We start from the raw sequence: 57972 nt of genomic DNA on the forward strand, positions 1-57972 counted from the left end.
TTTTTTTTTTTTTTTTTTTTTTTTTTTTTTTTTTTTCCCATGCTGTAACTAAACTTGGCCATTGTAACTGTATAAAGTAACAAACTGATTGCTACTTTCAGGACAAATTTGGTAAATTCTTAGGAATTACATTAGTCTGAGAGATTTGCTACTGATGGCCCTTGGGAAAACCAGACCAGGCAATGGTGTGAAGCAGAGACCCTGGTGAGACCCTCAGCAAAACGCTCCTGAAAAATAACTTCCAAAGAGATTTCAAATGGGAGATGCCACCAGGGGGTGGCTGAGGGGTGTTGCAGAGGTCAGCCTTGGAAAGGCTTGCTGGTTTCCTGAGCTCTCTTCTGAAAGGGACACAGCAGGAGTCGGGAAGGAGCCTTGCCAGCTTTAAATGAGCTCTGTGGCATGCCTGTGAGACTTCTCCTTCAGCAGGTCCCAGTGCAGGTGCTGCAAGAGGTGGTGTCCTGGCATCACCAAGAGGGAATGCAGGAGCTATGGATGTTTTTGTCCTCAACACCTGGGATTGCCCTGGTGCTTTCCTCCTTTGATAAAAGCAGGTAAGGCAGTTGCCGGAAAAATGCTGGCTAACCAACTTAGCTGACTACATAACAGCGCTGCTGACATTTTACACTTTTTGACTGCATTTTATGAGTTTCTCTTAATCTGCTTAACTTTCTTTTGCACATATTTTACTGGATTACACAGATATAAGTCACCTGTAATTTTCCCCTGTACGGATGGGTGCTTATGTGCCTTTCTGAAAACATCCCATGCTGTCTTGTGTGGTGATGAGCCGTCTCTATCAAATTGCTTAACAATATCAAGCATTTCAGTTGACCTTTGTACTACCTCTTACTGTTATTTGTTAGCATGTGAACATGCTATTAGGTATAATAAAATGATTGCTTTGTTTTCTTCATGAAAAATGTCAATGGGAAAAAAAAATGTAGACAAATTTTGTCATCAGTTGAAACGGTGGCTGCAAACTTGAGGACAGAGACGGAAATAGTCAAATGAACAGATTGAAAAATATTTGAAAGTTCTTCCTTAGAAAGACATTTTAATGGGTTTAAGTGAATTTTTTGCCTTTGCCAGCCAGAAAAATTAAATATTTTCTTCCAAGGACATTATAGCTCCACTGCCTAGATGAATATATGTTTCACAGAGTCACAGGACACCTATGTCCCATATTTGTTTATGTTGTTCTGCTAATCCTTTTTTGACAGCAAGTGCTACAGTGCCCCAGTGGCCAGGGCTTCAGCTCTGTGCAAACATTAGGTTGCCACCTGTTTTAGGGGGGTACCCTAGTCCCAACAGGACTTTCTGCTGTTGGCTTTATCTCAATCACTTCACCTTTAATAGAAGAAAATAAATAAATAAATAAAAAGGTTTACATGTGTTCTTGAAGAAACCAGTTCCTGTGCTGTGGTGACAGCAAAATAGGTGCATGAGGGCAAAAGAATTTATACGCTCCGTATATATATATATTGTGGTATAGAAATGTGAGTCATTTATCTGTAGGCCTGATGGGGAGAAAATAAACCCTTAAATATTGTCACTTCTCTCTTTCCTTCCTTTGTTTTCTTTCTTTCTCTTCTTAGTTGGTTAAATCAAAGTGGCTCTGGGCCATGAGGACCTCCACGAAGCAGAAGAGCTTTAGATGCTCTGCTTTGCTATATAAACAGTGAGGCTGTTCCTGTCTTGAACTCATCACTCTCCCTTGACACAGCTAGTGACTGGAAGGAGGAGAAAGTTTTTTGAAATAATTTTCTCTTACTATCCATTTGCCTCTTTAGACAGTTATAAAGTCTGCAAGCCATAGGCAGTACTTGCTTCATGGTTTTGAGTTCCCAGTTGCACTACAAGCTACCTTTTGATCCGAACTTTATGTGGGACAGAGAGGACTGCAGAGGGCCTGTTGTGACCACACCTTGCTACCAGGGAAGAACAGCCCAGAAGAAGGCTTATGCTGACATTGTTGGCTTGCTCCTGCTTGGGCTGGTGGCTTTTAATCCGATGCACCCTGGATGACTGCCCAGGCAGAGTCAGGCATGGCCCTGGCGGTCCCACCAAAAGTTTGTAAGTGCCTTTTTTGTGCCCTGATCCCCGCAGTAGGGCAGAAGAGGGCCAGGGAGTCCTGGACACCCCATGTCCATGGTGGGCCAGTGCTCGCTGTGAAGAGGCAAGGCCACACCAGCAGGGTCAGCCATGTGGCCTGGGCTTCTGGTGGCAGCCTTCCCCTGAGCCTGTGCCCAGCCGCCCAGCCCAGAGCACACACAGCAAGCCACCGCTGCATCCTGCATCAAAATTAGTACAACTGCTTTTGAAATCCTCTTCCACAAGCTCTAGGGTAGGATTAATCATCCAGAGTTGCAGCGTAGGAGCAGGCCCCCCTGAAATGTAAGAGATGGGGACAGAGGGGTCTGTGGTGTTGTGCTGCCCCAGACCCGGAGAGCTGCTGCTGCCCCAGAGTCACCCCTGCCCTGCCAGCCCTCTGGTGCTTGCAAAACTTATGCTTGCTTCCTGCTTTTTGTTCTTCAGCAATGTTGGGAGAGGGAATATGAAGGGAGTAATTACTGGAGGTAAATGTCTTCATTTTTTCTCTGCAACTTGACTGCATTTGAACCTCGGGAGTGCTGAGATCTTCCAAAGCTCTGCACCCCGCTCTGTGAGTGAGCCTTGCGCTCCCTCTTCTGGCATGTGGACTGGGTGCTGCGGAGGGAGGAGGAGGAGGGACACTGGTGGTGGTGGTTGTCCTCTGCTTGCAGGTGCTAGCAGCTTGGGCCCTGCTTGCCCTCAGCTGCTCTTGGCCCCACTGCCACCAGCCCAGCTCTCCCCAGACATCCTCACCCACCCAGAGGGGCTCTGGCTCCTTTTAGGAAGAAAAGTTGCTTATCCCTTCTTTGCCAGAACCTTCCTGTTTGGACCTCAGGAGGTACAAACCCTGATGGGAGAGTTTCCTTTAAGTAGAAGCCCTGCACTGTTGGCTCCACTTGGGAGATGACCTTGACAGTGCTTGCTCGTGGGTTTGGGCACACCACAGCCATGCTGCAGCCTTCCAGTGGATGAGAAGAGACAGAAAACAATTGTTTCTATGATTTTGTGGTTCTAAGGTTTCTAGTTTGTTCATGAAATTAATGGCTTCAAGATATAAATGAACCTTTCCTGCTGCTCTTGGGTGATGTGGAACATCACACAGTAAGATTCAGTCCAAACCAATGGTACAGGCCCTTTCATGCACAGGTGCATAATGCAATGTGTGTGTTAGGTAGCTATAGGATATCCAGAGATACTCACAGCTGTTTAGGTCCCTACCTACAGTTGTCCACAGGTGCTAGTGGACCAAATGTTTATTATGTCCAGAGAGGTCTAAGACATGATGTAGTTGCCTGTGCATACCTCTCTGGTGCCATTTTGGAGTGCTTCAGGGGACTTTCAACCACTGCTCAAGAACACAAGTTCCCTCCAAGTCCTTCAGGTCTTAGAGCAACTGAAACATGCAAAAGTATTTCTTGAACTAAAAGGTATATATACAAAATAGAAACCTGACATTTAGAAACACAAAAAACTATTTCAGGGATCATTTTAGCAAATAATCTATTTTGCTCAAAGCTAAAAATCAGTGCTGGTTGAATCCAGACTTGTAACAGAGCCTTTCCTCTTGCACGTCATCACAACATTGCTTTATTTGTTCTGATGATGATTTTAATCTCTGGGAATTCAAGAGGCTTGCTGATAATTTCTGTGTGTTTCAGTAATTAAAAGGAGTAGGGGTAAGCCCTTAAACACCCAACATTTTTTTTTTTTTTTTTTTTTTCTGTCTGGAGAACATTTTTAAAAAGGGAACAATCCTGTTGCTACTGAAACTGTTTAGGCTGACTAAATAACTTGCTTGGGGGATGCTTCTTTGCCTCCACAGAGCAAACTCAGTGTGGTTTGCACACCCACCCAGCTGGGGACAGGCGACACAGCAAATCATCCAAGCCCAACAGGCTGGTAACAGCATGGAGGGAAAACTGCATTGTTGAAAGTTGCTGCACCAACCATGACAGTAGGAGAAGGGGATGCTGGAGTGAAGATAGCCAGGCTCTGTGTCACTGCTATTAGGGTGTCTAAGTAGAGACAAGCTTCTGCAGGAAATCTATTTTAAAGGCAATGCTCTGGATGGAATCACAAGAAAAAAAGGTGAAAAGTAAGATTGCAGAGGGCTCATCCTCTTCTGAAATGTCCTTCTGTCCTGATAAATGCAGCTCAAAGTGACCGTTTTGTTCATTTTCCCTCTGCTATTGCTCATGTAAACAAATCTCTGACATGAGCTCTGAACATGCTCACATGAAAAGATGCAGAAAGGGTGATTTTGCATGGTGGGCAAGATGGATAAAATAAAGGAAGACAGGGAAGTATTTAGGTGTTCCCATGTGGCTCCTTCCATGACACAACCCAGGGAGATGAGGTGCTGGGGTGGCACCATGTCCCCAGCTGTCTCCTTGGCAGGTACTAGATGCTGCATGTATGCAAAGCAATGCATGTGCACAAAAATGTACGTACACAAAAGCCATGTGATGCCTCTGTGATGCCTTGAAATCCATGGTTTTCCCTTACTCTTGGGCACACACCATATTAGTTAGAGTCTATCTAAAGCAAAGGATAAGGTAAACAATATATATATGTATATACATGTCACAAGCATATGCACACACATACAAATATATGTTGTAAAATATAGATATAAAAACATAACCATAAATTTGTATTTTTTCCTGTCTACCCGGTGCAGCCACTCCAGGGTCACAAACCTGCCAGTCTCATACCAGATGTACCTGTGAACCAAGGGGCACTTCCACTATAAATAGGCCCAGCACGGGCCTGCTTAATCCTTTAAGCAAAGGGCTGCTTAGTGATGAAGGCTGTGGTCTTGGCCTGCCTTCAGAAGTGCAATACACTAATCTTCACAGTTTAAATAGCTTTAAACATTGGTGCCACCGAAACTGGGGGCCATGTGATGGGGAAAGTCTGTGTGAAAGGCAAAGGGGGGCTCATGCAAAAAGCCTCAGCTCCAGTGTGCTGGTGAAGATGGGCTTGCAGGGTGGGGAAACCTTCCTTCAGACCCCCCCCCAGGAGAAAGGAGGGCTCTTTGCCTTCAAGCGCCAAATCCAGACAGTTTGTCTTGCTGTGCCTGTGTGATGAACCCCTATCAGGAATAATTTCTTTCTTGTTTTGCGTCATGTTCTCTGTGCACATTGTACCTGAGAGACTCTCGGAGTGACCCCGCTCCTCTGCCAGGTGAGCTGCAGACACCTGCACAAAGAATATTTCTGAGCTATGCACAACAGGGATTATACAGGATAATGCCATAGAAACTTATTTAAATAAATCTTTCTTATATTATTAGCACTTGGATTAACTAAACATCTCAAAAATCTCCTTTGCTTCTGAATATTGGCTTGTTTTTGGAGTTCGTTTAACCTGGAGAATGAAAATTGGCTAGTTCTTTCATAATGCAATCCTCTAGGGATATTCTCATTGCCACTTCATTTCTCCTGATGTCACATACACAGTAGAGAGGCACCCATGCACAACTGAAAGCAGCAAATAGTTTCACCCCCCACACTTGTGCCTGCAGAATGGTGCTGCTTCCTTTGAGCTGCTGACTAGTTAAAATTAAATCTGCTTTCTGCCAACCCAAGGAAGAAAAAACTACGGTCATTTCTGACCAGGTTCAAAGAAATGCACGTTTTGAGCTATTCATTCCTAAAACCAGCTCACCCAGAGGGGAACACGAAAGCTGACTTTACCAAAAAACGCCTCTTCACTGCCGTTCCCTGCTACGTAAGCAGTCACTAAGCGTGTGCTGGGGCACGCTGGCCTCAGAGACAGCATCACGTCCCCTTGTCATCCAGACTGTGTCCCAAAAGACCACCCTGACCTGGGATGAGCCTGCTCACAGCCTGCATTGCTCTTCTCTGTCTTTAACCTTCATGCAGAGCGTGTGCCTGCAGGCAAAAGCGCTCTCAGGGTTTTATTTTCTATTAGTTGTGTTCGTCCAAATACCCTGGTTTACATTTGCCTACGAAGGAGCTTTTTGTCTGTTTTATTTCTTTAATCACCCTCGATGAGCATGTTTTTGGCACACCTGGTGTCCCATGAACAGGCAGGTAAAGGCTGGCAAAGATACCCAGAGTAGTGGGGGGTCTGCGTGGCTGACAAGTTTGACCGTCAGGCATTCACCCCGGCACTCTCCTGGCTCTCCGTTATCGCGGGGTGTGTCCTGCCCGTCGCTGAATAAGCTGTTTCCAAGCCGGTGAATCACCAAATCAGTGCGTTTATGTGTGTGTACAGCAATAGTTTTTATTGACTTCTTAAATTATGCAGGTAATGGGGAGCCTCCAGATAATGCTCAATCCAGAAACAAAATGCTGTGGTGCTGCAATTTCGGGGCGTGGTGGGGAAGAACTGGGGTTTCTTATTTAGTCAGGGATGTGTGCACAGAGCCAACTGCAAATGCATATACACGGGGCTGCGTTATTCCCCCCTTTCTTTTAATGACGTGGAGTAGATAACGTGCTCCCAGGTAAATGGTAGGGGAGCAGTCGTGCAGCCCCTCTGCTCCCTGGGGACATCCCTTCCTGCTTCTCACTGCCCCGCTGATAACACACCTTGCCTCTCTGTAGGACTGGGGAAAACTGGGGCTAAAGCACAAGCAGGGCTGCATGTCTCTCCTTCACGCTGCTCAGACATTGTCTCTGCAGTCTTGAAGTGGGAAAAGGAGCAAGGAGAGAGGAGGAACGGGCTGGGCATGCTGAAGCCAGTGGTGTGGGAGGAGGGCTCTGCTCTTTCCCCATGTAGGCTCCGACCTTCTCTTGGGAAGGCCCCAGCTCTGTCCCTGCATTGCAGTCTTCTTCATGCTTCCAAGCGTGTTTGTGGGATTTATGTCATTCTGGTGAGTGGCAAATCCCCTGTGACACGCAGGTCTCTGTAAGGACATGTCTTACAGTGGTGTCCCTGAGTCCCATGAAGCGACGCTGCGAGAGCTCAGAGTGCTGCTGTGAGCAGACATTGCTGCCCCCCCCTCCAGCTCACCCACGTCTCAGGCAGAGATGAGCAGCTTCAAGTCCTACATGAGTCAGTGGTCAGCATTTTCTTGCTGCCTGCTGCATACCCTGGAGGGATGCTGGAAATGAAAACACCCATAACGTTCTTTAAGCTGTTGGTCCGAGTCTTTTTTTTTTTTTTTGGTTTGTTGGTTTGCTGACCCATGATTATTTTTAAGCCCACCTGCCTTTTTGAGGCTTTATTCTCTTCATCCAAGAAGAAAAACACCTGACAGCTCGGCTCCCTGAGGCTGAAGGACGAGGTTGGCCAGAGGGGCTGTGTGTCCCCAGCTTGGTGTCAGGGCCAGTTCTGGGACCACACGTGGCCCTACTCCCTATAGCAGGGGACTGGGATCTGCGGGGGGTGGAGAAAGCAAAAGGCTTATGAGGTGAGAGGGAGGTCCTGAGAGGTAGAGAGGATCTAGGGGCATTGAGATGGAGGTGCTATAAAAAGCAGGGATTACGGTGGTGTGGGTGGATGTGGGGACTCAGCACCACGGAGGGGCAGGGATGGAAATCCTGACTCCGGCCTCGCAGTGGAGAAGCAGGAGGATGAAGTGAAGAAAACAGATTATAAATAGGCCTCCTGCTTTCCCTCCATGCAGCCTACATCGAAAAAAATAACAAACTTAATTGATTTTAGTTTTTCAACAGGAAAACAAGGTATGGAAAGTATTGCTGACAATAAAGGTCTCCCAGTATAGCACAGCCCAGCAGTTTACAACTGAGGCTTGACAAGCGGGAAGCTTCAGAAGGGATGCAAGCTGTACATATTAAATGGTAAAGGTAATTAGGCAGGGTTTGGGTTCATAACTGGACCCTTGAGGAGGAGCTATCTTACACTGCAGTGTACAGTATGAGGTGGGCACTATGGCTGGAGTGCATTGGCCTTCTGCTGTGGGTGAGCTGAGGTGGTAAGCAGAAAAGGTAAGCATAAATTTGCTTTTGACAGTTTATTACTGTTATAAGGTCATATTTAGGTTTCTATAGTTTCCACAGGCAGAATTAAGTAATTGTGCCAAAATACTCAGTCTGTGAGGGTGAAGAAAATGTCCACAGTGAGATGAAGTAAGATGCTTCTGGAGAAGCTTAGCTTCCATTTTTCCACCAACTTTAAGGGTTTCTTAAAATCAAGCTATCTCACAGGAACCTGCACATGGCTGTAAGTGCCTAGCACTGGGTACCTGCACTGAAATACATTTTGTGGCAGTTGTGTTTTGGCCTGAGGCCCGTAAGCTGTGATACTGCCCCCAGTCTGATGCTAGTAAAAAGGAAGGTTGCTAAAATTTTAAATAAACCTTTTTCTTTCTGCTGGTGGTGAGTGACACAAAATATTTTGTAGGGAAAAAGGACATTTTCATGGTTATTGTTCAATTACAGCCTCAGACTCAGCTGGGAATAGTCTAGCCAGGTAGTTTTAGATGTGGAAAATACGCTGCTCTACAGATCTCTCTGGATTAATGGCAGCTCCGCAGTGACATCTTACAGCTATTTCGCTGTAGTCCTTCAATATTTAAAATATATCCTGTACACCAAAGCAAGAGAAAGCCTGGGACTCCTGGGCATCCCAGCACGGCCACAAACCTTGGGACAACCAGAGGAGACCTGAGCAGCAGCATCAGGGGGGCAGTGGCATCACCCCAATCACCTCTCCCTGGTGGGGACCATCAACATCTTCTCACTAACCACTTCTGGTGGTCGAGGTGCCAGCCAGTTTAGCACTTATTTTTTTATTATTTTTATTATTTATTTTTTTTCCTAAATGGAGGCTGTAGGCAAAATTTTGATGTATGCTGCCATCTGCTGTGGGCTTAAAATCATCCTGAGTATATTGCATCAGTTGCTGATGGAGGCGATGCTGCTGAGGATGCGGGTGCTCAAAGAAGTGACAGCGTGACACGGTGTGATACAGTTGTATAAAAAGGAGCTAAAGCCACCATCCACTCCACCCTCTATGCAAAACACGTGCTTTCAGCATAAAGGGCTGATCACAGCGTACTCAGCTTAACGAAGCATGCAAAGCCCTGTGAACAACAGGAATGCCACCACACAGTGGTGGTAGAGCTGCCGTGATCTGGCTGTGACCTCTATGTCGCCAGAGATGCTGATGGATGATGCAGTGCCAAGGCCGGGTGCCCAAACTGCCAATGCTGCAAAACCATCCCAGTGATGTTGGTGGCTAAGGCAGCCAACAGTGGGGCCAGCAGCTCCCAGCCCCCACCAGGCACGCGGGACCAAGGCCAAGCCTCAGGGCGCTGAAGCCATCTCATGGCCTCAAATGATGCAGCTCCTTACCAAGGCCCTTACTGCTCTGGTGCCCTAGCAGGACAGCTCATTCTGGGGGGGCATCTGAGGTAAAGGGGCAGTGAGAGGTGGTTTGCAAAGATGGGTGGAAACTGGTTATTTGCAGAATAACCATATCTGTTTTAAAATAGACCATATTTTATTGTGGGACCATATCTATTTTAACATTTACACCTCAGAAAAGAAGGCCTCATCCCCACTATTGCCCTCGACAGCCACTTTAATTTCATCCAGCAAGACCCACTCAAGCACATCCTTTCTCCAGACAGCCACAGCCTGCCCCAAGGTCCCACCAGTCTGTCCTGCACCAGCTGCAGCAGGGGACAGTCCTCAAAAGGTAGGTGTGCAGGGTAGGATCCCACTTGCTGTAGCTCATTTCCATTTATTTAGGCCTCTGCTAAGGAATTAAAGCAGGTTTTGTCATCAATTGTTTTCCACATGTCCGTTGTGCTTTATGTATTCTCATTGCTCAGACTGGCAGCTAAGTGCTCTTTAGAAAAATGAATGAGGTTCAGAGTCAATTTTCTTTTAACCAGCAAAAAATGGTCTGACTGTTTTCTGCCATCCCCAGAGCTATGTTTTTACCTCTCCCATGCCAAATTTTGAAGCAAAGCGTTCAAAATCCTGCCCAGCTAACCAGCGTCAATGCTGGGAACACAACCTTGCTGTCTTGCACTGGGGCAGGAGCTGCACCAGTAAGAAAGCAAACAGTAAAAGCAAGAAAATGAACTCAGAAGCCTCCACTCCTGTAAAATACGTAAAAACAAAGATTAAAGGCTATGATCGAGTGTGCTCTTTCAGCTGAGATAAGAAACATTTCCTTCTACCTTCCCTAAAGTTAAACAGCCGAAGTAAGCTCATTTCTTACTGTGCTCTATGTAATCACAGGTTTCTGCACCCCACAGGTGTGATACTGCTTCTCACGGGGCTGCTTGTAGAAGAAAAGAAATTCCAGCTGTGTATCTTGAAATGGCACTACGCTCACAGAGATACTGGAGAACGTATCTTTCACCTTTCAGCGATCAGCCTAAGTTTGTCACCACAACAGCAGGTTTTACAGTGCAGCAGCTAGACGGTGGATGCTGAAGACCACCAACAATTGGATGATCCAGATCTGTTCTTTCTGTTTAATGTGCAGTTCGTGTATTTGCATTTACAGCCTTACATGATTCTCCACAATGAGAAAGCCCCTACAAGCCCAGCTCTGCTGCATACATCCTTCTCTGTGTAGTGCTTGCATCCTGGTGGAGGATGTACTAGCATGTGAAAGCATGTAAAGTCTCAGAATACACTTCTGCTTTCTCAAACATCAAGCTTACTCATACATTTGTTCTTAATTAATCTCTAAATATTTACCAAAATTGTCTTTTTATTTAGGCATCTCAAGTGAAAAATAATAATAAAAAATAATAATAAAAAAGAAGAATTCCAAACTGGACAAAAGGGATTTTATTTGTATGACGTTATCAGAGTATTTGGGGGGAAAAAAAGGTGTATATTGAATAAAAATTCATCCAATCTTATCAGCTTTATCTCAATTTCCAGACAATTCTTGTGATGACAAGAACAGGTGATGGACAGAAAAAGAATATTTTTCATATGCTGGACCTTTCTTGGAAGTTATACATTGGACGAATTTTCTGAGAGTCTAATGCTTGTTGCTGATAGAAGTTTGCTCCACAGGTGATGCAACAAGCAGGTTGTATTTCTAAGGGATACTATGACTGTAATGTAATCCTTTCCCAGTGCATCTCTTTTAACCAGTGATGTGAGTTCACAAGCTAGAAGCTGTTTCATCATTCTCCTTAATAATGTAGCAGATATACAGTCCTCTAGTAGAAAGATCTTAAATATTTCCAAGGTGTTCACCATGAAACTCCTAATCAGAACAAGTTAAATGAGAGCTGCCTTCACCCCTATCTAGTTTAGCAGGGCTCCGTGCCTACACATGCAGTGTCGCTAATTATTTTCATTGAAGACGAAGAAGAAAATCCAAGGAAAGGGACAGGCATGGTCGCCTGCCCTCGTATCACCTCTTTGAAGTTCCTTTACTGTCTACCAGCTCATTCCAGCTGTAACACTGACTACCTGTAGAGACTCCCTCATTGATCCTACCTCTCTTTGAATCAAAGAGAGATGGCAATGGCCATCTCTGCACAAAACCACAGCAAAAGTCCGAAGACCCCGCATATCTTCACCTGGGTTAGTGCAAAGAAATATGCTAGTATTGTAGTTAAATTCGTTTTTAAACCTCCAGCATTCTTGTTAAAGGCGTAAGTTGGGGGAGGAAAATCTAGCTTTATAGAGTGAGACCAACGTTCTGCCTCTACCTAAGATACCACAGCAAGGGGCATAACAAATCAGAAGAGAGATTTGCAGCTCTGAGAGCCCAGGCCAGGTCTGCCCATCAGTAATGGTCATTGACTTAGGGGAGAATGTGGCTTCTTATCTAGAAGACTCTAGCTTTCTGAGTTTTACATTGGACTTCTCTTTAATATAAAGGCGGATCTCAATGCGTACTTTCTGTGCAGTCTTTTTATGGAAATAGAAGGAGTTCAAAAGGAATTTTCAGGGACGTTTTCAGAAATATGAAATAACTACTCTGTGATCTGAGAGCAGTCCCCTTGTCTCTGACTGCTGATAATACCAAAACATAAGCCATACTGGGGCTGTGAAAGTGTTATGTCTACAAACAGTGAGCATTAAAACAAAACACACACACACACACAAAAAAAAAGCTGTTAGCTACACAAGGGTTCAACATACTTCATTTTAATGCTGTCACAGTTCTGTCAAGTTGAAATTTCCCATTTTGGTCCAACTTTTGTGTCGGATTTACAGTGATGCTGCCCTCTTCTTTCCAATATGCTGTTTCTGGAAGTGTTATTCACATTGCACTGAAGTTCCTTTTGCCATGGAGAAAGGTATCAGTGCAGTGACCCATGAGACTGAAGTGAGCATCCAGAGAACAACAGTGAGGTTGCCCATTCATGATGGTTTGTCATTCTCTCTCAATTTTCACCCCACGCTTTGCAGTCCGAGTGCAGTTCTGATTACACCAGTGCTTTCTTGCAGCAGTGATGGATGACATTTGTGATAAAGATACAGAGTTAAAGGCAAACAGAACTGCCTCCAAACCACATTTCAAGCATATCATCAGCATTTGGTCAGATGATAAGATCAGTTTTGGCTGGTATTTAAAAGCTCTGACAACATTATCTGTTATTCAGCCTATCCAGCCCCTTGCACTCAATTCTACACTGATAACTTGCATCCCAGGTTTTCTACAAAGAGCAAGTGCAAAATGACCGGACATTTTTCAAACTAACAACAAGAGGCTGTTGCATTAAAATGGCTTGTAAAGCAGGAAACCACAGCAGCACTTCAGATATTTTGTCCCCAAATTAAATATGTGCACTGCTGCCATCAGTTCACCTGCACCACTGATGTCACTAGTGGGTACAAAGGGTGTGGGATCTACCTATGTCTGCAGAAAAAGGGAGAGAAAACAGGGAAGGCAACTGAGTATGAGTGCCTTAGTGAGCCGTACTCCATGACGTGAGCTTGGGAGTATTCAGTGGATATTGTACTGTGTGGTACACCGTAAACAGAGCAATGACGCCGGCTTTATAGCCTGTCAAAAAGCAGTAAAGAAGTCCCTCTTCTCTTTAAGACTATTCAGTAATCTCAGAATTTTTCAGTAATTTATCATCTGCATATTGCTCATTTCAGAGCCATTTATAGCAACAAAACATCTAAGAATTTGATTTTTAGGGATTTTGCTCACATGATAAAAGACTAGAATCCAGTGATTTTTTTTTTTTTTTCTAACAAAAGTTGAGCGTACTTGCCCAATGTGTGCCAAAATTGCCACCTGCTCACTTCCCTTGTGCTTTATGCCTGTAAAAAATAGCTGCTGGTACCTGTGCAACACAGCATGGGCCTTATACATGAATACTTTCAGGAAAATAAATAAATAAATAAATAAAAAGTCTTTTTGTAGTCTGGTTCTTGGAAGGGAAGTACCAAAATAGTAACAAGCAACCTGATCTGAAGTTCCTGTAGTCTTTTACCCGTGGTGCTTGCAAAACTTAATTGCAGCATTCTGGGTTATCAGTCTTAGCACTTCTTCTGTGTGAAATTAGTAGATGACAGAAAATGCTTGTGTCCATCATGCAGAATGAATCCGCCTCTTCCATCCAAAAGTGCATCAGTTTTCATTAAGTATAGTTACCAGTACCACAAAGAAATAGTAAAAAGAAGTCCATGAAGGTACAAAGCTCAGAACAGACATCCAGAAGAGTGCAGTAGGTCCTTCTGTGGGGCTGCATCTTGATGTGGGTGTTCAGAAGCCCAGCCAGCCACCACTCCCTTCAGGTCTGCAGCTCTTCTCTCTAGAAAACAAAACCAATTATGCATCTATTCAAATGTTCATGTTGCTGCCTGTTGAACCCTGGAAGGGAATGACATTTTTTTACTGTACTACAGTCACCAAAAGCCCCAGGGGGCTACTGGAGCCAGTTCTGCCATCGGAATGGCAATGCTTGTTCTTCACGAAAATACACCATCTCCTCAAAATAGACATGGTCTAATTCCCATCACATGCATTGTGAACCTGAGCGAACACCATCAGCTTCTCTCACCACTTGGATTCACCGATTGTCAACATCATGTGGGCTGAGACAGGAACAGAAGATTCATAAGGAAATATGGCTATGGGGGAAGGAGGAATATATTAGTAACAGTGGCAGACACTGCATGTGGGACAAGTGCATACAGGGAGCTAAGAAAGCTTTGAAGGGGTTTATTTTGTTTCCTCTTAGTTGTTCCATTGCTCTTTCTTTCTCTTTTTCTTTTATTCCTTCCTTCCTTCCTTCCTTCCTTCCTTCTTTCTTTCTTTCTTTCTTTCTTTCTTTCTTTGGACCACTTTCCTAACCTCTTTGCTAAGCTTTAACTAGAAGAGCTAATTTACAGTGAAGAAAGGAGAGGAACTTTTGAAGAGATCAAATGAATCCCAATCCACACTGAGCAATAGCAGTTAAGAGCAGATCAGGGCTGCCGTTTCCTTGGTCCTGTTTTCAAAGGTATATTACCTTTACTTTCTTTTGGTTTCTTTCATTGTATTAAAGTGTCTGTGCTTCTGTGGTGCAACTGAAAGTCCTTTTTAGGGGGATAAATAAATGTTTAATCTGAAGGATGTCCTGTGAAAAATTATAACATGTTAACTTCTAGCTAAACAAAAAATTAGCTATATATATTTTTTCCCCTTGATTATTTCACTAGATGTGACATCTTCATATGAAATGTTTGCACTTCTCTTGCATGTGCAAAATATCAGCCATTTCTAGAGCCTATGGTTGGATGTGGGGGAACACAATGCCAAACGTAAGGGGAGGGACACGGAGCGTGGGGAGTGGGGGGACACAGACACGAGAAATAAAAAAGAAAGGAAGAATGCCAGAGCTCTTAAAGCTTTGGGCTTGTTATCCTATCTTCTCTAATTTTGTTGTGTGGTGGGCACGGGATAGCATAAACCTTTGTATGTAATATAGGCTGTGAAAACGGTGTGTGTCATGCAGTATACAGACAGAGGACTGAACTAAAACAGTGCATGTAATCTCACGGTGGGAATTTCCTTGTCTGTGAGTGCTTGACATTAGCACTTCAGTTTGAGCAGGAAGTCTAACCTATTTCACATACGAGATGAGGGCAGGAGTGATTCCGGCATGTGGCAACATGGCAGCACAGCTGGGGCTGGGGGCTGTGCTGCTGCTGCTGGCAGAGCCCCACTGCTGTTCGTTCATTCATTCATTCATGCGTTCATTCATTCATTCCAGCAAATTGGGTGCTGGAATCAATGCTGGATCCTCTGTCTGTGAGGACCAGGGTGGAGCAGGATGGGACATACACTTTGATTTGTGCTTAGGGTGGTTTTGTCTTGATGGCAGGAGAATAAAATTTAAGAGCTTGTGCATAGGTGCATACCAGTAAGCTGCAAATCACCTGGGGCAGGTGAAGGTGGTTTAGTGTCTCCCCATTTCCTTGCCTCTGCTCTTCTCTCCTTCCAACCAACACCTTTCCCCACTCCCCAGTTTATTTCTCCCCACTCAGCTTCCACAGGACAAACGTGCTCTCGGATCCCACATGGCCCTACAGCACCAGTCAGCTGTGACAAACAGGAGCTGAATCCTGCATGGCACACGTGGAGCAAAGCTACAGCTAGAGATGGAGACAGAGCAAAACCACACCTCCATCTGCTCGTGTATCCAGTCCAGGAAGGAGGTGGTTCGGCTGTAGACACCTGGCTTGTTCTCTTCTGCACAGCCCACTCCAAAGCTGGTGGTCCCCACCAACTTCCAGATGCTCATATCTTCACACGCTAAAGGGCCCCCACTATCTCCCTGGAGGACAAAGAATTAAAACAAATGTCAGTGCCCCAGAAAAGGATGGGAATATCTGGCAGGGTGAGGGGAGAGGCATAGTCCAGTAACTCCAGTAACTGTGTGTAGGGATGAGTTATTGACAAGCCTCTGAGTTACTCAAACCCTTTCTTCTTTCTCCTGCCTCTACTTTTTCTAAAGTTGCATGCTTTGCCTCTCTTCTGATAAATGTTTTGGCTGCTTTTCATCACAGGGTTTCTGCACCTGGCAGGTCTCCAGAGCTGTTCACAGGGCAGTTCAGTGCAGTGCAGAGGCCATAGCCAGGGCAAAGAAAGGATGGTACCACACTGTAGCACATATGAGGCATTAAAAAATATCTTAAGTAAATTTGGCTTCAGAAGTAGCCGATATGGTCCACAGAAGAAATATAAGAAGGGAATTGTAGCATATGAATGTGTGCACAGCCAGTGCTATATATTCGTGGTGAATGGAGTAAATGGCACAAGAACAAATGTTTGCCCAAGAAAAGCCTGGGAGTGCCTTCTGATAGCTTATCACCCATGTTTTTCCATCGCCGCTGTTAATGAGCACACTTGCAGTTCGGAAACTTTCATACCTGGCAGGTATCTACCCCTCCCTTTAGGAAACCGGCACAAAGCATTGAAGGAGTTATGATCCCACCGTAGACGTCCCTGTGATTGCAAATTGCGTTAGAAATCAAGGGAACACCTGCATAATTCATTGTGTCGGATGTATCACCTGTTCAAAAACAGAACAAAACCAAAAACAAACAAACAAGAACTCTATCTTTGAAAGCAATCTCTAATTATACACAGAAGAAGTTTTAGTATGTGATGAACTGGCAAGCAAGGATGAAAGAAATATAGTCAAAATGACAACATACAAGAAAGGCAACCAGATGTCTCATCACCTACAAATTCCAGTAACTAACAACTGCATAGAGCTGGAAATTATCACAGTACGTAATAAAAAGCTGCAAGCCATATGTTTCTACCTCAAACTAGATAAGCAATGACAATAGTGATCTTAAAAGCAAGTCGGGCACTCTCTTCCAATATTAGTGCATAAATTTGTTTTGGATTTAGAACCCGTTTGTCAACAAAACATCTGCAAACATCTGATTTATTTTATAAGTATTCACAAGAGTCTGAATGAATCATTTCCACAAATAGGAGTACTTGCACGTTCTCTTCTTCCAATTTAGAGCTTTTTTTTTATGTTGTAAACCTTGCTTTCTGTTTTCTCCCACCTTTTGCTATTATCTGTAGGTCAGGTAATATTGTTTTTGTTCTCTGAACAAGAGGAACATTTTAAATGAGACAAATGAAGAATGAATAGAAAATAATGACCTGAGCACTCAAGCACTTTCAACTGAAAGTGATTCAATATTTGTTATTGACTAACATGACCCATGAGTCACGATAAAAATTAAAATAATCCCTTTTTGTTGTAACATTATTCACAAATCCAATTTCTTTATCATCCAACCTGCCTGAAAATACATACATGCTTTCACAGGGAAAAAAAAAAAAAATGAATGTTTGATTGTTGCATTCATGCTCTGCTTTCAATGCTTGAAGTTATAAACAACACAGCTGGTTTGACTGAGGTCTCAGTACAACACTCGGGATGGTGCTGCTGTCTATTTGTGGGTTTCCATTCCTTGCGATAAGGCTTTGTACAGCACTTTTACCTCATCTGCCCCCACGAAAAGAATGAATTCCCATTCTAGGGTGACCATAAAATTTAGGAATGTCATCTTTTCCGCCCCTGATATTCCACAAAATTGAATGTTGAACAATGCTCCAGTCAAATCCTTTATTTATTTTATCTGAGAAGTTTTAATGTACTGAAATTAACAGCAGACATTTAAAATACCTCCTTCAACAGTTGCTCCCCATCCTGATACCCAACACATTTTCCCTTCTGGGAACTGTTCACCAAAATTAGGCAGACAAATTGGTTCTATGTGACCTATTTAAAAAGAGAGATAGATAGAGAGAGAGAAGAGAGAATGACTTTTAAACTTAGGTAAAAAATACATGACTGAGTAAAACTTTCAGGGTTTGTCTTGCCATGAACTTGCTATGAAAGCCATCCAGTCCCCACATAAAATAGCTTGGCAGTCCTGTAAGTCCTTTGCCTTGTGGCCAAAGTTTGAAACAGTACGTACAACAGGCCTAATTTGTTTCATGTAAGAAGTAATAAAGAAGGTGTTGGGATGTCAGTAAAATGATGAATGAGCACACAAGAAATACACCTTGTACTCAGTTGGCAGGCACAATGGAGCCCCCATGGCATGCTGCTGTGGCAGTGAAAGGTCCCGGTGTGGTGGTATGGCACCAAGGGGAGGGAAGATAGTACATTATAGTGGGTAATTCCTATTAGTTCAGTTCTCCAGCATGCAAAGGTCCCAGCTGCAAGCATCAGTCCCCAGGGTGGAGCCCCCACTTCTCCCCTGGCTGCCTCTGGCCCCCAGATCAGGTCAGAGCCTCACAAACTTGACCCTGAGCAAAATTAAACAGCAGTAGCTGAGATTTGAAACAGAACAAATCCAAGCTGAATTTTAGAAAGTTTTAGTTAGTTAGAAAGTTTTAGTTAGAAAGTTTTCAAGAGTGTTGATTAAGGAATGGACAATCTAGATGTGTCAGAGAGAGCCAGGCTCCCCTTTGCAGAGAGAGCTCACAGTGATTAGGAGGTCTTGGTAGGTGATCATTTACATTCATACAGTATTATTATTTATTATTTCCATTCACTAGCTGTGTCAGCTGTAGGTGGCATTCTGCTGAGTGGTTTAAATTTAAATACATCACTATGTATGAATTGTCTTGGCTTCTCTTTGAAATTTAAGTTTGATTTTCAGCTTTGGGTAGTGCTGGACCTCCCTGTGCTCACAGAAATAAGGACAGCAAAGACATAAAAATCTCTGTGACGTCCAAGAAAAATGAGGTGGGGCATTTATTTTAGATAGGCAAAATAATTTAGAAAGACTGAAGTTAATGTTTGCCTTTTATTAAATGCCTTCAGCAAGCCAGTACCAGAATGGATTGGATATGTTTTGCAGCACTTGTGATCATGTTTTCCTTCTGTGTGCCTGGATATGGAGTACAGAGGAGTTCCTGATGCAGGGGTCAGAGAGGGCTTTCTGCTGCCACGTGAGGCCAGCCCCTGCTGGGGCAGATGAGACACTCCATGGCTGGGGACATGGGAGCACTGGGGACATGCTCTTTCAACAGGGATCCCTGCCTTGCCATCACAGCAGCACTCTCAGTACCTCTTTGCTGCTTTTCTGTCATTGCTTTTAGAGGACGCACTCGACTGGCCTGGGTCAGACCTAAGGAACTTCCTTTTCTCTGCCAGGAAAGACCCTGCCCACTGTTAGCTAGAGAGGTGAGAAAGTCAAGTGGAAGCTCGCAGAAAGAGTTACCGTTGAGAGCAAGTGGTGCTGCCAGTTTCATCAGTGCTATATCATTTCCCATTGTCTTGGGTTTATAATTTCGATGGTAGATAATTTTTTCCACTGAATATGGGTGAACCTGGGTGTCTTGCTGAGTCACAAAACCAACTTGCACGCTCCATGAGCTTGGCAAGTACAGGCTGAAACAAAGAGGTAAGAGAGGGTGAGAAACCTTCAAGAAAACTCTCATTTTTTCTGCATGTCTCCTGAGATTAAAAACCACATCAATCTCTGCAGGCAAATAACTACAGTCCGCTGCACTGGCTTACTGACCTACTAATATTGGCTATGTTTTGCACTAATTCCAAAAACACAGAAAAGGTGACTAATATTAGCATCACACTGGCTTACTGACATGTTGTCTATGCAACTTCTTACAAATACGAGAGCTTTGCGTTGGTATACCTTGAGGAAACTGTCTGTCTTTCTTTGTGACCCCACAGCTGGTGATGGTACCGCCTGGCATGCCTCTGCTCACCCATGAGGCAAACTGAGTTGGCACTCATGGCAAGGTGTTTTCAAGGCAGAGCCTTTCCTTCTCAAAGGTACCTCTGCCTCCAGCTCATGAACAGCCCCATCTTTCAGCTGCCAGCACACGAGTAGCTCCTCTCCTCTTGGCTTTACCCCACCACGTTATCTGTAGGTGAATGGTGGTGTCAGGAAGAGGTCCCAGGAACATGGGCTGTGTTGCCAGCTCCTATCTCCATCAGCCTTTCAACACATCACAGCCAACTGGGTTGTGCGGGACAAAGCTAGGGACAAGAGTCCTAAAATGCATAACACCTAAGTAATTATTTTTATGGCAGCACGGAGATCCAAAGAGAATCTAGGAGTGGGATTTGTCTGTCCTGTATCCACTCTCTATTGGATATAAAAGCATCCCAGAGGACTTGCTTGGAAGCAGGCATCCATGTTGAGGGCATGGCCACATTGAGGGCATGTGTCGAACTGGTCACATTAATCCCATTGTAGTTGCCTAAATGGCTTTGGTGGCAGTGCTCGGCGGCTTGTAAGAACAAGAAAAGCTCACCTGCATCACAGGCAGCAAACAAGACTGCAAAACCAGACAATAGCCCTCAATATTAATAAGAGAAGACCATGTGTATTAATACAAAACGAAGGGTCTAAACAATTGTTTAGCATCTATTTATACCTCAAAGACTCCCTCAAAGTAGTCTTCCAAAGAATATCTGGTAAAGGGCACTAAGCACACTGTAACTCTTAACTACAGCAGTTTGATCCTGTCAGATTGAAGAGTCTTGTGATTTATCTTGGATCTTCTGAGTACCAGAGCAGGCAAGTACAAATTTCTCCTGAGCTATTAATTCACATGCAATGTAGAAGAGTTGCTGATCTAGATTCCTAAACTCTGATATTTATATGCTTGTTTGTGGTTTTTTAAAGCTGATTTCTCAGGCAGCTGGGAGTGCCCAGGATATTTAAAAACTGGGCCCTTTCATTCAGATCACTTAGTGGTGCGACTCTTTTTCATAAGGATTTGCATTGGTGCAAGAAGAAGGAGAGATGGTTTAAATCCTGTGGAGTAAGCCTGTGAAATAAGGATAATCCAGTCTCTCCTGCAGGCTTTTTATGAAGATAAAGCACAGTGCTTGAGCCCTTTTCTGTAGTGTCCCCAGCGATGTACTGCAAGCAGGGTCAGTGGGACACCACGCTTCAGGGACTTACTCGTAGACGCAGTGGGCAGCCGTGATGATCCATCGTGGGGTGATGACGGACCCTCCGCAGAGGTGGTGCCCGTGAAATTGCAGGCTGACCTGCCAGGGCCACTGACGTGGGGAGGACGCGTTTCCTCCCACGATCCGCGGCCCATAGCTGGCCCGCGTCCCACATGCTGCCAGAAAGCAAAGGTTATGGTCCAGGGGGGAAACACAGACACATTTTTTTTGTCCCCTTGAGCCCTTCTGCTCCCAGCCTTCCCAAAGCCAGGTGGTCTCTGCAGCAGGACCATCCTCAGGCCCATCTCCATCCCCATCCCCTACCCTATGGACCACATGTTGGTCTGGGGCTTCCCCAGAGGTCTCACCTCCACCCTCCTGTTCCTGCAGCATTGTGCCTGGCAGCTGATATGTGACTATGGAGTTCACAGCTTCTCCCCTGCAGACGTAGTACTCTGCTGAGCTGTGAACCCCACTGCTCTGCAGGCAAAACGTATAGGTGCCCAGGAACCCACATAAGCATGCTGAAGCCTCTCCTCTCCCTCGGTGTTTTTTTTTTGTTGTTGTTGTTTTGTTGTTGTTTTTTTGTTTTTTTCTGGTTTTTTTCTGCTGTTTTTTGACTTTTCGTATCCCAGTCTGGGGCAGGGGGGGATGGAAAAGAGTTGGAATTGTGGTATCAGCCCACTGACTGAACTTGCAGTCCTTAAATGTCTGCTTCCTATTCTGATTCTCACCAAAATGCTTCTGCTGCCCAATATTCCAAATCTGCCATCCCAGCTTATTCTGGCTTCCTGAAATTCTTTGAAACTTTATATAAGAAATGCCTTTTTTCTTGTGTGTGAAAAACTGATGGTATGCCCCTTTGTATACAATTCTTCTCTACTCTTTCCCTGCAATAGATGAAGAAGGACAGATTTTTTTCTTATTTTCACTTTTGCTGATGCTTACCCAAACATTTTAAGATGATTACGTTGCCAGAAGTGCATTCCTCTCTAAGATGAAGAGACAGTGCAGTATTAGTTCCAATTTAAGAATACCATTTTTTTCTCTATACAGTTATGTGCACTTAAATATATATAACCCATGTATTAAGAGAGAAACAAAGTCATAACTCATCCAATCTACTTTAGACATTTACTTGGAGTAAGCTACGAGCTTAGACACCACTGGGAGTCTGCAGACCATATTTTGTCCTGCTGAAGAGTGGTTCACCCTTCTGTGAGGGGTGGCTCATCAGCAGTTTTCAGAATGTGATCTGTAGTCTCCATGGTTCCATAGCTTGCTTCTCAGAGAAAAGTAACTAAGAAAAGCAAGCAGCTGTCAAGATAAAGAAATTCACCATAAAGGGTTTGTATGTCCACTGTGAAGTATCTAGGGATCTGTAAACTGAAAGAAACTGCTCTACAGTAGAGAAAGATAAATGCCTGGTGTCTATCCATTTGTTGTAAAGGAATCATGGGACAAATAGACTTTTTGAATACCTCATTATAAAGCCTCTGTTTTATTGTAATGGGCCTTGGATCAGGTTTTAAATTAGTATTTCAACTAAACTGCTACTGAACTGTGGTCTATGATGCCTGACATCACAAATCATAGAATCACAGAATCACAGAATATCCTGAGTTGGAATGGACCCACAAGGATTTTTGAGCCCAACTCCTGGCTCCACACAGGACCACCCAAAAACCAGACCATGTGTCTGAGAGCGTTGTCCAAATGCTTCATGAACCACAGCAGGCTCAGCCCTGGGGAGCCTGTCCCAGTGCCTGACCACTCTCTGGGTGCAGAACCTTTCCCTAACTCCCAGCCTGAACCACCCCTGTTGCAGTTTCGTTTATGAAGTGATACATGCCTACAAAAATAGGCAATAATCTCACACTATTAAGAGTTCTCCTTTATTAATTACTCTCTTCCTGTCCTTACAGGAACAACCTGGTTTTCTGCCATTCAGCCAAGAAGCTGAATCATACCTCAGGTTTGTTGCGTTGTGCAGGGATGTCACTTGATCAGCTGATAACCAGTGGCCGAGGGATACAAAATGTCTTTGAAACTGTTTTTCGACTGCAGTCACCGGCAGGTAACCTGAACTCACATAACTGCAAATAAACCATAAACACAGCTTCGTCAGGCAGACTTTCAGTAATCCATCTGAATAATTCAGCACTTCTACTAGTGAAAATCCAGCTCAGCAACCACAGTGACCGGATTCTGACACTTGGTAAAGCAATCCTACCCTCTCCAAGAAGCCCTTTTTGTAACGTGTGTGTACTATTGACATAATCAGGTGCAGAAGTCACACATGCTGAGAGGCATTTAACTGGTAGAGAGGGTAAAATTTAAATCTAATATTGTGATAGAGTTCTTACTGTCACTGCTGGGCACATTTCCGGAAAAACTGCATATCATCTCCTTTTCCTAGAGTTATATTTTGCAGGAGGAAGGATGATTTTTTCTTGTCTGTTGCACTGAGCAATTGAGATGTACTTTATCACAAAGGCAACAAGAACTTATTCAAAGAAGTTTTCTATTGCAAATCAAATATGCAGAAATCAAAATGATGCCACCATAATGCAACTCACAGCTCCAGACTCTTTCTCCGTTGTGTGAAATTTTCTGAAAGAAATGGTGCTTTTTTCCAGGAATCAGGTCAGTCCATTAAAAACTATTCATTGAATCTGTGATAACTGCCTCATCAGGTTCTTCCCTAGTGCGAGGTGGACCTAGCTTGGGCCTCACTAAGGAAAGTACAAAGCATTTCCTGGTAGATTGAATGACACCAATTGTAAATGCAATTTTCCTGCCAAGAAAGTGAAAGAAATGGAAAATGCTCATACATTGTTTAGTGCTTTTCCAACAGGTTGTAGTTACTTGAGAGACAGGTAGGATTCAGCTACCTGCAACCCATAGGGAAGATCTAACCAAATCATGTTAGCTGTCATCCAGGATTTATAGGACTAAATGAGGAGTAAATGTCATTTTTGGTGCACAAATATTCAGGACTATTTCCACATCAACCCAAACCTCCTCAACTATAACCAACTAACCCAACCTCCTCAAATATGTTGTTGAATACTCAACTATTCACAAGAGTGGATTGTCATTTTTTTTTCTTTTAAAGCCCATACCAATACAAGTTTTCATTAGAAAGACTGCAAACCTCAGAGTTTGTTCAGAATGCCAAATAAAGTTTCTTCAGTTTTACATTCATACCTTGAGAAACCCAGGTGTTTGCAGGTAGTATTTCCATACTCTGCTTTCCAGTCATCCGAGCAGACGGTTCGCCAGGATCCAGAGGTGAACACCTGTAGCACTGCCCTCTTGCCACTCAGCCTGACTTTGAGATTCAGAGGAAGAAAACCCTAAGTGAGCTGCAGAGGATTACCACTAGGTACACAATGTGTACACAGCCGTGCAAAGTACCACTGTGGCATCCACATTTCTTGGTTCATGCAGTTTTAACTACTTGTCTTTTCCATCACTTGGCTTTTTTAAAAACAAACAAACAAACAAACAAACAAACAAACAAACAAACAAAAAAAAAAAAAAAAAAAACAGCCCCTAGGCTCCCGTGGAGGTTTCTGCACCCTTCCCACTGCTGCAATGGGGCTGGCACATCTGGGCTGATAGGCAGGTAGGGCTGGGAAGAGCAGAGGGGCCCTGTCTTGGAGCTCAACTTGCAGGGACAGCCTGTGCCCCACTGCCAGCACAGATCCCTCAGGTGGCTCTTTGTGCCAGCCTGGTGGCCGGAGCTGAGCCACCATGGGGAGATAACACCATTGCAAGCCATGCTGCCTCCTCAGCAACAGGTGCAGGAATCACAATTACAAAAGCACTGATCTAAAAGTCAGTTCTGCTATTCTCAAACATTGGGATCCTTTTCCTCTAGTTGTTGAAAACATCACAGTCACCTTCTCTAGTGCAGGGCAAGGAGGGACCATTTTAAATGCCCTGCAACGCCATAAACCTTTACAAAGAAAAACTCAGGTGTGGGGGAATACATTCACATGCTCAACAGCAAATGGCACAGTACTCAGCATGCAAAAGCCAGTTCCCACATCCCATAGGATAACAGCAGCGTTTTGCAACCTTTAGAACTGGCACAGCACAATTGTGCAACAGTGAATGCAGAGAGTGCTGTATATATACACACTGTAAGGCAGTGATGGTATAACTTGCAAACAGAGGAAGTGTTAGCAGTGAAAAAACATCTAGACTTTTAACTGGGAAGCATGCTCAATATGGCAGTAACAGTGTTCAGAAACCATCACATTCATCCTAAGAGCAGTCTGATTTCTCATAAGCTGTAAATCAATACCCCAGAGAGATCATTCCTCTTAAGTCCTGATCTAGATAATCGATCAGTCTCTATCTTCCTCTGTCTCACTGAAATTCTTTACAACATATATCTCTTAATAACATGCCAAATGCTTCAGAAGAAGGTAGGGGGGATTTATAACCAAATCTGAATTACCACATCCGTACTCATCCTCTCCTTCTTTACAGTTGAAGACACCATTGCACCTGGCTGACTTTTGGATACACTTAAAGGATGACCGGCAGCGAAACTTCCCAATGCAGTTGTATTGGACTAGCAAGAATGAAAGAAAACAAGGTGATGAAAAAACAGTTGGAAATTAATTTAGCACTTCTGGCTTTCATTATCTGTCCATATTTCTGTCTTGCTGAGGAAAAGGCAGCTCCTGTACTCTAGGAACTTCTGAAATACAACCTGGACATTGACGGTGCTGCTAAGCTCATCCATTAGTGATGAAATGCTGGATGAATTGGCCTTGCTGTCTGTGCTGGCTCCTTCACATCTCTCTTAACCCAGTTTACATTCCACTCCAGGGTAAGTTTCTGTGTGCCTTGGCTCCTCACCAGCAAAGCAAAAAGACCCTCGCTCAACCCAGCTGCAGATGTGGAGGCACCGCTCTACCACCTACATACTTGGCACCAGCCCCTGGGTAGGTCACACTTTCCAGCCACAGCTGAGCTCATCCTGTTGTTTTTCCTTCATTGAGGTTGTTTGTTGTAGGGGAAAGTTCAGTAGTTCTTTGAAACCAAACTTAAAGAAGTGATTTACAGGACAAAACTATGCACATTACATTAAATTGGTTTCTCAGTTCTTAGGTCACCACCCAAGACAAATCAGTGAAATGTGACTGGAGAAAGATTTCTTAGGGCTGCAGTCCCCCCATGTCCTAAATATTACACCAACCCTCTCATGAGTGGTAGATCTATTTTACCCATACATGTAAATAAAATTTAAAGCCATCAAAACAACAAGATTTTTTACTTCAGTAAGCAAGGCACTGTAGCAGTTTAATTCCATTCTAACTAGAAGGCTCATGAAAAATTAAGAATTTGAATGGTTAATCGAGAACTTAATGAATAACTAATTGTACTCACCACCCAGGCCAATGGCAACTGCTAGGATTACTACAAGGAATATAACACAGACATATGGAAGGTATTTGGGGGAGATTAAAACATGGCACATCGAAGGTGGCTCGATATCTCCTAGAAACCAAACAGAGACAACAGATTCAGTGAAGTTAAAACAGCTTGAGTTTGCAGTGAAGATTTATCTAACATTCAAGTAATGGAGCAGTAAATGCCCCATTGCCCTTTGGGATTTGAATCATACCTGTACAGCACATGATTGGCCTGTCCTCAATGCCACCAAGACTGTGAGCTCTAAGTTTTGGTTATCTTGGGCTACATCACACTGAGAGCTTTAAAAGTGTGCAAACACCTCTCTTGAAAACATGAAACCCTGAAGAAAAATGAAATTCTGACCTGCTTTGTTTGTGTAATCAAACCTGTATGCAGGGTACTGAAGAATCGCTGAAGAATTCAGAACACTCACATAGAATAATTAACTCTTTCAGTGGAAATAGCAAAGGATGAACTAGCTTGATGAGGATGAAAGGATAAACTCTCCTTGTTATGATCTTTCCTGTGTGTGATATCTTCTGATTCTTGCCTGTACCAAGTCGTGGTCCTGGTGCTCCCTCCAGCCACAGCCCCTTTCAGATGCTGCTCTGAGCACTCCGTACTACCTCATGCACCAGCTTCACGCCTCCAGAGTTGGAGGAACACCCATGGAACGGAGTAAAAGGTGCCTAAAGATTCAAACATGAGCAGGCATACTGGAAAGAAGACAGGACTAGCTAATAAGTAGTATTCAAGACAGGAAGGAAGAAAGTTGGTTTTGGACTTTGAAGCAAGGTTAATTGAAAATGATAGAAATTTGCAAAAATAGGACCTCCAAATTATAAGATAGCTTGAAAAACGTGGGAAAAGGTGATATGGCCAAGGTTTTTCTACAAAGAAAAATAGAGAACTAAGCAATGGCTCAAGGCTGAAATTGAGCTTTCAGGAAAAAATATGCATCTAAATTAAAATAGACACCAATAGTAATTGTCAAATACATCTCATGAGCAAGTCCTGCTCACTGTTCACCTCCATAATTGACCTCAATTTGGTAGCATTGTGGATCAGGAAGAGAACAGATTCCAATGAAAATAATGAAAGGTTCACTTGTGTGTAAAGTATTCTGATATGCAAAGTACAAACTATGGGAAAATAGCACACACAGCTCTCTCATCTGCACACACACATACACAAAAGAGTTGGCAGAACCTTGTCTTCAATTTTAATTCATGCAGCTCTTCACCCACCCATTCTTCAAGCTTGGAGTCTGAGATGAGCAGAAACTTAAAATCAGTCAAGGATGAATAGTGTCTCCCAGTGCTTATAGAATCACAAGTAAATCCCCGCCTACCCAACCCATCCCTAGGAGCAGCTGAATAGCTGCTTTTGGCAATGGAGTTGGTGTCTAGTATGCAAAAAATTTTAGACAGCTGTAGTAGCTAATGGACTGTAAAATTAAATTGCTTCATCTTCACCCCTGATGCTCATCCTGTCTCTGTTGAAGTTACTGGGTATATCTGATGTGAAACCTATGGGAAGTGACTTGTAATCCTCCAAGGCCGATATATTGTATATTCGGGTTTTGTAATGGCCTCAGTTTCCAAGTTGAGAAAATTTCCAGTAATCCACTGAAAACAATGTCAGAAAAGTGTGGGCAAATATTTGCTATGTGGCTGAAGTGTTTGAATTATCTGGCTGCGAAAAACGCTTGTGCATGCAAGCAGACACAAGAGACGCAAGATGTCATCACCTGCTAATATGGTGGCAAATCTCACAGCTGGGGGACTGAGGTTGTGTTTCTTCCTCTAAGTAATTGCTTTCTCTGAATGAGTGTGCAAGCATGGTTTTGCAAGGCTACAATAGCTGTTCAGATTACAAAGGTCAAAAAGCTATGCAGTGTCCCTACCAGAGCCATCTGCACTGGGGTCAACTCTCACTTGTATGCTGAAAAATCTTTTGAAGGAAAAGTGAATTTCTGGTACTGGAGGTTCATCTTCTGTAACAGAGATGATTTCAAGACTTCCAGTAGTGGGATTTGTCTCTTGTGCCTGGATTAACATGAGAAAAAAGAAAAAAAAAAAAAAAGAAAAAAAAAAAAAAAGACAATTCTTAAGTAATTTTCTTCTATCACCTCTAATAAATATTTGACAGCCTTCTTATTATAAAAACGGTCATTTCGTTTTTTTATGCTTTCTTTGTTATTCTTTTTTTTTTTTTTTAATGTAATGCAGATACAAAGTGAATCCAGAGAGACACTTTTAAATTGCTGTTTTTGCTGAAAATAAATCGCTTTGTAAAATTTTATGTACTTCATGAGAGAAGCTCTTATAATTAATTAACCAGCAAACCACTGAAGTTAAATTATTTTCAAGTTCATCTAAGCACTGAAGCTAATTTAAATAACTTACACAGGAGATGTTTTTCCTTAAATCTATTCCCTGTGAGGTGCTCCTTAATTGCAATCAGAAACAGGAGAAAGATGGAAAAGCACATGACACCTGTACAGCACCTGACAGCAACCTCATGCATGGGCCCACTGAATTTTAGCTTAGAAAACATTTTATCACCTACTACACACTGGAAAATGATTAAAATGGGCTACATGAGAACTTAAATAGCTTAAATAGGGTTAAATAGCTTTGAAATTCTAATTTCTGGCTCCAATTCTGAACACGATCAGTGACAAAATGTTTCTGAACTCACAGTGGTGTGAAATAGGTCCAGGCTTGCTAAAGACCGTGGAGTTGGTAAGCTGTAAAAGCACTATAAGTGCTTGAAAAGTCAGTCCCAGAAAATGTTTACAATGACAAATTTTAGGCAAAGTATATGCATTTTGGTGGTGACACAAATCTTTAATCACCTGGAATGTCTTTTCACATTTCAGCAAACAGCTGCAATAAAGTTTCTACTCTTCATTTGATAAACTTCAATGTACATTTCAATGGACATAAAGTAAGTTTTACATATAAACCATTAGCTTTAAGGTAGAGAAAAGGACAGCTTGCTGTGCATGATTTTTAAATATTTAAAAACCTTGTAATTGGTGCATAAGTTGTTCATCTGCAAGTAGAACAACATTGAGAAATACACTACATGAGAGCAAAGCACAGATGTGTCACTTATTTAGAGGACATCACGCCCTCCCAAAGCTTCACTCACCTCTTCCTGAGAAGCCATAGTTAAAAGCAAAACCGTTTTCTCTCTTCATTATCAAAAGAAGCCAAAAGGAAGTCCCACGCTTGCTAAGCCAGTCTCCTCTGGAAAGGTTTCCCCCAGGCTGCCCATTCAGTCACTGATCACACGCAGCATTGTGGAGGCAGCCTGTGAAACCCAACCTGGGGACAGGTATCAGGTAGCCCTGGATGGCATGGATATTGAAAGGGGGTGATAAAAATTCAGCATGTGTTTTAATCAGTGAAAGAGCGTAAGGTAATATTGCAGTATTTGCGAACCTTTCTGTAACCTCCCAAGCAAAGAAACACCACAGAAGTTAAACCACACCGGCTTGGGCTTGCTCATCTTTTATCAGAAATTGTGCAGCTGAGAAGAGGAGTCTGCCCGCAGCCCTGAGTGGCAGGAGGTAGAATCACCAGGTGCTTCTTCTCATCTGCAAACAAAGTCCTGGGACAGATGCTGCTCCTCGTTCACTTCTTTTACCCTTTTTTTGGTGCACTCACGGCAAAGAGTGCATTTTAAGAGGGGTTAATTAAATATTGTACAATGTTTTGGTAGTACTTTGCCAGCAGTAACTCATTCCTAAAAATGGTGTGCCTGTACCGATAGTGTTGTATCAACTTGTAGTCTGGGATTTAGAAAATGAAAATGTATGTTCAGATTCACAAAATACCCAAGATTAGTCCAAATTTGGCTGGGGGTATTCTACTAAGTAAAGAGAGGTGGCTGAGGGGGGAGTGCAGGGAAAATGGGGGAGGAGACATGAAGCAAAAGACCATGGTAGTGTAAGTGAAACAGGACTCCTGAGAGGCCAGGGAAGAAATGAAGGTTTTCCATGAAAACACCCACCTCCTGGCACTTGTCTGCAGTGAGGGAAGCCAGTCAGTCCCTTTGCTGGCACTTCCAAAAGATGAGGCACCACCACATCACCTTCCTCTTAACTGTTCACATCCAGGCCATGGCATTAAAACTTCTCTTCATCTCTTAAGCCAGTTTCCCTGTAGCCTTTTAAGAAGGGAAATGAGGATGTAGAGAGAAAGCTGCACTGCTTGAGTTGGTCACAGTGATCTGATGCTCTCCCCACCAGGCCTCAGAGACAAAGGTTGGGAGAGGCAGCCCAAACTGTCCAGGTGCCCCAAGGGGACCTTCAGCCAAGAGGGAATAGTGAGGGCTTGCTCTGTAAACCCAGCAGCTCTGGTGACCCTTTCATTGCCATCCTCCCTGGGGAGAGGCGGTACCCTCAGTAGGGACAGCCCAAGCCAGGGAAAGCTGCCTCTGGACATTTCACCTTCTCTGTGTACCCTGGGAGACCCAGGGATCGGCCAGAACCGCTCCACGAGGGCTCCTTTGGTGGCATTGGCACCACCAGGAAGGACAGGCTGCATCTCAGGACCAGCCCCAGGACACAGCATCGAGGTTTGCTCTAGCACACAGTTGGCCAGCTTGTGGCCTTTGGCTGAGAACACAAGGGGATCCACGTACAGGAGAGGCTGGAGAACATGAACGTTGAGCCCAAGAGGAATGAGTTCAGCCTACAAACTTCTTACATGCCACAGAACATCCCCTCTCACCTCCCTTCCTCTGTGGTAGAAGCTCAGGTGTGTTTCTTGGCTTCAGGAAGATAATTTAAAATGAAGGGCAGAGAGATACTGTGTCAAAACCTTCAGCGAGTCCACCCTGTCTGTGGTGTTTACCCCTGGACTACTCGTCTTGTTATGCTAGGGCAAATGGGAACAGCCTGCAGATACTTTCTGCTCTTTTAGCTACCCTAAAACAAAAACTCATAGGAGCACATGCAACGAAAACAGGATGTCAGCTTTTGTCAGAAAAGATCACAAGAGGTTTGAGGTTTTTAAATTTTTTTTAGCTGCCTCTTTCTCTTTCTCTCTCTCTCTCTCATTTTCTTGCTCCTTCCTTCTCTTGCTCCCTCCTCCCCCCTCCCAACTTCTGTCAGCACTGAGCACAGTCAGAGGGAGAGCGGAGATGGCGGTGGCCGAGACGCAGCTGTATGCAAAGGTGGCCAACAAGCACAGGAGCAAAAGCCCCTCTGTACTCCTCGAGTCTCTGCTGGCCAAAGGATTCCCAGCTCACATCGCGTGAGTATTGCTTTTGGCTGCCTTTGTACAGTACAAGGTGTTTTATCGTAACAACCTGAAAGCAGACGGCTTTCCATCAAGAGAGCATGCCACTTCTCAGGGGTGATGTCTCCACACAGGGATCAGGCTTGTCTGGCTTTGAATGCCTTGTAGAGCAGCTTGTATTGTTCTTATTGCTAAAACAGCCTGCTCTGGATCCATTTTTAAAAATACTGCTCATATCAGAAGACACGCACCCTTCCGCATCTTGAGGATGAGAGGCTTCGGAGTGAATTAAGAAGTCGATTTCCATAGTTCACTCCTTTCATTTTTTCCACATCCTATTGTAATTACAAGGGAGCTACATTTGGATGTAACTTCTATCCAAAGTTTGCTTCAGGCCTGGCAAAAATCTCTTGCTGGGTTTTATCACTGGAGACTGTTTTAAAAGATTAAGCTCATGTGGCAAGATGCCACATAAGTGTCACTTTTTCTTTCTGTCCTCAATCAGGATCTTGTTCCAAAAGCATGTCCTACCTGGAAAATGTCTGGCCCTATCCTTGGCAATTCCGTTAGAGGGGGGATGAACTGGTGGAAGCACTTACAACCAGGTTAATTAAAAAGAAAGATGTTGGTCCGTCCTCCTCCAGGCAGGGCACTAGTCAGACAGGGATGTTTTGTGGGGGATTTGCAAACTTCTGAAGGGCAAGTCTGGACACCATGGTTGCAGCCAGTTGTATCGCAGACTTATCAACACTAGCTGTTCAGAAAATGAATCGTTTTATTTAAATGTTAAAGGAACCCTCATACAAACATTTGAAAAAGGAGACCAATATCTATGTAGCCTCCATTTCGACTCTTAATTGAAAATTAAAGAAGTTGAACTGGCTCTATATGTAAGTACTGTGTTGATTTTCTAGCGTATCATCTTTAGACACAATGGCACAGCTTACAGGGAAGCTGTGGGTTCTTTGTTCCTGGTATACCCAGTGGAATTTTAGCTGTGGTACTGAAAATCTGGCTCATCATTTCTTTAGTAGATAAAGCTAAGTTTGGTCACCCCAAAGTAATGGCTGGTTTTACTTTTTTTTTTTTTTTTTTACTTTTTTTTTTTTTTTTCCCTGTATGTGGTGTTCTTTAAATCCTCTTCAAAAGACTTTCTGCTATTATTGACATAGTTTTGTGCTTTCCCGGTCAAAATCATGAAACTGTGACAAAGTGCAATGCAAGTCAACGTAAACTGGCAAAATGTTCAAAAGCACTTTGTTTCTTTTTTTATTTGTCTTTACTGACTTTAAGACATTCAAAATTTGAATGGCATTTTATAAAAGCTTTTAGCTGTCTCTTTAGTTCCTGGATTCAAATGTAAATTAAAATACTGAAAAATTGTTCTTTTGTGATGTCCTGGCCCAAGAAAAATAGGGCTCATTGGAAATAATTATGAAATCTTTCATAATGTAGCAGCATGCAAAAGCAACATTTTCAGAAGAAAAAAAAAAAAATAAGAAAAAGACACTTGAGGATCAAGCCTAACATCAGATCAGAAAAATGGACCTCTCATGCTTAGACAGAACTGAATCATGCCAGCAGTTTTCTGCTTTAAGGAAGAGCTAGCTTATTCTCCCTGTAGAGATACCATTTTTAATACAGATTTTCAAGGATTTATTCCTATCATTTATCTGAAAGAATTCGGAATATACAGAAATTATCTTAAGCATTATCTTTCAACTGTTCATCTTGGAAGCACAGGATGTTTAGTTACAACGTAATGTTCTGCTTATAGTGAGGGCTGAATAAACCCAGCTGCAAAGAACCCTACAACTAACCCATATGATGGGATGCAAGGCAGGGACAGACACAGAGGGGAGTAAGAGAGAGCAAGATGTTGTTGAGCATCATGACAGGCTGTGGTCTCAGGTCTCCAGTAGTACTTTTTATGATTGTGCAGGCCCTATTGTAAAGAAAAGCTGAAGTCAAGCTCTGTTTGCAAAGTCAAGCTTTTTCAAAAGTGCTCGTTTCTGAATGGGAGGAGCAGCACGGCATGAAGTGATAAAACATCTGCACTGAGGTGTAGCAAGTGGGTGACAAAGGCTGGCATCACCAGCAGAGCAGGAAAGGCTGTGTGGGGAGCACAACAGAAACACCAAACGTTTCTGTTTGATGTGATGGAGAAAGGGGAGTCAGTAAAGTAGCAGAAGTGCAGGTGCTACTGAAACACTGGGGATCCTTCAGCTTCCAAAAACTTATCATTAAGGAACAAAAACTTGTTCATACGAAGTACATAGTTGGCTTTTTGAAAGATCTAAGGAGAAAAGAAAATGTAAATTAAATTTTATCCCAGAGAATTTTATCCCAGAGAATACAGTTGTATAAGTGAGAGGAAACTGAGACGTTGTCCCTTATCTTAGATTGAACTGTTGGCTCAGATCTCGCTCTCTTCTGGGCTACAGAAATCCTCTATCTAGATTTTCAAACACCAATGTAAGTATGTTTTGCTTTGGGTGTATGTGCAGACTTGAGCCTGGCATTTGAATCTGGGTTTATCATTAACAAAAACATTATCCCATGAGCAGAGCAAACGCTGCTCTTACAGTATGTGGAGGGATAGCTTACCCAACGCTAAGGAAATCCATGTAGAGAGTAGGACTACTGAGGAAACATCTCCAGAATACATCTTGTGGACATTGTGTGGACAGGTTACCATTCTTCAAGGCATTAAAGACTTGCAGTGGATCAGACTGTCTGGAGGGCTTCAAGAACATTAACATTTGACAGGAATAACCTAATCATTATGGGTCCAGTCTGTGCTAGAAAACAGACTCGGTGACCACAGTATGTCCATTCTTCTTTACTTTCTAGTAGTCACAGGATACAAAGTTTAATGTATTCTGTTATTATGATTAATCTATTTTGTTTTCTTCTAGGCAAAAAGCCTTGGCTGCTACTGGTCAAAAGACAATAGAAGAAGCTGCAAAATGGTAAGCGTCAGTGATTTCTAAGGTGTGCTTTCACATTAAAACTGACTAAAAACAGTTGTTTATATGCTGATTCTGTCACTCAATTTAAAGTTCACTGCTGTTAAAAACCCTGCATATGAGGTGGGCGTTTTTTGTTTGTTTGTCTTTTCATTATAATTCATGAAAAAAAAAAAAAAAAAATTATTTGTGCTTATTCTGGGAAGCAAGTTTATTTGCAGAAAGCCTGAGGTAAATCAAGAGCTGGGTAGCAAAGGGCAGTCTTGAGCACAAGGAGCTATTTTTCCCACATTGATGTTTCATGTTACCTGCTGCTCTGGGCAGACACTTGTCCTCAGTTCTAAATCTCCTGCTTAATTATGGACTTGGCTGCCAAGTTCTGCTCATTGCAAAGGGACTACAGGCTCCTTGACTGGGGGCATGCATTGGGGCATGTCCAGGAAGGCACTCAGGGATGCACCAGGGTAAATGTCCATCCTGGCACAGCACTCACTCCTTGTGGGACCTCCTGGTGTGCACCCTGGGGCAACAGGTACGGCGTCATCTCCATCCCTAAGGAAAAGAGGAAGGAAATGAGGGAAATATCTGCAAAAGAGTGGCTGCAGTTACAAACCTATGTGGGGTTAAATGGCAATGAGTGAAGGCAAACAGACCACATTCTTCCCTTGAGAAAATGTCATTACAAAATAAGCTGAAAGGCTGATGGTCAGAGGGAGGTGTCATTAGAGCCAAAATCAGTTGTTATCCTTGACAACCCCCCTTCACTTTTTTTTTTTATTTGTACGTACCAAGACTCCCACACAGTGGTCACTGTTATCAGAATGTAGTTCACTTTTTTTGTTTTAATCCATGCTCAGATACAATCTGATCTTTCCTGGGTTTCATTTTCCTTTTTGAGGGGAGAGGTTTTTTATTTTTATTTTTTTGTAGGTTGTTTGGTTGGTTTGATTGTTTTGTTTTTGAAAGGTAGATAAAACATTTCAGAGTAATATGTTCCTCCCAAAGCTTTGTCAAGGATGCCACCAGGCTTTCTGGAAATCACCCCCAGTCACAAAGCTGTGAAGCCAAACACAGAGCATGTGCAGAACAAGGTGGAGTGTGTCATTACCTGGGATACACGTTTCTGATCTTTGCCTATGCATTTTCTGATTTGTCTTGTTTGCTGTTTTTAGGTCTGAACAAATATGCTAGACCTTTTTGAGTATTCTTTTAATCTTTGATAATTTTTCATTTTGTCATCTTTCTTCCCGCTCCTCCAGTCCTCTGTTTGCAGTCATGAAAAAGGGGAAGAAATAATTTTAAAACCTAAATATCTCTCTCTCTCTTTTTTCTTCCTTTTGCTTTCAGACACTGAAATAATTGAAGGTACTTAATAAAATGCAGTGTACACACACACACACGCACACACAAAACAAAAAATAAAACAGAAATGGCCGTTACAGATCTATTGGTTAGTGTATGAGACAAATGCTATAAGCAGCTTTCATTTTAGCTTTTCTTTTGTAAGAAAGTACCGACTTTGTATTTCCTTTTTCTATTTTCTACTGTGGATGTCTTCAGCCAAGGAAAGAAAAATAAGTGGTGCATATGCTTACACTGTGTGACGTGCTTTTAATTTCAGGTTGCACTCCCACTGCAACGATCCCTCTTTGGATGACCCAATCCCTCAGGAGTATGCTCTTTACTTGTGTCCCACCGGCTGCTTCTATAACCGCCTGCAAGAGTTTTGGAAGGAGAGCAAGCGCCAGTGCGGGAAGAACAGAGCTCATGAGATTTTCCCTCATGTCACCCTCTGCGACTTCTTCACGGTAAGGCACAAAAAATGTGCATGGGTCAAACTGACCACTGGTGAAACTGAACCACCTGGCATTGTATTACACCAGAACAACTCCACGTTGGTCAAGTTGACATGACCCACATCCAGGGTGAGGAGCCCTGGCACAGGCTGCCCAGAGAGCTGTGGGGTCTCCTCCTTGGGGATCTCCAAAAGCCGCCTGGGCATGGCCCTGGGCAGCCTGCTCTGGGTGGCCCTGCTTGGGCAGGGTTGGAGCAGGTGGCCTCCGGGGGTCCCTTCCCACCTCACACATCCTGTGATCCTTGGATCCATGATGTTAATTAAACCTTCCTGCCTAAGGTAGCTGTGTTCAGAGAACTGTGCAGCAGGGATGGTGTTATCACTGGATGCAGACAACTTTAATATTGGGCCTATGGCAATCTCAGGAAAACTCCTGCCTCCCCAGTGAGCCCCAGCCAGTAGGCCGTAGCTATTGTGGGGTGAGCCAGCTTTTACGGTTTCTGTGGAAGTTTGGCCATTGTGAAAAAGAGATAAGCAGAATGAATAGGGACAGAAGGAACAAAGGGAACTGGAGTATAGTCTGGCAGTGCAACTGAATCATTTTCTCAGTAATTTTACATGGAAATTAGGCTCCTGACCTGGACTCCTGGTTGGTTATTTTCTGCTTCTGGATGTTCCTGTCCTCCTACATGGTCTTCTGAATGCTGAGTAACCCTTCAGCAAACATGTCAGCAAGGCTGCTTCACCTGTGGGAGTGAATGTTCCAGTATCAGCAATGACCAGCAAAGAGTCACCTGGAATCCAGTTTTTGCATATTGTTGATGCTGAACATGAACATCAGCTGCATCTGAGATGCACTGAAAAATAGATGAGATAGAGCAGCTGAAAAACAACATTATGTTAATTATATTTTTATGTTAAACCATGCTGCTTAGCACAAACAGTAAAAGTACAAGTATGTTGCTGCAAAATATTGAATAGCATAGTATCCTGCAGCCATTAATCACAATTATGCAGAACAAAATCCGTTAATTAACAAAGAATTCCATGCTTACAAAAGGTGTCAAGTTTAAAGGCCCGACCCTGGAAGAGACAACTGAATTGTATCCCTCGCCTCATGCACCTCAGCCCTGTTTCAGGTAGCATATTTCCAGGGATAAATGCACCCTCCAGTGCTATTCTCTGTTCCTCAGCTGTCAGCAAGAGCTGACCTGGGTGCTTCACATGTAGAAAGTGAGACCTGGCTCCCACATCCTCCTCCCAAGCCCAGCCTCTCCTGTTTCCTGATGCTCCACATCTTGCATCGCATGGACTTCCATCACGGACAGCCTCGGAGGAGCACAGCACTTAACCCTGGGTGCAGGCTCCCAGCCACCCCTGTCCCCCACAGCCCAGCCTGCTGGTGCCCCCTCAGTGCATCTCTCCTCACCTTGCCTGAGCCTGACCAGGTGCTGAGTCTGTGGCCTGAGAAATACTTGAGGGAGAAAGACAGTCCAAGCAGGAGGAGGTGGTGTTTTGTAGCTCCTTTTTTCTCTTCTGCTCTTCCTCTTCAGCAGCTTGACACAGTGCAAAAGCCAAATGGGGCAAATAGCACTGTGGAGAGTAAAACAGTGCGGAAAGGAAGCATAATTAATGTCTGTGTCTTTGGCTGGATGGCAAAAATTCAATTTTTGTCTACCCACTTCTTAAATTGCTTAATTGCCACTTTTTATGGAAGCATGGCCTTGTACAATCTTTTAATTTGCTGTGATTAGAGCATTAAAGATCATAATTACAAAGATTCCTTCTTAACTTTCCCATGTATGTTGCTCAGCATCTGAGATGTTAAGGTTTTCAGCAGAGTGATTCCAGCTAAGGACTGTAGGATAACAGTAATATGATTTCGTACTTAGAATTGAAAAGGGAAATCATGATCCCTGCCTCATTTCAGATTGGATAGTGCACACCTGTCAGTCAGTAAAATCTTTTGGCTCTTTTCTACCATGGCTAGATACAAATAAAGGTAGAAGACCCATCTCCTATTATAGCACCAGGTTACTGTGCTGCCCAAGCTGCCTGATATTAATGATTTTAAGACCAGGAATTTCAGGCAAGTTTGTAAGTGTGTTGTCTTTCTCGGGAAATAATGTCTGTCCTGTTTTCTGGTGTTACTGTACGAGACAGGCTACCAGAGCAGCTGTTGGTCTGGTGGGTGAAAGATGCTCCTCCTCTGTTTTCTTTCAGTGTGAAGACCAGAAAGTGGAGTTACTGTATGACATCTTAAAGCAAATCGTCAACAACTTTTCACAAAAGTTTCCACAAACTATTTCCCTATCACTACATTCATCCACCAGCTACCTTGGTTTTTTTATCAGTGACAGCCATGCAAATATCCTCAAAGAGATTGCTGTGGCCTTCTCTTCAGAGGCTTCAGCCCTGGCAGGTAGGATCTACATCGGAGGGAAAATGGGTGGCTTGTCACACAAATGCTTAGACATGACACTGAAACCAACTCCTGTGTCTCCACGGCAGCCTGGCAGATGTTTTATTGGAACTTTCCTCCTACAGATTCAAAAATAACTTGGCATGGGGAGATTGTTGTAGACTCTGAAGACACCATGCTTTTCACTAGAAGGTTTCATTTTAGCTGAACTCAATGGGCAAGAAAAAAGAAAAACACTAAAAGCTTTTATTAATTTCTTCTTCCTTAAGAAATCCAGTCAAAGGTTTTACTTGGTTTGGCTTTCTTTTCATGATCCACATGCTGAAGTGTTTGGCTGTGTAACTAGAGAAGCCGTTGATCGGGATGTCCAAGACAAGCAGGGATATAATCCTCCCTATCTCCAGACCTCCAATACCCACCTTTTCTTCACCACAGACCAGTGTCATGATTGCGAGGGGACAGAAGAAAAAGAGAAAAAATGTGTCTGGAGGAAATAATTATGCTTAGTTCTCCATCTCATATGCAGCCTTGGGAAGACAGCAGACTGTCTTGGGGATGTTCAATTCTCTGTGGCCAGGCTGAGAAGAAAGGCAGAAATGAAAAAGCAAAGCAATGCAGCCTGGCAGGCCTGGGTTTTCCCTAATGCTCACATAAGTCCTTCTCCTCCTGAAACTGAGTCACCCATCTCCTTTCAGTGGTTATGTGCCAGCTGGGGATCTCCCGCACCCCCAGATTTTATCATCTGAAACATAGCAAGGGCAAACAAATATTTTACACTCATATCACCAGTGGGTGAACTGCCTTGTACGTTAGCAGTTGTCAAGGTAACAAATTAAAGAAGGAAATAGAAAAATATATTTTAAACCAGGCCTGCAGCACTAGAGAAGGGAGACCTAAAGAAAAGAACTAAAGCCCTAGGAGCAGGCACGTACTTCCAGACATTGGTGCAACGAGCACTATAGAAATTTTCCAAACAACACAGAGAAACTGCATCTTCAGTGGAGACTGAAGGGATGCTGCCCCAGAATAGCTTGGTCTGGGAGAAGAGAATTTGATACATCTTAGACTGGGAAAGGAAATCAAGCATTTTGTTTTGTTTTGTTTTGTTTTCTCACAGCTGAAGCTAAGGGGCAAACCCAGTCCAGATTTCTGATTTATTTTGGTGTTATTAAAGCCATGACATCCAACAAAACATAGAATCAGTAAAATTATGATCTACTCTACTACTAATTACTAAGATATTTCCTGTATCATACAAACCATGTAGAATAAAACAAGAAGACCTTCACTTCACTTCTGTGTTGTGATGTGAAGCTGATTGCCTTATTCCTAGATTGCCATGTGAAGCCCTGCCTAAAGCAGCTCCACCTTACCCTGGCTCACAAGTTCTGTCCTCACCACCAGAAGACTTTGGAGCAACTAGCCAAATGCATTAACCCAGGGGAGACCTGCCAGTGGGTAGCAGCTCTCTATTCAAGAGACATGCGTTTTGTGCATTACCAGGTACTGTCATCAGATTTATTTAATTTTCCAGGTCTTTGGTTAGAGTATTTCCTACACTTGCTTTGCTTTTTTTTTTTTCTTTTTTTTTTTTTTTTTCCATGAAGAAGTCAGTACATGCACAGTACAGTCTTTCAAAATGCATGGTTGTTTCAAGTACCTCTTTGGGCTGAAAAACCATACGCTTGAGTCTGTAGGAGATATGTTTATGGTTACCTGCTTGACCTGCGTGTCAGCAAGATCTAATTCCAAGTTCCAGCAGAAGAACTCATCTTACAATTAGCTATGAGAAAATAAAAGAGGCTGGAACCTTTGAACATTTGCTAGGACTTGTCAGATCACAGCTCTGCAGTAAAATTTTATTCAGCAGAATTAGTTTTCTTGATTGTTGAACCATGATGTGCCAGTGAGCAGGGCACAGTTGTCCCTGATGATCTTCAGCTTAACAGACTCCCAGTTAAAAATAGTCAATATTTTTCTGGTTTTCATTTCCAAATTTAAACTACGGAATGATAACCCGTCAGTATTTTTCAATCAGATCAGTGTTTCGTTTTATTTCAAGTCTCATATTGGGTTTTGGTCACACTCAGGAGAGCTGCAAGTAATCCCCAAAATAGCTGATAAGGATTTTGTTATGTCTGCTTTCAAATAAACTTGTACTAGTTACAGGAAAAAAAGTAATTTTATGAATACCAAGTGCCTATTTTTACACGCACTCCATACGCATTGTTATGTATCTGCTGAATTGCCACGAAAGAGCAAGCTGCAGTGCAGGAAATGGTGCTGGTGGCTGTGTCCAGTGAAGGGTTGAGCACATGTCCCCCATTTGCTGCCACCCCTGCAACAGCCAGCTCCACCCTGACCCAGCTCCGTCCTTCCCCAGACGCTGAGGGCCCTCTTCCAGTACAAGCCCCAGAACATCGACGAGCTCATGATGAATGCCGGGGACTTCATCTACGTCGACCCAACGCAGCAGTCCGACGTCAGCGAAGGCTGGGTCATCGGGACCTCGCACCGGACTGGCTGCAGGGGTTTTCTTCCCGAAAACTACACAGAGAGAGCCAATGAGTCAGACACGTGGGTTAAGCACAGGTTGGTCATGATCCTCTCCACAGGTGCTGGGGCTTTGTGGGTGCTGCTTGCTTTATGCAGCTGGTTCTTCTCCTCACTGCCAGCTGTGGGCTGCCAGGAGAGAGCTGAAGGTGGGGTGGGATGTGGAGGGCAGAAGGGGTCCTTCAGGCCTGGGTGGGAAGATGAGATTTCTGAATGGAAAGGGATAGGACACGCACCCATGGAAACCCAGAGCCCATCTGCTAAAAGGATGGCCTCTCTCTGCTCTCAAATAACCTGAACATCCTAATGAATTTTAAAAGTCCACGTTCTTTAGAGCAGACTGGGCCTTCAGCATGGCTTCCAGCTTTCTTTTTTTTTTTTTTTTTCTTCTTTTACATCTTTTCAAGAGGTTGCAAAGCTAACTTGAAATGAAACCACGCAAATGTTACTCTACCACCATGCCTTGTCAATTCAACCTGTATCAGCAGACATCTGCCTGGCTTCCTGCACTTTGCTCTGCAGCTGACAGCGTGGCTGATGTTACTTGGAGATTAGAGCTAGCTTTTCAGAGCAGGAGGTGTAGGTGCGGTCCTTGCTGAGCCCTCAGAGGCAGAGAGGAGGCGAACAGGTAGTGTTTCCTGCTTGAAGCTCACACTTCAGAAGGGTTACACCCAATACATGCCATCAGTTCGTATTATTTTAGCCTCATTTTTACCAGGCAGACTATAACTCAAGAGCAAAGTGGTAAACTGGAATGCATGTCTGTGAAAAATATTGAGTGGAATATGCATTGTGGCTGTGACGCCTGTGGACAAAATTGTGAATTTAAAATCTCTTCTTTTTTTTGTGTGCACCCATATGTTTGTTTGTGTGTGTATTTGTGTGTGTTGCTTCTGCCTTTTCTACAGGGAATATGCTTTTGTACCAGGTTCAAAATTTGTCACCCAATCTGCAAATGAACCTAATGTAAAGCTGAACGGAGAAGTCCATAATCCTGTTACATCAAGGAGTGTAACCAATATTCTTTCACTTCAGGTAGTTGTTCTTTTATTTCTTATCTTTGCTATGTAGTTGTGCAAATATGCTATTAAGTAAAACCTTTTATAAAATTTAATAGTATCTTCCTGGTTCTTCTTAATATTTTCATATCACGTTGTAATACATATATATATAATATTGCATATTTAAAATTAAATATTAAATTAAATATGCATACACTCACACTGCACATTATAATATCTCTTATACATTTTGTAGTATATGCAATGTGGTATTACCCTTGCCTTCCTTCATAAAACTCTGTTGCTGCCATAGTAGCCTAGCACATGAATTCTCTCTGCACAGATGCACAGTGCAGGCTGTGCAGAGGTATGGTGACAAGACTGGCAAGTAAAGTGCAGAAACATCTTCCCCTGTCTTTCAAATGTTTTAATCACAAAGTAACTAGAGCAGTATCAGGCTCATTGTTACTTTTATGCCCAGATTCCATGGATGACATGTTGGTGGTTTATGTACTCATGGCTACACTTAGAACGTGTAAATGTTTCATCTTCTGTAATGTTTTAGGTACATAGCTAATGCAAATAACTGCACAGACCTGAAGAATGAACAGCTACCTGGACAGGTTAGCAGCACTGGGATTATGTTTTTGTCCCAGTTTCAAAGCTGATATATCAATTTTTCCTAGGTTTCCCAAAAAGCTCCTGGTAGGAAGAGCAAAACAGAGAGGGACTCTGCCTTTTCCCTACAGCATACTTGCTCCTACACTGCCTTATTAGCTCTGACTTTCAGGGTGGCCAAGACAGTCCTTTCCATCACAGACCTTTCCTGACATGCTGCAGAGACACCTTTGGTCTTGCTGGTCCTGCAGAGAGTCTTCTCCCCGTGCTCGGGAGATAAGCCCAGGTTCCTTTGTGTTAATATCAGAGAAACTTGAGAGCACCCTGAGGGAACTTCCAGCATGGCCCCCCCACCCCCCCCAGGACAACTGTGCATACGGCTGTAAGACAGACACTTCTGCAAGAGCCACGTCCTCCCACCAGCTCTTGAGTGCTCTTGGCCCCCTTATCTATCTCAGATCTGTGGCAGAGGCACCGCTTGGCCTGAGGAACACTTTTTGCAGATGTGCACGTCTCTAGTCTAGGAGCTTCCCCAGCCTCTGAGCTCCCCCCAAACAGAAAAGCAAGACCACAAACCTTAGTTTTAAACTCTAACCTCATGGCGGTTAATTAGTGCCTTATGGCAAAAATGCAGTAGTGTTTAGCAAAATACATATGTCTCATACCACTTCTTAAGAATTCCCTTCTCTGCTACGAAGATACACATCACTAACCTCAGTGTTGCAGCAGTAATGCTGCGAGGGGTTGCTGTTGAAAAAGATTTAAACCCTTTGAGCTGTTTCTCTTTATCTTTTCATCTCTATCTATGTTCATTGTAAACTAACCCCAAAAAACTTAGAAAGTAATTGTAGTTCCATGCAGACTGAGGAAAAACATGGCCTTACAGGAGATCTGGGTTCACTGCTAACTTGGCCACACACTGTTAGAAAAGTGTGAAACTAGTATTTTCAGTACTAAAAGAAACACTTAAACCACTTAGCTAATTTCCCTCTTTTGTTTATACCAACTACACAATATAAACTAGAATTATAATCCCTTCCCACGCTGGAATTAAAAGATTTAGCAGCACTACCTTTCACTGGTGTAAACAGAGAGTTGAAACCTAACATGAAGATCGGGGATATTCTTCATTTGCCTTCAACAGAGAGCCAGTCAGGGTTACTATTTTCATAACAAATACGTTTTAGCAGTTCCTTTCTCTGCCCTTTCTGTGCTTGTTATAAACCTCTTGGGACATCATTGCTGTTCCTTGCTCTGTTGGGCAGCATCCAGGAATCCAGACTTTTCGTGCAGGTTATATATAATGTAACGGAAAGCAATTTTTATACAGCTTTCTCAGAATGCCACTCTGAGAAGAGGTGTGCTGGTGATGCGCCATGGGGAAAGAGTTGATCAGGTCTTTGGGAAATCTTGGCTTCAACAGTGCTTGACTGCAGATGGTGAGTAAGATAATGGAAGGATCTTAGCAAATCTGAACTAAATTTACCGAGTAATGGGTACAAAATTTCAGTCTCCTAGGTTTAGATGTAAATGCTAACATTGCACAGCCAGGCACAGCATGGCTTTGACCTGTATTTCATAATGTCCTACTGTCCTTCATGTTTATATTAGATAAACACCACAGGCCAAAATAATAATAATAATAATAATAATAATAATTTTAAAAAAATCTCTTGTGGTACTATTCATGTCACACTGGGGGATGCACAGAGCATTAAATCTCTACCACTAGTTACTCAGCTGAGCCAGGTGGTGCTTATCATTTCTGTTCTTGACTCAGTGTCAATGATTTGTTGATACAGTACATCCCTAGCCAAACTTGCAGAGGAGCAGCAAGAGCAAGCCGTGGTGGAAATGACACATCAACACAGAACTCAATGAAAAGTTGAATTTCCTGGCACTCTCTCTGTCTCTGTAAAATATGTATATATATATATGTATTTGTGGTGGAGAAAAACAACCCAGAACAGGAAAGTATGTACTAGGAGGAAAGAGGGGAACAAGAAGGAGGGCGAGTTCAGAAGGAAGCTTTATGTTGACAGTTACGCTGGAGATCTCCTATATGACTTGTGTGAAACACTAGATAATGAGGCCAGTACCTTCCAGCTTCATAATCAATTCATTAGTTTCAGTTTTCTTCAATGGAAATGTTTTTGGCAATGGCAAAATAATATTGTTAGTGGATTTTTGTTTCATTTGAGTCCCACAAAGCCAAATTCTCATGACTTCTTGTCCTCTTTCTTCTCCACCGTCTTATTTATCTCCTTCAGAGCTTGCATAAGAGGTGCACTTTTGTTAGGACAGGTGATTTCCCAGGTCAGTGTTGTGACCTTAAAACATGTTCTCTTTAAGGTAATGGGACTCACTGGGCATTTTCATCAGTGAGACGCAATGTCTGTACTGCTGAACTGATCCTGTACGCATTGAAGTTCAGGCCCTGACCCATGACCCCCACGCCACTTTAGCTGTCTCCTCGGCATGTTCTTGGCTGATGGCAGCTCCCCCTCTCCCCCCAGTTTCCTGGCAACTTTTGGAGAGAGCACAGACCAGGACCCATCCTCAGTGTTCAGTGTGGGTGTTGGAGGTAGAGGGAAGGGAGATTAGCTCTTCAGGCAGGTGCCCTGCTGCATCATTTGCCCTCGTGGCCAGAGAAAGGTCCCCAGCCTGTTCTATTTGCCAGTAGAGGTGTATCTCTGGGCTGAGAATTCAAAAGAAATGGAGCCATTACAACGAAATGCAGACAGTATGTACGGCTGCTGCCTCCCTCATACCACAGCAAAATGTTCCACCTCGTTTCAGGAAAATACTACAGAGCAGACCTCAACTTTCCTCCCACCCTACCAAAACGGAAAGACAGCATGAAGCATTTTGAGCAAGATCCTCCTTTATCTTGCTGTGGTATTTTCCAGTCAAGACTTATAGGTAAGGTGGATAATATCCTAAAGCAAAGGTAAGGATTTGGGAAGCAGACTTTTATCATCTGCCAAAGCTCACATTGGCTTTGTAGCAGAAATACTTCCTAGCAGCACTCTTTTTGGTAACGTCTTCAGTTTTTGCCATCTTCTTGATGAGCAATCGCTGCAAGATCTTGTTGAATAATAAAATAGAGAACAAAGCAGGTTGCTCATCCTGGAGATTCAGACTGCTAGTTACTGGCAAAGAAATTTAAAAGAAACTGCAGCACTAGCTGTGTCCTGCTTCAAGTCTGCAAGGGACTGACGTCTTACTCAGTTGTTGCTAAGCGAAGGGGCTGGCTGGAGGACACAGCTTCATGGTCAGCAGATTGTGGTCAGCTCATCACAGATAACTGCCAGATGGGTGATATGGGTTAGTCTGCCTCAATTCACTCACCAGATGAAGTTGTTTCTGCTCCCTGAGCTTGCATGCCTGACTTTAACATAGAAATCTGGTGCAAGTGCTTATCTCTGATGGTTCAGATACAAGGAGACCGCCAAATACCTAATGCTATTTGCATGTTTGGAGTGCATCTGCTGTAATTACCCTTCCTACACTTGGTCCCAGCTGTTTTTTGCAGAAAATATTTTGCAGCAGTTTCTCATCTATGACGATTTGTAAAAGAGCACCTCACATTGCTGTTCCCACCAGGGGAAGCTCTGCTGGACCAGGAGGTGGCAGTCAGCTACGTCTACTCGTCACCTGCCCTCCGCTGCATACAGACAGCCCATCTTGTGCTTCAGGGTAAGGCAGAAAAACTGATTGCGTGCTTTTGCCACTGTGAGGATGTCTTTGTCAAACCTCTTTGAAGGATGAGCAATTAAGATGTACAGATGTGTTTATTTATTGTTGTATTTAATCAGGGAAGGCAAGGCTTTTTTGTCTGGCTGGTAACATAGGCAGCAATAAACCTGCTGCCAGGTGTATGATCTGAAGAGCTCTATCCTATTAACTCTAACCCTCTCTCTTTAAACTGATGTTATGTGAAATGGAGGCATTTCACAACAGGTTGAAGTCAGCACTAGGAGCCACAAATCAAATTACCACTGGCAGCTCTTTCAGGAAACTTTCTGAGCCAAAAAGCAAATGTTCCTAGTGCTCTGAAGAATAGCTGTTTGAATCAGGGAACATGGCATTCTCCTCAGAATGTTTGCCTTTGCAAGCCAAATGATTTTACTTGTTTAGGGACATGGTTTAGTGTAGACTTGGCAGTTCTAGTTTAATGGTTGGACTTGATGATCTTAGAGGTTTTTCCAACCTAAATGATTTTATGATTCTATGATACTTCCTTCATATTTTAGAACCTCTGCCCTTCCTCCTCTCCCATTCCCTCTGCTTCTCTTCTTCTTCCCTTTTCCTCACCTCTCCCCTTCAATGGGTCTGTTAAAGGTTCACAGATCATCAATATTAGTAAGTGTGCATTTCTTCTGGGAACTCATGCCACTCGGTAACCTCTCTTGAGAATAATGAACAAAAGAATGCATCTTTTTACAGAAGAATTCAATTTCTGACACTGTAGGATGAACTATTGCCCCAAAGAGGGTCACTGAGCAAAATGTTATATAAAAGGGTTTTTAAAAAAATATCCTTTATAAAGTTTATTCAGATTGCAGCATTGTTGAGATCTTTTCTTCTGTTCTCTTCTGTACCTTGGAGATCTTACAATAGAGCTCCAGGAATAACAATAATGTAAGAATTTTTGGTGCCTTAGCATCTGTCAGGCAAGAATGTGTTGACTTCACTTGAACAACACAATCCTCTTTTGTTCAACAATAAGTAATTCATTTTAGTAATGAAAATATTACAGCAAACAAGGCAGAATGTGCTGCCCAAATGTAACAGTTTGAGTGTACCTGTGTACCTTTCTCTTTTTAAGGAACACTTCTTTATTTTTTTATTTTTTTATTTTTTTTTCCTTTGGCAGGGCTTAAATTAGACCAAAAAGTCAAAATCAGGGTGGAACCAGGACTATTTGAATGGACCAAGTGGGAAGCAAGCAAAGTAATTCCCAACTTCATGACTGTAACAGAACTGACAGAGGCCTCCTACAAAATAGATACAAGTTACAGGTAATTGCTCCTTGTCTAGCTGATAGAGCTGGCTCTTTTTCTCCTGAGGTACCTCCTCATTGCCTCATATGCCATAAACCATTACGGACGTTGCAAAAAATGGGTCATGCTGATCAATTTCAAGCCTGCATGATCTGTTCTCAAAGTAAGATATGCTGTTTGGGGTCTTGTGGCAAGAGTCAGCTTTGCTTCTCTAACGTGGAGTCACGCAGGCATGTAGCATATGCACACATATAACGAGCAGGCTCACAGGCACACATCTGATGTTTGTGTATGGGAACAGCCCTGCTCTGATGTTGCCTTCAAATCTACCACAGGGGTGAGAGAGGTGACTCCAACACAAGCCAGCTGTCCTCCTGGTTTGGGGGGCAGGCAGGATAACAGCGTTTCACTACAATGAGTGTTCATGCCACGTTCTGTTGGGGAGGGGGGTGTTATGTTGTGACTTGCTCAGAGAGAAACACTATGCTCAGAAAGGATTTTCTGGGGCCCCCACAGCTCGGGGAGGGGGGTGATGCCACCTCTGAGCACTCACAAACCACAGTGGAGCAGGAAATGATCAGCCTCCAGTTCAGCCCAGCTCCGCGCCCTGCTCTCGCTCGGGCTGCTCCGTACGTGCAGTGCACAGCCCGCTCCAGGAAATTGCTCAGCTAATAAAAGTTCGTGTCTGGGGTTTCTCACAAATATAACAAAGGAAACTTCTCAGCTCTCACTGTATATCTTGCAGTTAAGTGAGCATCTTCATTTGAAATTGCATAATGGAATAAAATTCTTCATTTTCTTGGCTCATTGAACGTTCTGGTGTGTTTTACCACCAACAGACTGTTTTCCCTGTTTATTTCAATACAAAATCATTTGCCTCAAACTTCCACAGAGGAAAAGGTGCAACTGTAGAGCAGTAGGAAGCTCAGAGGAAACCTCTGAAGCAGTGCTAACTGCAGCCTTCAGGCCCCTTGCAGCTCATTCGGGTCCAGGCAAAAACAGAGCAGATGAGCTGTAAAATTGCACATATGATGCTGCTTTCTTCCTGTCAGATGCAGGGTTCAAAATCCTCGGGTTTCAGGGGGTGGCTTCACCATACTCACCCACTGCAAGGGACAGCAGTCAGCTGGGGTCAAGTCCTGGGCTGTTCCCTGTCAGTGGACTTAACCTGGCCAGAATTAATATTAGTTATGATTAACAGTATAGTAGGAGCCTGCCACCTGGTTTTACCACCTATTTTCTAGTTCTGCAGTTTGTGCTGACGGAATGTACTGAGGACTCACCTGTAAAAGTACACTACGATACCAAGCCCTACGACGATATATTAATCTAATCTCACTCCTGCCTATTCACTGAATAAGGAGACTATCAAATCAGTGGGGCAGTTGTTTGTAGAAAGAAATGAACACCCTGGGAGGCCAGCAGGGCCTCTCACCACCAAGAATTTGGCCTTCCCAGCTGCCTACCCATGGCACCACTGGCCACCACGCATCAGGGCACCGCAGGCTATTCTCCTACCTCCCAAGGACAGACACAGCTCGGGTCATGGAAGCTGCTGAGAAGCTCTGTGATGTGTCTGGGGAGGATACATGGTGTTTATCAGATTTCTAACATGGTGTTTTGCTTAGGCATTGTGCATTTTGGTTTACATCCTTGGAAACATACTATTTTTTAAATCTAGCAGTGAGAGCCTTTACTATGCATTTGTCCAGCTGATATCGACATGCCTTGTCCATTGTTGATTTTGATTTGATTTGCTTACTAAGGAGGCTAACACTGAGGGACCAGCTCTTGACAGCTTTCACATCATCAGCATCTTGATTTGAACGCGGTCAGGATGGCTGGAGCTGGACCGCTCCATGTGCCTGCACCCACAACAGGACAGTGGTCCTTACCAGCAGAACTGCTCAAGGCACAAGCTTTTCTTAGGCATGAATTTTTTAACAGTATCCACTGTAAGCTACAGTTTTAATTAAAGCACAGTTTTCCCTGCATCTGGTGCTTTATGAACTACGAGGTGTAATCATAAGATTCAATGTAAATTATTGTGGGGGAAGCTAACGCAAGCTGAGGTATCAGCATGCCAGCCAAGTCAGTGGATAAACCCAGATTCTTTTAACAAAGTGCTTCTTCTTTGGTGTTCTCATTCAACAGAGCTCGCGGTACCCAAGCATTCATCTAGATTAACATACATTTGTGATTTTATTGTCAGAAGCAACATCCCACTCTCTTCTCTGGTGCCATCAGAAAGTTATGAAGACTATGTAAGCAGAAGTTCTGCAGTTATAAAACAGATCGTCACTGCTTGCCCCAACAAAGGTAAAGGTTTCAGATCTTTGTATATTCTATTAGACACTTTCAGTACCAGGAACAGGCAGAGATTTGCCAACAGAAACACATTTATCATGAGTAGTTTGTATTGCACAGAGTTCAAGGTAGACTTGCAGTTCTTGGCCTCATCTATACTAAATCAAAATATATTCAATTTATGGGATAGGGAAAAAAAAGCAAAATTAAACAGAAGACTGCTAAATTGCAAGAGTTTGTACTCTGCATGGTCATTGTACATCAGGATGCAGCTCAGCATAAGATAATCTATTTTTTTTCTGGAGAGCTGTTAGGAAATGCATTTTCTCATTAGCTGGCATGTGTATAACACGTTAGACTTTTTCTGACCAGCACCCTGCCGCATTGCCAAAGATGATGACAAATTCAAACTGCCCCAGAGCAACCTTACACCATCAGCATGGCAACCTGGCTGTGCTGCAACCCCCTTACTACTTCTCTTTGCTTACTGTGGTGTACCAGGTGTCATCCTCATCGTGGGCCATGGCTCCTCCTTGGCGTCTTTCACCCGACCCCTGATAGGGCTCCCTGCCAAAGACAGCAGCGACTTTGCCCAGGTGGTCCGAAAGGTAAGAAGCCTTTTCACTCAGCTTGAAGCTTTCTCTTTGTGTTGCTGTACTTTTAATATGGAGCTTTCTTATGCAGCGAGGCACGTGTATAACTGCATGCCAATACCAACAACACTAGCTTTCTCAGTACAAAGGGAATCTCACGTAGTTTTAGCATAGCACTGATGGTCAAGAGAAGCACTTTGTCCTGGTGAACAGCAGGTGCCTAGAGGCTAACTCTTCGGAGGAGATTTTCATCCAACTCCCATGGGAAGTCAGTGCCAGGTAACACCTCCATGTGAGAGGCACATGTGGAACACCTCTCCCTCAGGTACAAGCCTCCTTGATATAGAAGCAGGGCTAAGAGCCTTTCTTCTCCTCCCTGTGGTGTTGTGAGTGTGAACTGCAGCTATATTCAGTGACTCACTCTAAGTAGTATGTTTTTTGGGTCACTTCAAGTTCACAGCTTAAGTGCTCAGCTACAGAATGAAGTGGAGGAGGGTTTTCTGCCACCTTCAAAAGTGAGGCATGCACTTGAGACTTTGTCACAGAGGTTTTTTATTTCTTTTATTTGTGCATTAGCACCAGTGGCAGGTTTTTTCACCCGCGTTTTCTTTACCATCTGCCTTGGTATTACCAACAGGAGAATTCAGTTGTTAGATATATTTTTACCACCCGCTGTCAAAGCATAAGGAGTGAACACATCTTGATCTTCAAATCCAAGAATGAGTGCAGGGTGATGACACAGGCTCAGCTATTGCACCACAGGCCTCCAGTCTGTTTTCAGTTTGTTTTAGGAGCAGCGAAATGTCCCAGTCTCTCTTCCCAGAATAGTCTCAGGATCTGCTCTCCTGTTCTCCAGAATGCCTCCTTCGTGTCAAACAATGGCCATGCTGATAACTCCTGCTTGTGTCCTTCTTCCCTAGATCCCTTCACTGGGCATGTGCTTCTGTGAAGAGCTCAAAGAGGGGAACAAATGGCAAATGGTTAACCCCCCAGTGAAGACATTAACTCATGGAGCAAATGCAGCATTCAACTGGAGAAACGGTATCGTGGAGGATTAGAAAGCCAGCTCTGTCCTTGCGGCTGTCAAAAATGAGGTGAAGAGAGCTTCTGGTTCAGCACAGTCTGGCAATTCATCCAGAAAAGTTACAGTGGATGGGAAGTGCCCTCTCTAAGTAGTCAAAGCACAGAAAACACTTCTGAGTTTGGTGCCTAAATTTTGCTTTTGCTTCAGTGATTGAGAAAAGGAACCATGGAACTGGCAAACAAGAGAGCGATGACTGTTCTGGTGGTGAAGAAAGTACTTTTTAACCTTTTCTGAAGGTACCACATGCAACATTTAATACATACAGAACTACCTGATTATAAAATCTCCTGCTAAAGGCACTAAAGTAGACATTGTTGCATTTTCCAAGACCAAAATACAGCCAGTAAGAATTGCTTTTGTTATTTGGATATTTTCAGATGAGCAGAGAAATTGGGACTGAAAAAAGCCATCTCCTACCCGAAGAGAAGATCAGCTCCACCTAAAGCCATTTGGTTTCCTGTTGACTCCTCCAGTTCTGCGAGAGCACAGGAGGAGGGGATATACTATACTGACAATTTATTTACCTCTTCTATAAAGGAGGTTCATTTTCTTCCACAACAACTCCCTACTCAGTGATTCCACAGGGATCCATATTGCAAAAGGGACCAAACAATTTCCTTCAGAAAACTGAACTGATTGCTTTACTGTTGCTGGGGCAAAGAAGGATGCCCTGCATTACTGTACTGGTGATAAAACCTTGACGTGAGCAACTCTAACTGCTGAATGCTTCCTGAGATGGCACTTGCAGGACAAGAGCTTTGCTTTGTGCTGTTCTGTGCCAAATTATATAAATGGTGACACAGCTGCCAAACCGGCCGTCTGACAGGTCTCTGTAGCTGTTCTCTTGGTTGTTGGTTTGCTTAAGGAAGTGTAGCCCCAAAATTTTATGCACAAACAGGAACATGTCTTGCCGCAGAGTCAGGTTTCCTTTCTAAATGATCCTTTTGGATAACTGCCTCTGGGAAAGCACAAATGTTTCTCTCAAAGAGAGGAGAAAAATTGAGGTTTCACTTTCTTAGCATAACTAAAAATACCAATCTCATCGTCATTCTTTTTCTCCCTGCACCTTCTTGACACCTCTTTGCCTGTCTGCCTTTAGCCTGAGGGCATGCAGCAAAGCCCATCCAGAGTGCAGGCTGCGGGGCGTCCGACAAGCACCTTTACTGGTGGGCATGGAGATCTCCTGTCCCATTCCTGCACCTGAAATGTTCTGTTTTGACTTCCCAGATCTGGTGAGGATGCCTGGACTCCTGCTTTTCTAACAGCTGGGGGTATGACAGGGGAGTGGGGGTGGCATGGGGCAAGGACTTGGCCCTGGGCATGTCGCACCCTGGAGCTTCCAGCTCTGTTTCAACTGAGGGGTCAGCTCCCACCTTGTGGTGCTCCCGTGGTGTCTTCCTCTCTGTAAGTAATGTTGCTTTTAGTGTGATTTGCTCTGATTCCACCAAGTGGTTGCAAGCCACAGGACAAATGTCACTGGAGGAGGTGCAAGGCCAGAGCTACCACCATAGACTGAAGCCCCAACATGAGGGATGGTCCCTGGAGCTCCAGCTGGGGCACATGTGGCACCAGGTGTGTGAGGGCATTGGTGTGGGTTTCTGGGTCGAGCTTTTGTACCAGATACAGCCTCTGGGTGGGGACCTGGCTCTGTTTGAACAGATGGGAGCGGCTGCACATTTTATAGTTCATTCTGCTGTCATCCCTCACCTCTGACAAGTTCCCTTTTGTGCCCAGAGAGATATCTGCAGGACTCTGCATCCTGTATCCCAGGCTTAAACCTGTTTACTTTTGGCCTTTCCAGCTGCCCTTACCCTGGGACAATCCCTTCTCCCTGCGTAAGAAGAAATGCAAGCAGATCACAGGCAGTGTCTTTCTTCACCCGTGGGACACGTGCCTGTGCATTGTGTAAGGGGAGAGGCCTTGCACTTGGTGGCCTGGCCACCATTGCTGGTCAGAGCCAAATAAGAGCCCAGGTGAGGATAGGGACAGGCAGGAGTGACAGCGGAGCTCTCAGTTCACATGGCAAGGGAGAAGCCTTGCTGCTGAAATGACACCTGGTGGGAGCAGGGCGTGATGGCACGCTGCCCACCCAGGGACAAAGCCAGGAGCAGCAGATCGGAGAGGCGGGTGAGAGCTGCACCCTGCTTGGGCACGATGTACCTGTCTGCTGTGTACAAAGTGGCATGAGAAACTTTCCCTTTCTTCTTAGAAATAAGCTCTTTTTTTTTTCTTTTTTTTTTTTTTTTTCCATAATACCTCAGACATTAATCCTCAGCTGAGCTGCAGATACCATTCTGGTTAAGAATCTGTGTCTTCTTTTAAAATGATAAAACACAAAACACCTCTCCCTTCATCCACGAGCATCAGATGCATTTCCAGTGTGGTTCCACTGTGATCAGTGACCTGCAAAGCCCGTGTCTTCTTGTTGCTTTGAACAGCTCTCCTACTCTGCTGCCACCGTGTACAGCATAACAAGGAAACACATCACTTCGCTCTTTACTCCTACCCACCTGCAGAAATGTTGTTCCTAAAAGCTAGTTTGTTGCACCCTAGTCCTCTCGATGTTAAGCTCCTGTCCAAAATAAGCTTGCGCAGGCTGCTTGACAGGACCTTTCCTACAGGTGAGGATGTGAAGGAAGGATTCAACCACCTTACCTGATCCTGGCATGCAATCAGAGGGCCCACAGAGCACCACCAGAACCCTTTGCAAACTAAACACGCTTGCTAGGAAGATTGCTAGGACACTAGAACCAAAATCCCACAATGTTTTTGTTATTTTTTTCCCCACTAGACATGCACTCCAATGAATTTAACTCCAGTGGATGCAGTGAATTAAACCTCAGCGTATGTGGGAAAGAAGTTTGGGGTACTTCAATATTTCCCTTGTGATGGTTTCTAATGCACACACCGCAGTGCTGAGCAGGTGAGGAGAAATACTTCGTCACAAAATGCTCTTTAACTGGTGAAAACTTCTCAGCTTCTACCATCCAAACTAACTGAACAGAAATAGCAAGCAATTAAAACCGTATCTCAGTAGGATCGGAGCTGAAATTATATCTTTAACATATGAGGATTCTCAGTTGCAAAAACTTAGCAGGCAGAGAGAATTCCTGATGGGATGTGTACATAATATGAATTAAATTGTTGAACACAGGTAAAATGAAGAAAATGTCCTTGGAAGCTTTGAAGTTATTTTTGAAGTAAGCAAAAGAAATGGGAAATTCCTTTTTTTTTTTTTTTTTTTTTTTTTTGACATGTATGCAGCTTCAGAATTAGAGATTATTTTACTCCAATGTAATTTTCTTCAGTTGGTTCTATTTCATTACAAAGTTATGTACTTTAATAGATACTTCTAGTACTACCTAGAGAATTTGAACGTTTCACTTATGTCTTAAAAACTGAAAATGTAAATTCTTTTGATAAAGACCTGTAGTGAAATTAATCTATGGTGACACCTTGTGGGAAAACAAAATCTCAAACTTATTTGCCTAATAGGATCTTCAGGTGTGATTGAAGGAGGTGGGGGACACGTTTGCTGATTTTTACCAAGAATGAGGAACACTCAGTCACTCCTCCCATACTCCTTGACAGGACGATAACACGGAAATCTGTCTTTTAGTAATGTTTGTGACTGCTTTAAAGCAGAACACCATGAAGAGACTCTTGAGTCCAATTCTTCTGAAAAGCAAAAGGAAAAACAAATCTGTGTCTCTTTTGCTCCTGATTTTTCCAAAGCCTTGTGCCAGCATTGATAATAGTACAAGGCAAACGTGTAAATCTGCTGACTGAGAACAGTAGTTATTGCTTGATGGGGTCTTAATCTATAGCGCTTTCTTTAATGGATGATTAAAAATTAAAATGTTCACGCCTCTTGGAATATGAGAACAGAAGATTGTACTGTGGTGCATTGGAAGGAGTTAGTGAATTATTGCATTTTACCGTCCAGCTTTTTGGGAAAGTCTGATACTTCTCGTGAAGGATTCTGAGAGCACTCCGGGCCTTTTGATTTTAACATCATGTTTAGGACCATGTTCTTTGCCATTCAGCAATTTCCTGCTCTATAATCACAGCGCCAAAAACAATTTCTCCGTGAAGCTTGAGAAACTTTGTGCTTAGTCTTGGATTCACAGCTTTTGCTGTTTCCCCACTTCTTGCACCTTACCCTCCCAGTGGGTCTTGCAGCCTCCTCCTCTGCCTAAGCCCAGGTTCCCATGGAGTCTGTTAGGAAAGCAAATTCCCAGCAGCCTGCTATGTTGAAAAGTAGCTTTAGCTTCTCATAGCAGCAGAAATTTTCCATTTCCCTCTTCTCTTCCATTTCTGCAATTGGGATACTACAGACTAGAAACCCATCTGCAAGGCCATGTCTGCTAAGCAGATGTTCTCACATCTGTTTGTGATCCTGCCAATCTGTTTTCAGTATTCTGACTCTTTACTTAAGCCTCTGTATGGGCCAAAGGGAGATGAACCTTCAATATCATGTCTGCATTCAACTGAGGTTGGCTGGTCTGCTTCTCAAATCTGTGTCCCAAGCTAAGCAGGACCAGAACAGTGCAGATGACAAAACAAAAAGACTCTTAAAAGCTAAGAGTGGATCCTAACACCCTGGTTCTTAGGAATCTCTTGTAATGTGAAGTCAGAAGTGCTGTGTACCTGTGCAGACATGGCCTCTGCCTACTCCCTCAGAGAAAAACTGTGCAAAACCTCCAGATGGCATCTTCTTGAGCTTCCTTTGCTTTCCTTTTGGTGGGGAAACTCAAGACACAGCATCTCCTACCTCTAAGGACACAGAGAATAAAAACAAGACCATGATGCTAAAAACATTCAACCTGATCCACCTGAAGGTGCCTCCACAGTGAAACTATTTGGGTAATTGTTTGGAAAACACAGGCTTCAATCTGTAGCACTTTGGTGGATGGATATCACTGGAGGGGAAAAGCAAGTAGAGATGTCACCAACATATGTATGTTTTCTAATTCACAGCAGGGATTTCTGCTGCAAATCTTTTTATGCAAATTCACTAATTTGGTTTTGACAGAACACATTTAAAATACAAGGACCTTATTTCTGTCTTTTAAAGCTCATTTGAACCTCAGTTTGTTTGATGCTAAGACGTCATTTCCCAGCTGTTCTGTCAGGTTTCTCTTGCCACCGGTGGGCTTGAAAGCTGGATAAAGAATACACAGATTGGAAACTACATACAATATAAATGATTATCAAGTACCAACTTGTTTATAATAAACTTGTCCAAGCATCAGTCTTTACAAAAAAAAATAAAAAATAGCAAGCTGGATGTACTTAAGAAATGGGTCCCCACAGAACTTGTGTCAGAAGTTAATTTACTCCACGCTGTGGTGTTCAGCTGAACATCATCTGGTACACCACCATACTTGAGGATGGTGCAGAAACTGTTCAGCGTATGAGAGTAGCTGTTACTTGAGAAACCTCTGAAGAGTCATTTGTGGAAACACCTCTGCCAGTGAAAATCTCTGTGATTGTGTGGGTTGGCAAATGAATCACCAGCAATTGCTCTCCTTCATGAATGGAGCCATGCTGTGTATGCCGGATGGAAGAATATGGAGCGAGCTTACAAATCTCTTTTACAGCTTTGCTTCCCATTTTGTATACACAATAAAATTTTAGGCTCCGCAGTCATCTGTGCTGAAATGCAAAACACCTCCTTCCTTGCTGTAGCTTCACTCTTCACTTGCCCAGATAGGTTAGCAGTGATTCGTGCAGATCTTTATATCCATGCCACACAAGGAGAGACACGCTCAACTTAGAACAACGCTGAAATTTTTGACCTTAGTTAATAATAGCGTTAATTAGCTCAGGCACAGCAGTGTGCTAACGTGGCTACAACTTTGTGACCCTTAGCTGTTACCTGCAAGGCACTGGGCTGTGCACGGTGAATATAAGAGCACAGCAATGCGTGCACTGCATTCCTTTACAGAGACTAGCCATGTCCTGCTCCATCTCTTAGGGAAATATGTTACAGATAAACTCTTTGCTG

General features: G+C 43.4%; 2 protein-coding genes across 2 annotated transcripts; one reads left to right on the forward strand and one right to left on the reverse strand.

The window, feature by feature from the left end:
• Positions 1–13394: 13394 nt before the first annotated feature.
• Positions 13395–29683, reverse strand: TMPRSS3 (transmembrane serine protease 3). The gene is made up of 13 exons (XM_035347951.1): positions 29519–29683; positions 28266–28407; positions 26333–26443; positions 25395–25511; positions 24134–24257; positions 22894–23019; positions 21872–21915; positions 20934–21099; positions 19218–19387; positions 17669–17764; positions 16386–16528; positions 15638–15790; positions 13395–13783 (listed from the first exon to the last, which is right to left on the reverse strand). Exons 1-13 carry the CDS (start codon positions 29534–29536, stop codon positions 13763–13765), a joined length of 1431 nt encoding a protein of 476 aa, XP_035203842.1. The 5' UTR covers positions 29537–29683; the 3' UTR covers positions 13395–13762.
• Positions 29684–31454: 1771 nt separating this feature from the next.
• On the forward strand, positions 31455–52987 carry UBASH3A (ubiquitin associated and SH3 domain containing A). The gene is made up of 14 exons (XM_035315872.1): positions 31455–31629; positions 34533–34586; positions 36205–36391; positions 38602–38800; positions 40134–40303; positions 41184–41392; positions 42262–42388; positions 44303–44411; positions 45772–45894; positions 46579–46671; positions 47852–47996; positions 50191–50297; positions 50787–50893; positions 51799–52987. Exons 1-14 carry the CDS (start codon positions 31517–31519, stop codon positions 51934–51936), a joined length of 1881 nt encoding a protein of 626 aa, XP_035171763.1. The 5' UTR covers positions 31455–31516; the 3' UTR covers positions 51937–52987.
• The last annotated feature ends 4985 nt before the right edge of the window (positions 52988–57972 follow it).

The sequence above is a fragment of the Oxyura jamaicensis genome, chromosome 1 (genome assembly GCF_011077185.1).
Source record: "Oxyura jamaicensis isolate SHBP4307 breed ruddy duck chromosome 1, BPBGC_Ojam_1.0, whole genome shotgun sequence".
Taxonomy (NCBI): Eukaryota; Metazoa; Chordata; class Aves; order Anseriformes; family Anatidae; genus Oxyura; species Oxyura jamaicensis.

Coding starts and splice junctions, on each gene's coding strand:
- TMPRSS3 (XM_035347951.1), bottom strand. Junction 23,020..24,133: donor AAACACCTGGGTTTCTCAAG/GTATGAATGTAA, acceptor GTTTATTTGCAG/TTATGTGAGTTCAGGTTACC. Junction 17,765..19,217: donor AGCACCACTTGCTCTCAACG/GTAACTCTTTCT, acceptor CTTTTTAAATAG/GTCACATAGAACCAATTTGT.
- UBASH3A (XM_035315872.1), top strand. CDS start 31,517: ATGGCGGTGGCCGAGACGCAGCTGTATGCAAAGGTGGCCAACAAGCAC. Junction 41,393..42,261: donor GACACGTGGGTTAAGCACAG/GTTGGTCATGAT, acceptor CCTTTTCTACAG/GGAATATGCTTTTGTACCAG. Junction 44,412..45,771: donor ACAGTGCTTGACTGCAGATG/GTGAGTAAGATA, acceptor ACCTCGTTTCAG/GAAAATACTACAGAGCAGAC.